Source organism: Heterocephalus glaber, unplaced genomic scaffold (assembly GCF_053883595.1).
Source record: "Heterocephalus glaber isolate CG9 unplaced genomic scaffold, H.glaber_assembly_v1.0 deba00001781, whole genome shotgun sequence".
NCBI lineage: Eukaryota > Metazoa > Chordata > Mammalia > Rodentia > Bathyergidae > Heterocephalus > Heterocephalus glaber.
Window position 1 is genome coordinate 10,985,085 of NW_028258467.1, and position 51,746 is coordinate 11,036,830.

General features: G+C 48.3%; 1 protein-coding gene across 3 annotated transcripts; it reads right to left on the reverse strand.

Annotated features, from left to right (window-relative positions):
• Positions 1-7,981: 7,981 nt before the first annotated feature.
• On the reverse strand, positions 7,982-42,537 carry Emp2 (epithelial membrane protein 2). Of its 3 annotated transcripts, none has more exons than XM_087202948.1 (5): positions 42,438-42,537; positions 14,325-14,456; positions 12,079-12,169; positions 11,611-11,757; positions 7,982-10,068 (listed from the first exon to the last, which is right to left on the reverse strand). In XM_087202948.1, exons 2-5 carry the CDS (start codon positions 14,400-14,402, stop codon positions 9,884-9,886), a joined length of 501 nt encoding a protein of 166 aa, XP_087059074.1. In that variant the 5' UTR covers positions 14,403-14,456; positions 42,438-42,537; the 3' UTR covers positions 7,982-9,883. The 3 variants fall into 3 exon arrangements, with proteins under 3 accessions (XP_087059074.1, XP_004864934.1, XP_087059073.1); XM_004864877.3 differs by lacking the exon at positions 42,438-42,537 and adding an exon at positions 41,625-41,764; XM_087202947.1 differs by lacking the exon at positions 42,438-42,537 and adding an exon at positions 38,957-39,896.
• Positions 42,538-51,746: the final 9,209 nt, after the last annotated feature.

The following is a 51,746-nucleotide window of genomic DNA, read 5'->3' on the forward strand; positions in this document are numbered from 1 at the left end:
CCAGCATGCCTGTGCAAACCACTGGTCAGACTACAATAGCTTCAGTCCTCACTTCCTCAAACAGCATCTCAGACATCCTATCCTGTATGCTGCCTCACTTATGTTTAAGCATAAATCCCAATTCAGCCTCAGATGAAATCTCTTGCCTCTTTGTGATTTCTATCTCAAATTCAGCAAAAGAACCTAAGCTGAGCAGGTAACACTAAGAGCTGAGTTGACTGGTAACATCACCACCACAGCTCAAAGTTAGTTCCCTTTGGGCCAATTGTACTTATCTACCACTTACCTCCCGAAGGAAACAAAATGGTCCCGTCAGCCAGGCACACTCACTCACCTCTTGCTCTCAGATGGAACTCATGTAAGTAAGTAGATATTTGGAGCAGTTTGGTAGTTAGGAGGATCAGAGACCTTGTTTCAGGCCCACAGACTTTGCATAACTCTGATTTGTTACGTTTATGGGCATTAAGAACAGCATCAAGTTTGAGTAAATTGGGTTATAGTCTAATAAACAGGAGAAATTACTCACAGATGAACTAAGAGATTTATGACATGATAAAGACTTAGGACACATAGCTCAATCCAGAACTACTTTCACTCATTTACTAAAATTTCACAATGAAATATTCAGTATCATAAGGACAGTTAGGGAGGAATAGGCAGCGGTAGGGGTGGCTAGCCTAAAGGAGTTAACAACATGCTCACTCGTGACGCGATGGACTGGAGCCGGCCGGCCTGTGTGGGACTCTGCATACTTCTGCTAGGTGCCCATGGATCCTGTTAACCTTGGCTCACCCCAGAAACTAAAGGTAAGACCCTGGTTGTAACAATCAGTGAAACGGGTACTGTTAGAGACTCAGCTTACCCCTGTAAATGTGGGCAGGGCAAAGACATCAGGCTGAGAAGCCACCTCCCCAGCCTCTCCCTGCCATACACTTCACTGACAGTCCCCGCTTCTGCCGTATTATTATATTAACAAACCTCTGCTTCATATTACTTTCGTTTTCTGAGTTCCTCCTTCTGCCCCCCCGGGCAGACCTGACTTCTTCCCACTTGGGGGATCTTCGGCTTTGAGTCAGCCCCACCTCTCCATTTGGATGTAGAGCAAGAACCTGAGGGAGACCCTCAGTCCCCGCCGTGACATAACAATATGACTGAATTACAGGACATGCGCTATCGCCAGACGCGGTACCAGGAGCTAATGTGAAGAAGAGCAGGCGGCACCTCTGCCCCGTTAGCGCTGACCTTCTAACGGGGACACAGGCAGCCGACTAGTGCAAAGTTCACACCAGATACTATCCTAGAGCAAAGTGACGGGGTCTGTGAGGGCAATAACAGGAAGACAGCAATTTTATCTGGTCAAAGTAAATTGCTTTGGTTTCTAGTTGAGACTTAAATTGAAAACAAAAATATACATATCCCGAGTCAAGACCAGGGGAACAAGACTCAACTGTTGAGGGGTTTGAAATGCTTGCGTCTTTAACCTACATTCTACATGGACAGTTTCCTATCGACCTAAATGAACAGTTTGGACAAATAGCCACCAGGTGGCAGTAGTGCGTCTTCTCATTTCTGCAGTTGGAATTTTACACGCTTTTGATTTCTTTTTGGTGGGTGTTGGAACCGATTGATTTTCACAGTACTACTAAATAACATACAGTGCCAATGTAACAAGTCTTTTAGCTAATATCTAGGTCTGGTGTGATCTTTCCCTCCCAGGCTTCCATGTTGATCTCAGTGCCTTTGGATTCTCAAGTCACAAATCTTAACTGGAATCGCCTTACAAGTCAGTTAACATCTCTCAAACTTAGAGTTCAAGGTGCTTCCTGGATTGTGTGCTCAATTCCAGAGCCTTGGTCCTACTTAAAAACAAAAAGTCCTTGCTGGTGCATTTTAATCATCAGGAAAAACAGTATTCTTTCATTCTTTTTCTCTCTTTTGGGGGGTGGTAGTGGAAAGTTTATCCCAGGGATTGAACCCAGGGCCTCTCATGTGCAAAACAGGCACTCTAGTCCTGAGCTACATCCCCAGCCCACCATTCCTGCTTTTATCAGGTTGGAATTGAATGACACAGATATGATCCAATCGGTACAGGCTGCAAACCCAAGTAGAAAAAGATCAAATCTCAAGGAGACTATAGAAGATTTAGTCAGTGCTGTCCACAATGAACGTGGAAAGCTTTCTTGATGGACCAAGTTGAAGGTGACAAAATAAATCATATACGGACGATTCATGTTATCCCTACTTCCCCTCTCCCCATGAAGAATATAAGCAGGATGAAGGTTCCAGAACATGGCAACAGGATGCAGGCATAGACAAGGAAAAGGCCCATCAGAGTTGCCTAGGAAGCCAGAATGCCTAGGAAGCAGGAGGGAAATGTATGGGAAGAGCACAGAGTGGCCGATATAATCTTGTTCAGGGAGAAGGTTCAGGACAGGAAAAAGAGGGAAGCAAAGAAAGAGGCTGGTGGAGAAGGGTGACAGGATGCAGCTGCAGAGGGGACCACTCATCCTTACCTCCTTCTACTGAGGTGGAAGAACCTGGGAGAGAGACATTATTGGCCTGGTATGGGTCATGTGTCACAAGACACCTACCTCTGTGGCCTCCCAGACTGTCCACATGCGGGGAGAGAGAATTCCCCAAGGGGAAATCCCAGGTGCTGTTACCAAAGCAAAGGGGGCTGGATATTCATTGCCCAGAAATGAAATAAATTTCCACATAGACAATTGATATGTGCTCTCTCTCTTTTTTTTTTTTTTTTTTTTTGCAACATTGAGGATCAATCCCAGGGCCTTCATACTAAGCTCCATACCCAGAACTTTTTATTTTTTATTTTGAGACTAAGTCTCACTAAATTGCCCAAGCTGGCTTTGAACTTGTAATCCTTCTGCCTCAGTCTCTCGAGGAGCTGGGATTACAAGTGTGCACCACCCACACCCAGGGCCTGTTTTTAAAAATAATGTATCATTTTTGTCTGTCCCGTGCTGAAGTCTTTGTATTTTCTAAGCACTTCCTAGGGCCCCTGTGTTTTGTGCTCAAAGAGAGAAAGGAGAGCTCTGACAGAGAGGGAGAAGGCACAGGTGTGTTAGGCCATCACTGTTGCCTGCCTAACTATTCCCAATAGCAACCTGCCAGCATCCTCTGTCCATGTCCCCGGAGAGCTTGTTAAAGTGGCAGATCCCAGGGCCCCGGCCCTTGAAATTCCTATTCAACAAGTATGAGTATGGCTCCCCCTCCCCAGAGGATGCTAAGGTAGAAGGACTATGTACTACACTTTAAGAAGCTTTCTCTCCAATCAGCAAATTATAAAGACCTTTCCAAGCACAGGGAGACAGAAATGTGAGATCGTCTTGAAGTTGTAGGTGAAATCTGGTTATTTGTCATGTACCTTTCTTGGCCAGAAAACAAGCCAGTAGGAGGCCTGGCATGTGGAGGCTAAGTCCCCAGCCTGGATAGGTACTTCAGTGACTGTCAACTGGGGCAGGGTGGCAGGACTCCAGGCCACCTCTTGCTAACAGGTGGGAGTCACTTTGCAGCTGGATGTCTATAGTTTACCAAGGGCTTCAAATCCTGACTTAAACACCCAAATCCTGTCCCTTTCATGAGGCCTGGAGGATGAGCTTCATTCAGCCCAACACCTGCTCCTGTGCCCACTCCACACTTTCCTGGTTCCCATCATCTGTAAATGCCGAGATCAGCCACAGCCTCTGCCAGGAAGCCCCTTGTGGCTGAGTCCTGCTATTGTGGCCTCCCACACTCTGGAGCATTAGCACTTTGCTGAGTCACTCTTTGACCTTGTCACAATTCTTAAATTGTGGCTTAAAACGCACACATAGCATGAAGTCTACCCTCTTAAATGTTTACATATACTGCGGAGTATTGCTAGCTACAGGCGCAATGTTGTGCCACAGATCTTATTCATTGTGCACAACCAACTCTATACCCCTAAACAGCAGCTCCCCTGCCCTGGTCCTCCAGCATTTGGCAACACCACCCTCCCCTCTGTTCCTATGAATATGACTCCTTTAGGTACCTTTATGTATGTGGAACACAGAGGTGCATTAATGGATGGATGGATAGATGGATGGACAGATGGATGGATGGGTGGGTGGGTGAAGAAAATATGATCTATCTATATAATGGGATAGTACTAAACCATAAAAACAAAGGAGGTGGGACTAAGGGTGTAGCTCAGTATAGCCCACATACCCAGGGCAGTGGTACAGCTGGAGTTCATGCTGCTTGGGTGGTCCTTCACCCCCACCCCCAGCTGTGCCACTGCCACACTGCCACATGGGCCAACCTGGAGGTCATCGTACTAAGTGAAATAAACCAAGTCTGGAGGACAAACACTGCACTATCCAGATGGGCTTGGCAGGCCTCGAGTTATAATGTGAAGTGGAGACAGATCTCCACCCGGCTACATGTTAGAACACCTGGGAATTTTACTGAACAGCCTTGATGCCCAGGCTGCCTCCCAGACAAAATCACAAAACTAAATCTCAACCTCTGTGGGATCTGGGCATCAGCAGCCTCCCAAGTGGTTCTGGCCAAAGTTGAGGACCCAGGATTTGGAGTCAGAAAATCTAAGTTTGAGCCTTAAATTTGCTGCATATGGTAGGAGACAGTGGCCTGGTGACTTGGTGATAATAAAAGATGAATGAACGACCATCGTCAAGCACTGACTAGATGTCCCCCTGTAGTTGCTGCCAGAGTGAGTCCTATTTTACAGGATGCAGAGGCCTAGAGAAGCCAACCAGTTAGCCCAGGGTTGCGGGAGCAGGAAAATGGGACCAAATGAATCCAGGGCAGGTGGCTCAATGGTTGGAATTCTGAGGGACAGCAGGTCCCTTTGGTGCTAGTGAAATATTTCCTCAAGGTCTAGGTCTCCCACCTTGCTCTAAGGTCTGGGGCGTTCAGGGCATGCTGCCACAATTTTACTTCCCCTCCTAGCCAAAAAGTCAAAAAATAAAATTCTGTCACTTAAGGTAGCCCTGTGTCAAGGGCAAATCCCATCTCTTTCCATGCATGTGCCAAGCCCTGGGGAAGTTACACTGTTGTCTCCTACAAACACAGAGGAGCAATGTTCCCCTGTCCCCGTTTGCTCCAGCTGAGGACAAGCCCCTGAGTGAACACGCAGTGTGAGCTCTGGGATGGAGCATCTTGGTTTGCACTGCTGGCTGAGGTGCAGAGGGTCCTGGGAGGAGGGACGTCATAGCCCCTGTTCTGTCTTCCTCCGCTGCCCTGCGCTGCCTTGGGCTGACCCCCTCTGTGGTCAAGTTCAGCAGCCCCCAGGGGCCCCATTCACCTTCAGACTGCCGGTCACGGGGTTTCCTGGCACACATCAACCCCCTGCAGGGACGACCGCCATGTCTGGAGATAGTTTTGTTTGTCATGCAGTAGTGATTTGAGAGTGTACAGGGCATGACTAAAAATACAGTGAGTGTCTAAATTAAAAATTAAAAAATTATTACAGTAAAAGATGCACTGCCATTAACAACCCCTCAAAATACTCCTCACTTCTAATGTACTTATTCCATTGTTCTTTTTAGTTTTTATTATTTTTAAAAATTAATTGTATTGGTACATTTTAGATATATATATAATGATCACATTCATCATAGGGACTCTGTACCTGTAAATAACATACCTTGATCTTCTTTTTTCCCCAATCCCCTCCCTCACTTCAACCCCTTTTCCCCTCCTTTTTTTTTTTTTTTTTCTTTTCTCTTCCTTAGCCCATTGTTCTTGTCACTTTCTGAATCAATTCTGGGAATCTTCTCTCATGAGTGTCTTTACAAGGTATGACCAAAAATATGGTGAATCCTGCTGCTGAGTGCCATCCAATGGAAAGGCGGGCTTATGAAAATCCTATGGTATGTCCTCATCCACCTTATTCACTACATCTGGCACCATGTGACTCCTGGCTCCTTTCCAAAGTCAAAATGACAACAAAAGGTCAACATTTTGAATTAATTCAGGACATAGCGGCAGCCTCAGCAGCACAACTAAAGACACTCGCTAAAGAGGACTTTCAGAACTGCCTCAGAAAGTGGCAAGAATGATGGGATAAGTGTGTTTGAACCAAGTGAGTGTATTCTGAGAAAAATTAATAGCAATTCATCTTTTACTTTAATAATTTTTTAAAGAATTTAAGCATTCACTGTATTCATTGATCACACCTTGTATACTGACATCTAGTGGGTAGAGGTCGGGCATCCTGTGGACCACCCACTGTCCCCAGGATGCCCACCACACCAGGCTCTCCAGTCTAATGTCCATGGGGCTGAAACTGACACACCCTGTCCTACAAGGTCAAGTATGGAGATCTGATGTGGAAAAATCTTGAAAGACAGCATTCACAAGTACTTTTCATAACATGTCTGTTTACAATGACTTCAAAATGTGTTTGTACTTTAAAAGGTTTTCTTTTTCCAATATGATCCCACTGGTGTCTGAGGGGGACTCGCCCCAGGATCCCTCATGCATACCAAAATCCAAGGATGCGAGAGTCCCCAGATAAAATGCTATCAAATTTGCACATATCCCACATGCATTCTCTCTTATACTTGAAGTCATCTCTAGGCTTCTACTAACGCCCAATACAATGTCAATACTATGTACATAGTTGTTATACTGAATCCTTTAGGGAATGGTGACAAGCAAAAAAGTCCATACATGTTCAGCACACATGTAATTTTTTTGTCTCTTTTTTAATATTTTCCAGCCGAGATTGATTCCAAGACACCTGGCCCAGAGATATCAAACCTACAGACATAGAGGGCTGAAATTATTCAGTAAATTCTATGCCAACACTCAGTTGCAAGCTGTAAATCTAACTCGAGGGAGTAACACTGCAAGGGAAACAGGGTACAAAAATTACGTGTCTAAAAATGAGTAAATTGAGATCAATAAAATCAGTACATAGCAGTGGTCTAGTAGAAAGATTTAAATCTACGACTTGGTTTTCACCAGCATGGAGGGCTTGCTAAATTCGGTGTGAACTGATGCTTTTGTTGCTGAACTGCCACGCACCACCACTAGGGGGTGGTAGTCTTACCTGCACCTCAGCCTTCTGGAAGGAATGCTTTAGGTTTTATGATCCCTGCACTCTTCTCTCCTCTCTTGAAACTCTGAACACTATGTAAATGACTAAATGTGCCTGTGTCCAGTAAAACTCTACAAAGTCGGGTGATGGCTGCATTTGGATCATGGGCCATAGTTTGAATTTGGCTTAAACTCTCACTTTAACTTGTGGAGGTGAAAGAATGAGGAGAAATTGTAGTAATACATCAGGATATTGGTGTGTTCAGCCTGCAGTTAAGATTCTACAAGAAAAAGTAAATCTTGGAGCAAAACTGGTTCACCGAAAAGCAAAAATGGAAGAAAATATGGCTTTACTGAGATGCTTTCGACAACACGTGCCATCTATGTGGATGGAGATTCTGTGGCATCTGCCACATAAGCCATTGGTTAGCAGACTCTAAACCAACAGTGGTGCCAGGCAGGGTGGCACACGCCTGTCATCCAGGCACTCTGGGAGGCTGCAGCAGGAAGATTACATGTTCAAGCCCAGCCTGGGCAATTTGGCACCTTAGTGAGACCGGGTCTCAAAATCAAAAATAAAAAGGGGATGGAATGTAGCTCAGGCAAAAGCCCTGGTTTCAGTCCCTGGTACCACATGGGAAAAAAGTCGGCAGACACTATCTGTAGAGGGCTAGGTAACTGTACATTTTGGGCTTTGAGGGCCATGTGGTTGCTGTCTAGTCAACTCCCAACCCAGGCGAATTTTGCTGTGAAGCAGCTCCACGGAGGCTGTTGTGTTTAGCGTGCTTACTTTGGGGCTTGGGGTCACAGGTTCTCCCATCATCAGGTCGACAACCTGTAGCAGGGGGTGGGAGCCAGGCAGCCCCCAGCCCTCCTGTGTCGTCTGTCCACGCGTATTCACACACAGCAACTCGCCAAGCATTTGGAACCAGACTCATTTGAACAGAGACCCAAAATAATTTTAATGCAAATAACAAAACAAGTTAGTCTGCCTCCATCACATGCCCCCCCATTAAGAATTACAGTACTTTATAAAAATGTCGTAAGATGCACAAACTACAGTTCCTTCAAATACAGTTTTTAAATTTGGTCCTAATATTTGCTTCTTGGACATCTTAGCTAATTTGGTTGTAGTTCTTGAATAACTGATGATAAGCACCAACTGAGGGCTGATTCTACCTACGGGGAAGACGGGTGGATATTTTCTCCCTGACTTCATCAGCTTTCTCCACCTTCCCCAATGCACATCACACAGCAGGGAAGAAGCATCTCTCGTGTCTTCCAAACCTCAGTGTCACCGATGGATGTGGGCCCTGATGTCAGACTGAGGGGCAGCCAGCCAGGAAAACCCCTGAGGTCATGCTGGATGGTATTGATCCTGCCATACCTGAGATCCACCCAAATGGCTCTGCTGCCCAGAACCACGCCTCTAGGGGATCCTCTTTTGCCTCATCTGCTGTGGGGTCCATGGGGCCTCCTCAGAAGTGTCATCTGGGTACAATACAGACAGGCACTGCCCAATGCCATCTGTCTGAGCTGACTGGAGCTATATTTAGGTGGGTCTAATGCCTTGGGGCATTTGAAAACAGGTGCACATAAAGCAGGCTCCCTCCAACCTCAGGGACTGTTTTGAATTCTCAGTTGTGCCCTCTGTAGCTCCATCTGAGTTTGTAGTTTTTCCTACCTGGTCTCTCTCCTCCACTAGACTGAGCCCCAGGAGGACAGAGACTGTCTTGGAGGGAGTCCCTGGTCCCTGGCATGCAGCAAATTTGCCAGGATTTATGTTGATGAATGAATGAGTGAGTGAATGAATGAAGGATGGATGGTCCTCTGGGGCTGCAGGAATGGGGGCTAACAGAGGCAGCCAGCTTTAGGGTACAGGGCCAGAAGGGAAGGAAGAGGCCTGGGAGAGGTGAGGAGCCACTGGGACACATGCCGGGGGTGCAGCACAGGTGGCCCAGATGTAAACAGCTGTGGAAGAGACAGCAAGAACCGAGAGCTGGTAGAGGCCAAGGTCTGGCCTGGAGTGGGCCTTCTCAACACAAGTCTGCTAGCAGCCTGCTCACCTGGCTTGGGGCTTGTGATCCCCAACCCAGGGCATCCCAGCACCTTCCAAGGAGCTTGTTAGAAATGCAGATTCCGATCCCTTGAAGACCTATGCTAAGGGTCCAGGGAGTGGACCTAGAGTCTGCATTTTAAAAAATGCTCCATGGAATCACTTGTGGAGATTCTTTGCCTATATCTGAGAGCCATCTGGAGGATGACTGTCCCTAAGGCAAGCAAGAGACGCTGACAGCAAATCTGGGTATCAACCCCAGCCCACTGCAGGAGGGCGCGGGCTCTGGTTCCCTTGAAGACAGGACATCAGGGGCTGTATACACCTGGTTCTCCTGTGAACTTGGGCTCATCGACTGAGGACATTGTCGTCCCTCACCTGGGTCCCTCCTCACTTCACCTTCCACCTCAGACAGAGACTCAGGAAGGAAAGCTGAGGAGGGGAATGGAGGGGCAAGGCCAAGCCCTATAGGAAACACCTCCCAGAGACCCAAACAGGTCTTGTCACACTGCTCCCCAGCCCCAGGGTTAAGAAATGTCCTGCCCAGTGCTCTCTGCATTGTGCCTTTGTCTTGCAGAGACTTGGGTGGGCAGGAGTTCTGAATACCAGCCTATTCTCTGATCTCAAAAATGCAAAAACTCCTCTCTCCCTCCACTTTTTTTTTTTTTCCTTTTGGCTTCTAAAGGAAACAATATGTTTGCTAGAAAAACCACAAAAAAATGATTATATACAAAACAGTTATCTGGCGTGGATTCTGTGTAGCAGTGACCCGGCTCCCCAGCCCTATTTGCGCTTCCGCAGGATCGTGTACATTAGGCTGCTGACCAAGGTAAAGGAGAAGGACACCCAGGCCAGGATGAAAGAGTAGCCGTATCTGCCTTCTGAGGTCTGGAAGTAGACACCGTTGCTTCTGTGAAAGTCTTCTCGGCGGTCGGTGTAAATGGAAGCACCGATCATGACACACAGACCTGTCAGGAACAAAGCAGGGTTCCAATAAAGCCACAGTGCGCTCCAAAGAGTCAGGAGCCCGGGGCCAGAGCTGAAGACAGACTTCAGCATTTAGTATTGGCAGGTACTTATTTCAGTCGATTGGGAACATTACATTAATGGTGGCAGAACACTGCCACCTACCTTGTGGCTACTTCTCTATTATTGCTGGCTGAACTTAGTCTTGTTGGGGCATAAAATACCAGCCCAGAAGATGGGTCCTACCTGACTCAAGGCAGGAGTCAGCACACTTGTCCTATGAAGGGCCCGAGTATAAACAGTCCAGGCTTTGGGGGGGTCTACAGTCACAACTACTCGCCTCACCAACTGGACTGTGACACCAACATAGGCAATACACAAACAAACGGGAGTGTCTGTGTTCCAGCACAACTTTCTTTACAAAAGCATGGGCCATAGTTTGCCAACCCTGTTTACTTGTTATAACTTATAGATTTATAGGTCCTGTTCACAGAATATCCTTCAGTGAAAGATTTTATTCCTTGGAAAGATGAGGGAAAAGAAAGCATTTCTAATTGCTTGCTTCTTTAGATACAGTCAGGTCAGGATGGAATGTCTGGTGCTGCAGCAGCCTTTTTGGGACCATGCAGGGGTCATCATCAACATTTTTAAGATGACAGAATAAAAGGATGGAAAGAGTTGGGATGTTTGATGCTGAGGACCTGCCAAACCAACTCTGGTATCTGCCACCTCCAGGCTACTTATGTAAGAACAGTAAGTAGCCTTATGGCTGAAGTCATTGTTCACTGTGTTTTCACCTTCATGCAGCCCAAACCGCATCCCAATTGAAATACCTGAAGTGCCAATATTCACAGACAGGAAGCTGGTAGCACTGACTGTCCTTGGGGACCTACTTCTCTCCTGGACAGGCAGTTCTTACAGATCTGTCCATCAAAGGGCCCAGGCCTTACCTGGCCAGCTTTCTTAAAACAACCACAAATGATCATGTCATGGCAGAGGCTTCTTCACCCGATTTCAGCCTTGCTAACCTTCACAGGTAGAAAAAGGTGTGCTGAGCCCTGTGCTTGCTCCAAGTTCCTCCAGCTTTGAGGCTGAGAGTCGCTCATCTCTTTACCTCCAGGAGCCTGTACAGTCCTAAGTGCACACTTCTGCACCAAGCACCCTTAAACCTGCTGGTGGCTTCCCCCTAGCTTGGGATAGAACCCCCGGGCCTTTCTGTGCCTGCAAGACTCCATGCGGGCCCTGCCTGCCCAACTGGCCGACGTCCCACCACAGCCCGGAACTCCACACTGCAGCCCCACTGGCCGGCTCTCAGGCTGCCCGACGTAGGGCTCCGGCTACACCATTCCCTTCCCCAGCACACTCTTCCCCGACCCTGTACCCAGACAGCACACTGTAGACAGCAGCTCCTGCTCCCTTGCTGATCCCAGCTCGGGCTTCACAGCCTCTGGACACCCACCTTCCCTGACCCCCTAGCTAAATCCGAACTCTGGATTATAAAGTGCACAGCCAGCTTCTCCTTTCTGAGGCTTTGCCGGACTCACAGGCCATGAGCTGGATGATGGCAGTCAGGACGAACCTCTCCCCCTGCTTGAGGCGGAAGAGCTGCAGCAGGAAGATGAAGAAGGCGATGCAGCAGAGGATGGTGGACAGGATCATGGAGGCCTGCACGGCCTGCAGTGTGGAGTAATCTGCGAGCAGAGGGTGCGGGCGTGGGCTGAGGACCCGTAGTCTACGCAAGGGCAGCCAAGGAGCCTCCCAGACCTCCTCCCAGGGTCACCTGTGCACTTGACAGAGGGAGGGGCCTCAACACCCTCAGCAAGTCTTCCCCACCTGCCTCTAGCTTGGGTGTTGAGTGGTGACTCTGGCTTGTTCTGGTCCCTCTTCCATGAGGCACTGAGTAAAGCCAGGCCGGGCCACCTCAGCAGGTGGGGAGCAGGAGAGGGGTGGGGTCGGAACACTTGCATCTGGCTGAAGGAACCTCCCCTTCCCCCTGGGAGGGGCACACTCACCTACAAAGTTTTCATTGATTTCTGTACAGTTCGTGTTGTTGACGCACACCCTCCAGACATCTGCAAAAAAGTCTTCTCCTACCCACCAGTTCTGCAAAGGGAAACAGCAAGAGAGAGAAGGAATGTTGTCACTGAGGCGATACAGAGTCCTAACAGCATGTGAGATGCAAGTAAACACTGCACCTATTGGGCTCCATCCTTCAAACTGCAGGGTGCAGGTGAATCACCTGGGTCTTGTTCAACCCAGACTCTGAGGCAGGAGGCCTGGGCTGGGGCTGAAGGGCTAACGGAACAAGGTTCCAGACTACCCAGACTGCAGGTGTGCGGAGGGACCAGAGGGCTCACATCCTTCTGGCCCAGAGGGGACGCTACTAAGAGACGATCCCACCAGAAAGGATGATGTGGAGAGGGCAGCCTGTGACCAACAGACACCGAACTCTCCAGCCTCAGCCAGTGCGTCCATTTCCCTCTGAGCTTTCTGTGCCCCGCGTGCCTGGGACAGCCTTCCTTCTGCTGTCCCTCCCCCAAAGACTGGGCACCTCCCTCCGTGAGGGCCCGGCTATGAAGCTGAGCCCAGTTCCAACAGCATGATGAGCACCGTCTGTCCTGCTGTCTCCTCAAAAGAAACAGGATTCCTGCTCCCAAAGCCTGTCTGTCCTTTCTACTAAGTCTAGGACCGTCTCAGGATCCCAAAGGATGCAATGCAAGAACTAGAAAAAGGAGATTCTAAAAGAATATCCAATACCATTTATCTCAGACTGTGGACCCTTTCAAAGAGTCACAGCATTCACGGAGTCCCTGCTCAGGCCACTCATGGCAGCTCAGCAAGAACATCTGGGGCCCAAGCTGCACCCACCTCCCCTGACAGAATCTAGGAGCTACAGCCTCCAGGGTGGTGTATACCCTGCAGTGTAAACTCTGGCAAGGCCCTGAACTATTGGAGGCTCAGTTCCCTCATCAGGAAATGATCAGCACTAAAGGCCCATAGTGGTCGGGTGTTACCAAGTGGCAGGTGTTACTGTTGTCAAGATGATTAATCACAGGGGACCTCTAGTGGGCAGAGCTGGTGACCACTTTGGGGCCCTTTGAGTGGTGTTTCAGCCCCTTAAATATCTCTGCAGTTTAAAATGATCAGGATTAAAACCAGGCCTTTGGATCAGGGCGTGGGCCCAAGAGGATCTTTGTTAAAAGCTTCATTTCCTGCCTGGAAGGATTTTAATGTAAACCAAAGAGATTATCAAATATGCTCTTGCCATATGGCTGCCAGCTGGATACTAAAGGGAAGAGTTAAATTTTCAGGGGCCACGTAGAGTCTGGAAAGTTCCATGCAGGGAGGGCATGGCCAGGTGAGCTAGGCTTCCTGGCTGGTAAGGAGGTGCTAGGAGCAGGGAGCAGAGGTGGCCCATGATGGGTCACCTGGAGGATCTAGGAGAGTGGCCCTTGGTGATTTTGCTCTATGTAGAACACCAGGCAATGTCTGAAGAGACCTTTGAGTTTTATAAATAGGGGTGGAGGTCTCAGGGGCATCAAATGGCAAGCTGCTAAGCCCCTTCAATGTCCTGGACAGTCCCTGCAACCAAGCATTATCCAGCCCAGATGAGGTTGAGACCTAAGATCTGCAGGAGAGCTGAATTCACACAGTCCTCAAAGGGCTGCCCAGAGTCAGGCATCCAAGTAGGATCAGTGGGAGCAATGAGAGGGGAGAGGACGTAGGTTCCTGTCTTCCAGGTCCCGCAGTCCAAACTCAAACAGGTGATGCTCTAGAAGCCCCACACAGGCTGTGGTGGCTAAGCTTGATTGTGTCAGCTTGATTGGCATGGGAGCCACCCGGGGAGGGGGTGGGAGCACACTTCTGGGGATGTCAGTGTGTGCACTAGAGGGGTGACCTTGGGGTCTATGTCTGGTCCCTAGTACCTTCCTTTCTGGCACTGTCCCATGCTCTGCTTCATATCTGCCATAAACTAAGCAGCTCTGCTCCACCATGCCCTTCTACCATAATGTTCCTGCCTTGGAGCCAGCTGACCATGGACTGAATTCCCCAAAACCATAAGCCAAATTAACCCTCTCTTCCTTTAAGTTGTGGGTATCAGGTATTGTGCCTCAGAAATCTAATAAAGAGGCCAAGGAAACACTTTGGCAGGGAGGTCACCCTCAAATCACAGTCAAGTCAACCATGTTCTCTATTCTGCTTCTATTGGCTCTAGATTTCAAGGGCCCCGAGATGATCAGTGGGAACAGAAACTCACATTGTCGATGGTGGCAATGAATAGCAGTGCTGCAGAGGTGATGTGGAAGGCAATGATGAAGAAAAGAAGCACCAACATGTTCACAGAGCGAGGTGGGTCGAGGGGTCACACTGAAGCCCAGAGAAGGATGTGCTAAAAGGAGGAGGAACAAGTTCAGTGACAGAACAAAATTCAAAAGACAAATGAGCAAATTTTGTTTTGTCTTGGTTTTGTTTTTTGAGACAGGGTCTTCCTAAGTTGCCCAAGCTAACCTCAAATTTGCAACCCTCCTGCCTCAGCCTACTGAGTCCCAGGATTTTAGGCACGCACTACAACACCTGGCTATAAATGAGCAACTGTGAATGGGGCCTTAGAAAATAAAAACTTGCTCTTCTCATCTTCCCTCCCCTAGAGACTTTCAGGGGACCAGAGTCTGGCCAGAGGTGCTGTCCCCTGCTGGATCTGGACACCAAGAATTTCTTGTGGGACAGAAGGATAAGAACTTATTAAAATCCCTATCTCAGAAAACCACTGTGCCTCCTCAGCAGGCTGGAGGTATAGGGTCAAAAAGAAGCAGCTCAGTGTGCAAACATGCTGTTCCTGGGCTGAGGGTGTGCCCCAGTGGAAGAGCACTTGCTTAGCATGCTCAAGGCCCAAGGTTCAATTCGCCAGTAGCAAAAAGCAAATAAATAAATAAAGTCCTATTGTTGACCTCTTCTATCCCAGGAACTCATGATCTGAGTTGTCATTATCGAGGTCCTGTTTTGTAACAAAGCAAAATGATCACAATACAAAAGTATTTACAAATGATCTGACCACTTAGAAAATTAGTCCCTGCTCCAACACTCCTCCTCTTAATACCTATCTCCATTTGAACAACACTGGCTCATAAAACAGAAATACAATGGGTGGTAGACAGCCGCCATTTCTCTTCCTTCAAGCTGATCTCACAGGAAAACTACATTTCCCACACTCCCTTGCAGGTAGGTTCGAGCAATTTCCAGGGTCAGCATAAAAGAACAGTTGTGAGTCCTACACACACACACACACACACACACACCCCATGAAGAAGTTGAGATGGTATAGCCACACTACACTGAAACCTCACACCTTGGACAGAGACACAATTGAGAAATAGGCCTCTGGATGTTAAATCACTGAGAGTGCAGGGTAATTTTTTTACTCTGGTAAAATAATCTGAATCATGTACAATAGGAAGTGACTGCAAAGTGAAATTAGAGATCTTGCAAAAGAACTAGAGTTACACTAATCTGATGAAAGTGACACTGGATGATTCCTCAAAGGGCACCAAGGGTATTTATGTGCGAGAACTTGTCTGAGATGGAGTAATTTGCAATAAGAGAAGAAAAAATAAATAAACAAGAGATGATATGGGTGGAATAAAACATTCAAAAGAATGCTTTGAATACCAAAGGATTGAAAGTAATACTTGAGAAAGTTGATGAAATCTCTGAACATTTTTATAAACATGATCATCATCTTGCTCAACAAAACTCAAACATCCAGTGAGAATGTCCCATCTGCAATCTGACTGGAGGATACAACCCTCAACGCCCAAAATCATCACTTAGTTCACTCTTCTTCCATTGCAATAATTTGCAACCAGCGTCTATTACTAACATTTTATAAAAAATAAAATTAATTTTTAAAAATATATTCCAAATCTGACCATGTTTTCATTATAAAGTGTTAGCCCCAGTTTAAATGGAATAATACACACATATATGTGTACACACACACACGACATATTTTTTGAACCACTTGAGAGTAAGCTGCCTAAAACCAAACCTCTTTGTGTCTAAATACATTAACATGTGACTGAAAAACAAGAGCATTTTCTTATATACCCACAGTACATCACAATTAAGAAATATAATAGAATCCTATCATCTCACCTGTGTCCATATTCAAATTTCCCCATAACCCTCTGTGTAACATTCCTTTTTCCTTGCCCAGGATCCAATCCAAGATGATAAATTACATTTTGTTGTCAAGTTTCTTTAGTCTCCAGTCTAGAATAGTTCCTCATTCTTTCTTTGTTTTTCATGACATTGATACTACTTAGGAGAATCGACCATTTTTATTGGATGAAATTTTCAGCAAATTTGTGTTTCATGTTTTCTCATGATCCAATTCAGGTAATGTTTCCTTGGCAGGAAAGTTACCTAAGTACTGTGTCCTCAGAATACCCACCAGGAGGTGCATCCGGTCAGACTCTCCTATGACTACTGATATCAGCTGTGATCAGCTGGTTATGGTCTTCTGGCTTCATTCGCTGAACATTTTTCCTTTGCAATTACAAAAGTAATTGAGGGGGACATATTTTTATTGTAGTAAAATACACACTATATAAAATTTGCCATCCATGAGAGTATATTCAAAATATTGTTCATCCATTGTCACCATCTAGAACATTTCATCACTCTCAAAGGAAACTGTATCCATGAAGTAGTCACTGCCCATTTTCCCTCCTTCTGATCCCTGCTGGCCACTAAATGCTCTGTCTCTATGCGTTTGCCTATTCTGGACACATCATGTACACGAGATCATACATATGTGCCCTTCTCTGTGTGTTTTCATTTAGCACCATGTTTTCAAGGCCCACTGTGTTGATGGCTAAGGAGCTAACGGAGGAGCTATGGAGGTGATGTAGACAGCCCACTGCTCAGGGAACTTTCACCCAATCCTTTGCGTATCGGCTGATTTTTTTTTTAGGTGATACTGGAGGTTGAATCCAGCTTGGCGCTGAACTACATCCCCAGCCCTTCTCTTCTGCTCCCCTCCTCCCCTCCTCCCCTCCCTTCCTTCCCTTCCCCCCCCTCCTTCCCTTTCTCCTTCCCCTTTCCCGTCCCCTTCCACTTCCCCCTCCTCCTCCCCGTCCCTCTCTCTCCTCTCCCTCTCTTTCTTTGACAAATCTTGCTAAATTGTCTAGACTGGACTCGGAATCCTCCTCCTACCTCAGCCTCAGAGTGCTAGGTGTGTCACCACGCTCAGCTTGATATATCTGAAAATGTATTGACGAAAGTTGTCTTTGTTTGGTACTCTCCTCCTTTCACGGACACACTGCACAAACCCTCCATCCCTCCTCCACCAGCTCTCCTCCTGTTATTCCCTCGTGGGAATGACCTCAGCTCCTGGGCTCACACAGGGGCTGCTCCTTGAGACCCAGGACTCAACCCAGTGAGCCAGCAGCTGTGTGGCTGTAGCACTCGGCCTGGGAGGTCCCAGCAGGAATTCTGTGCATCACCACTTGGGAAAACCCAATGAAGCAGCTCAGAAATTCTTCCAATTCCTTTCACACAGACAAATTCCCCTTTGTTTACACCTGCGTCATTCTCAGCTGCTATCTTATGCTGCCTCAAAATAGTTGCATTTCTGAGCTTGGAAAAAGGCTCACAAACCATGCTGACTACCATGCTACTTTAATATCATCTGGAATGCCAAAGGCCGAGTTCACCAGGGTCAGGGACTCCAAGATGAGAATGGCTCCATATATTGTCCAGCCCAGGTGACACAACTGCATATGGATACAAATCTGAAACTTTCTGGAAAAGAAAAAAGGGCTTTAACCCATTATTTTCCCCAAAGCATAAATTCCAAAGCGTGGAATTCAAATATTACAAAGCATGGTTTTGAATGGTACATTGCTGGGGGATTAAATAACCCCGAACTACATAGTGAGAAAAGCCTCAACTCAGTCCTTCTAAGTACACCTGGGAAAAAGATCCAGTTCAGTGCTCATCTGTCTCTAATGCTTGCCAGGCTTTTCTTGCTTTTTGTTTGTTTGTTTGCTTGTTTGTTTCACAAAAAAGAAAAGCCTAAGCTTTGGCCAGGCCACAGCTTGTAGCTAGAATTTAACAGCATTGTTTTGAGTTTATTTAAGGTTCTTTCTTTTTTACAGTAATACCATTTATAGTAGTGACATAAAATATCCTTTTAAAACAAATTTGTTAAAGTTTTGAACTGGGTCATTTAAGAAAAACACTATGTAAGTAAAAATGTGGACCTCAGAGCTAGGGAAGTCCTGGCAGTCCATCTCAAATGCCTGGTAGACCTCTGGGATGCACTGCGTTAAGCCATGGGAGTGATTTCTCTTGGAAATTTTAGATATCAGGAATTGGCTCCTACAGGGAAAGGGCTATGTTTTTGAGCCCAGTTTAAGAGAAACCTATGCGAGCTTACAAGGGTGGCTGGAGATTGTTTTAGTTTTTTTTGGTACCAGGGATCGAACTTGGGACCTTGCGCTTGTGAGGCAGGCGCCGGAAACACTGAGCTAAATCCCCCGCCCTGGAGATTGTTTTAAACCCTTGGGCATCCATGAAACTTAAGGAATACAGAAGTAGATGTCACTTACTTAGTACTCTCCCATGGTGACATCTGGAATTCAGATCGCCAGTAAAAAGCAAAATGAGGTAAAACAATGACAGAACTTGTGGCATAGCTGGTGACCTCACCAAAAGCCTTGGAAAAAATTATACAGAAGGTGAAGGAAGCCCACAAATCTTTAAGAGGGAATGAAAATGACCCTTTCCTCCTTTATCTCGATATAAAGTAAGTCTCCCTTCTGTACCACCACACCTGACGCCAGGCTCCCAGTCCCCTTCCGAGAGGCAGCCATTCCCCTCAGGTTCCTGCACATCCTTCTACAGATATTTGTTAGGAGGAACATTTACTCCCCACTCCTCCTGTTTCTGTGTGGAGGGTAACACAGTAACACTTACCGCCATTGGCATCTTTCTGGGTTGGTGGAGCAGTACAGCACTTTGCTCTTCCCTCAGTGGGGTTTGGCATCTAAGTCCCATGCACCAACAACCTAGCTTTTCTCACCAATAATCACGGATATGAATCCACTTCATCCTCTGAATGTCTGCCTAGTGTTCTGTTGTGTGGCCATGCCCCACTTACCCAGTTCCTTCCTTAGCCAGCATGCCATGTTTATATACCCATTGGCAGCCAGTGGTATGGATGCCATTTAGGTGGCTTCAGGACTTTTGCTACTCCACATTACACTCCCAGTGTGTACTCTGCACTTATTTCTTTGCACACTTGTGTTAGTACATGTGAAAGACTGACACCTGGATGTGAAGCTGCTGGGTCACAGAGTATGTGTATTTAAGTACTTTTACTTGTAATTTAAATTTTAAAACTTAATTTACTACAAAGCATACTGGGCATCATCAGTGCTCTGTCAGCCTTGACCTTCAGCTGGTTTCAAAGGGCATCAAGCACTGAGCCAACTGTTATGCATGACATGGGTGGAGAACCCTTGACATTTTGTCTCTGACTTACCAACATCCCTTGCTTGGTTCCCGGAAGTATAACTCTGGCCTTAATATACACAGCAACCTCTGCCGGCCTCAGAGCTTGCCCACTGGGCTTGTCTCCTGCCATAGCACAAAACCATGCTGCACCCTATCATCCTGGGGACTCGGAGGACCAAACAACTCTCTGGCTTCATGTTGGATCAAGACAGGCCCAACAAGCCCAGTGTGGCATTTGAATTAATGCTTGCCATTCATAGAAACTTTTTTTTTTTTTCAAATGGAATGGTGAATGCTGATTCCCACCTCCAGCCCTGCCTTTGTTCCTTTGGACCTCAGGGGTCTGCCTCACACTGGCCGTGTCACCTCAACACAGTCCCCTGGAGCAGTCTCTCCCTCCCACCCTCAGCTCTCTGTCTCACGCCATTGTCCAAGTTTCAGTTCCAACAGCCCCTCCTCAGAGTAGAGTCCCTGACCACCAGGTGCAAGTCACCTCGGCCCCTCTAGCACTATCCATACCGCCCCCACACACACACTTGTCTTTGGAGGACCAGCATTCCCTGGAAGCATCTTATCTGCTACTTGTTCATTGTCCTTGTTCCCCTCTGCTCAGAAAGCTGTCATTTACAGTTCTGGAAATGCACAACTGTAAAGCTCTGTGGAAAACTCAAAGCCCTGATTGTCCAGAGGTGGGAATGGAAACCAGGGAGGGCCAAAGCTTGTTCCAGTCCCATAGGAAAGCGGGAGCAAGGCTTCCAAATAGTGTCTCATGGCCCGCACTCCAGGCACTCTTTTGACTGTGGTGAGACACCCCTCCCCAAGGTCCGCAACAACCTTTTAACAGTCTGTGACCATCTCCCAAAGCCTCTGTTGTGTTCAGGCACAACCTTCACTGAGCAATTTCTTCACTGCGCAATTTCTTCAGGGGCTGAGAAGAACATTTAAGAAAGTGCCCTGGGTTTGGGCGGTGACCTGCCTGAAGCTGGGGGATTGCATTAGATTGGCTTTTTTACTTCCTGTGTAATAGCCAAAGCCCTATGATCGCAGAACTTCTCTTTTAAAAATATGCGTTTTTCTATATAATACATGTGATGTTTCAGACAACAGAACCCAAAGGCATCTGATGAAAAACCACAGCCTCCTGCCTTCCTCAGTCCTCCTCCTCAGAAACCATGATTTCAGCCCTTCCAGCTCCCCTCAGCTCTCCGTACTGCCAAACGATGCTCACCCACTTCTAGTTCCCATTAGCTCATTATTAGTGACTTCCTACTCAGAGAAGTTTTTCTTTTTCACCACCATTTGCTCCCATCTCCGGCCTCTCATCATTCCAGTTCAGCCTCTACTTGGATCACTAATCATCACTCACAGTGTCACCGAGTGAGCACCCTACCCTGCGGAGCCAAATGCTGCACTACGACTGCTTTTTCTTGAGAAACCCTTCTCTTCCTGTAGTATTTCTGGTTCTCTGTTTCTCTCTCTCCCTCCTTCCCTTCCTCCTTCCCTCCATTTTCCACGTTTCTTACAAAATTTTTCCAAAACATTTCTTTTTCCCATACTGGAGATGGAACCCAGTCACTCACACATGCTAGGCAAGTGCTTTATCACTCAGCTACGTCCTCAGTTCTTTTATTTTGAAACAGAGTCTCGGATAAGTTAGACAGTCTGGCCTTGAACTTGTGATCCTCCTGCCTCAGGCTCCAGAGCAGCTGGGATGAAAGACATGCATTGCCACTCCTGGCCCCAATTTTAAAAAAACATTGCAGGTCCTTTGCTGCAGAAGCCCAGACGCAAAGCAAATGTTTGGCTTTGGCTCACGCCTGTGATTCGATGCATTCTTAGGGTGTACATTCTGCAGCCAAGTCCTCTTCAGACTCTGCCTTCCCAGCTCTCTGCCATGTGCAGCCTCAGCAGCTGCTGCTGTCACAGCACAAGTACGACAAGCAGTCCACACATGGCATTCTGCAGGGGGGACTAGCAAATTCCATCCTGGGCTGCGAAACTGCAAGAGATGTAGCAGTTAAAGCAGATCTCCAGAGAGGGGAGCCCAGAGGGGTCACTCCACATGCAACTGAGACCTGCAGTTTACACAGTGTGACCTATCAGTCTTGACCTTCAGCTGGTCTTCAAAGGGTGTCAAGTACTGAGCCAAGTGTCATGCAGAACATGGTGGAGTATCCTTCCCATCCTTTTGTGTCCTTCCTGTCAACCTTATGAAGCTAGTGGAGCAAGGGATCATTATCCCCATTTTACATATGAGAGGCAAAGGTTCTCCGAAGTTTCAGGTGATTTGCCAAAGTTTGCAAAGCTGGGACTCAAACCCTTGGTTTTCAGACTCCAAATCCAGGACATTTTTCCACTCTCCCCTTTTCTACTCACATGCTCATGGCCTAATGAAAAACACACAGCAGCCTAATTAAAATGTGGCAGAAAAGCAGAGCAGTGCCCAATCATCACCTTATCCTTACCTTTGGCTGGATTTCCCTTGAGCTTTGGGCCAGGCAGGAGTTATTCCTGCAGGCAAAATCTCTCTGCACTGTCCTGGTAACTAATGTGCAGTCACGCCTGGGGTAATTAAGAGAGGGCCTGATTAAGAGCTACCCTTTAGTCTTCACCTGCACTAAAAATAGTCTTCTGCATCTTTAATTCTTAAGCTCATTGGCCAAGTTGAAATATGTGTTGTCTTTTTTGATCCCCTTTGAGATTTGCATGGATTATGAACAGGGTACTTCCTTGATCATTAAAAAGAGTCATTCAGGCATGGTAGAATGGACTCAATTCTGTTCTTCTAAGTTTATTACAGTGCACCCCCAAACCATGCAGAAACCCCCATGGTTCTCACAGGGCATAATAAATTGCCTGGATTGGTTTTGGTGCCCAGTAGACTCCACGCAAGCTACCTTCAGATTGTAGACCCAAGTTCTCTCCATTCCATGAAATGCCCATAAAAATAATGACACAGCTGGACAGAGCGGAGCACCTAAGCTCAGCTGCTTGGAGGCTGAGGCAGGAGGTGCAAAAATTTGAGGTAATCTTGACAATTTAGCAAGATCCTGTTTCAAAATAAAAAATAAGGACGGGGATTTAGCTCAGTGATTCTGCCACCTGCCTCGAAAGCGCAAAGACCCGAGTTCGATCCCCAGTATCAAAATTAAATTAAATTAAATTAAAAAATAAAAAGGGCTGGGGATGTTGCTCAATGGTAGAGCAATCCTCAATATTGAAAAAAGAAAAAACACTGGATATTAGATATTAAAATTATGTTTAAAGTTTAAATGAAAGAATCAATAACCAGGGTAGGAAAAGCAGCAACAAGCACCCTCCAGGCCCGTGGACTGGGCAGAGCAGGGCTGAGAAGGAGGCACTAGAGGCAAAAGGGAGTAAGACCCTGGGGTGTGGGTGGAGCCATGGAAATTCTGCACACAGAACAGAGTATTTGGAGCTCAGTGACTTTCAAGTTCTAAATGCTGACAGAGGAGACACCCCAGAAATGTCCATCCAGAACTCAGAGGACAAACAGGTGCACCGGGAGTTGATACCTCCTCACTGACTCCTAAGTAGAGGTGCCACTCTGCTGTGCCTTAGCAGGCTGCAAGCTTCAAGTGTGTGTGTGTGTGTGTGCGCGCGCGCGCGCGTGCTGGACATCCAGCCCTGGGTGTGGGAAACTCATAATAGCCCTGCTGGTGACTCACTGGCCCTCCCTTCCCCAGAGCTGATAATCAGTTTGCCATCACGGTGGGACATCAATGCCAGGGGCTTGTGGGTGAAGGGAAGTCCTGGGGACCCACAAACCAGCAGCATAGCATCCTCTCCCATCTTCTGCTTTGTAACATCTGTACTGCAGGAGCCCTTGCCCCAGCCCGCTTTGCTATGCCCACAGAAAGCAGCTTTGGCACACACATATTACATGTGCAAGAACAAGACCGAGGCTGGCCAACTTCCTGCCAAGGAGAACATGTTGTTAAGATGACCACCAGGTCCACCCAGCTCTGTCTCCATCCTGGGAGTTCTGCCCACAATTCAGGTCAAAGCCTGCACTGCAGCCCTTTCCTGGAATTGCAGGCACTGGGACAGGCCCAGAGTGTGGAGCCTCCCAACGCAGACCTGAGCTGTGGAACACAGGGGAAGCCCAGCTGAGGAGCAGCCGCCCAGCTGCACAACCAGAGGGACCTGAGTCAGAACCCAGGCCCCTGCCACTGCCCCAGCACTCCAGAGTGACACTGGGTTTGGCTTGTTTTCAGGAAGATAGAGGTCAGCTTAGCTTCCTGCCCTGGCATCTGGACACCAGCCAGCCCAGGCATCCGATATGCCCTTAGGACAGCTGAAGCCCATGTACCCTGTACTGAGCCTAACTTGGAGCTCAGTGGGGCCAGGGCCCTGGGCACGAAGCCAATACTCGGCTTTGTTTGGAAGTGGCCCCAGGCAGGACACTGGAATTTGGCCACGTTCCAAGGCAGAAGCCACTGAGGACGATGCTGTCTGCACAGCCATGGGTCTTCCAACCCACCAGAACAACAATAACTGTGACATCAACAATAGAGAGCCAATGTTTACTGCCGAGTACGTGCTGGGCACTATTCTAAGCTCTCCAGGCACACTAACTTGTTACTCATCAAAACACTGACATAGGAGCTATAATTAGCCCCATTTTACAGATAAAGAAAACAAATCCCAGAGAGGTTAGGAAACTTCCCCAAAGTCACATGGCTAATAAGGGTTGGAGCTGGGATTTGAACCCAGGCAGTCTGCAACAGGGTTATCATCATGCTGCCCAGCCTAAGCCTGGATTTTCCCGCCCTTGGGGGATCTTGATGCTTTAAGGCCTGATCAGAGAACCGTCCAAAGTCCAGGCCCTTGAGAAATGTCTGTGGGTAGTGGTGGAAATAGGTCCAGCAGTTGAAAGTATGGACAGGGCTGTCACTTGGGAGAAGATAGGAGTGAGGAACAGAAATCCTGGAGTCACAGGTGCGTGAGTGGCAGGGGAGAAGAATCACTGAAGGAGATAGAGAGGTGAGGCACCCCAGGAGGAGAAAATCAGGAGCCAGGAGAGAAGGACCAGATGAGAGGTTTAGGGTAGGCCATGCACTCACTGGTAGACATGGTCACAACAATTTCAGCGAAGCAAGTGAAAGCCCGTCATGAATTTTCTCTCACACACCGCTGCTCACCGGTGGATGCTGTTTTGTGGGTGTCTAGGTGGGTGTGATGTGCCCCCCACCATGGCAGTGGGCCTTGTATGCCCTTGTCAGGGGTCTTCCCAGCCCCTGGAGTGCAGAGCTCAGCAATGGGACCCAGAAATGTACGTTGGAGAAAGGCAGGAGGGAACCAGTGTTCAAGGAGCTACGTAAGAAGCTAATAAAAAGCAAAGAAATGGAGCTAGAGTTTTCTCTCATGTCTGGCAATAGAGGGAGGAAGAAGTATCTATCAAGGGCTGGGAGTTCCTTCCCATAGAGAAAACTCCAGTCTACAGGGCTTCATTGGTGAATTCTGCCAAACATTTAAGGAAGAATAATACCAATTCAACAAAACTGGCCCAGGAGGGCCGGGGATTTATCTCAGTGGTTTCGCCACCTGCTGTGCAAGCGCAAGGACCCAAGTTCAATGCCCGGTACCAAAAAAAAAAAAAAACTGGCCCAGGAACTGAAGAGAAGAGCAGCCCCCCAACTCATTCTGTGAGGCTGGCATTACCCTGATCCCAAAACCAGACGAAAGCACTATGAGAAAAGAAAATTACAGAGCCCAGTGTAGTGGTGCACACCTGAAATCCAGCACTCAGGAGACTGAGGCTGCAGTATGGTGAGCTCAAGACCAGCCTAGGCTACATAGTGAGTTCAAGTCCACCCTGGACTACATAGATCCTGTTTCAAAAGACAAACAAAAATCACTCAGTGGCACCTCGCCTGCCTTGCAAGCCCAAGGTCCTGAGTTTGATCCTCAGTACCAAAAATAAAAAGACAAAAAACAAAGAAAACAAAAATATAAACCAGTATCCATCATGTACACAAATGAAAATTTAAAAAAAAAATTTAGTAGATCTAATCCTTCTATCCAGTGGTAGGACCTATTTCTTCACCCACTGAACCCCAGCTTTGATTTGTTTTATCTGTGGGTTTTACTTTGTGATTTGTTTTATCAATAAAAGGAGGTGCCAATTCTAGCTAAAGGCCTGAAGAGATCTCTTGTTCTTCCCATGTCTTTCTCTGCCCAGCGACCACATGACGAGGTCAGGCTGGTCTGCTGGCGAGTGGAGAACATGTGGAACACAGACAGGCTTTTCCAGTGAAGCCAGCCGGCCTCAGGCAAACCGCCCTGCTGAACCCAGCCAAACTGCCCACCTGAGGGCATGAACTAAATCTACAGATTCTATTCAAGCCAGCACATGGTGGGGCAGCTTGTTACACAGCAGGAGCTAACTGATACCATGAAGAAACTCTGCTCTGTTAAGATTCAGAGCTCCTCGAGCACAGAAACCATGGCTTACTCATATCCCCCAGGGTCAAGGTTATTCAGCAAATACTTGTTGAATGCTTGCTGGTTTGTGCAGCTTCTACATAACAGCTAATAACTGCTGTTCTGCAAAGGCCTCTGGCTGACCCCATAGATTAGAGTTCATCATTGCCTGCCCTGCCGTCCTGAAATCATGCTGCCCAGAAAACCCACTCCACAACCCAGAGAGGGTTGGTGGTGCACCCAGAGGAACATAGCATATCAATGCAGGGGTGAGGCTGATCTAGAATAAGTTGCTGGGTGTGAGGCAGGTATCAAACTCAAGTTAAGAATTAAGTTAGGTTCTTTCCTTTGCAGAGGACCTGACATTTGTGATTTTCAGGCAATCCTAGGAGATCAGCTGTACTCATTTTAATAGTCATTTCCTCTTTCAAAAATGACAAAAGTTGTCATTTCTGGCAGGCAACTCAGCCAGGCCCAAGGCGCCTCCAGACCAGGAAACCAGGGCTCCACCTGGTTAACCTGTAAGTTAAGACAGGATGGAGACAAAGGGCAGCTAGCAGCTGGAAGCATTGGTGCAAAATGAGAGAATAACACAGACTGAAGCCTGATGGACTGGACTTCATCCAGCAGCTTAACTGCTCCATGCCTCAGTTTCCTCATCTGAAAAGTGGGTGTGACATAGATATACCCACCTCCTAGGGCTAAGGGGAGATAATTGGGAGAAAGTGCTTAGAACAGCTCTTGACATACTGTAGGTGCTCCGGACGTGTGCGCATCATCACCAGCATCGAAGGCAAGGAGCTGACCTTGGAAGTGACCCCTCGACCCAGCCTATCCCCTCCCAATGTAGCCAGTGTCCTGCCCTCCTGTCCACTGCCACTGCTGTCAGACAGGCGTCACCAAGTGAAAACAAACCACCTGGGCTGTCTCCTGGTGTAGGTAGTGGGAAATGCAAGCAGCCAACAGGTAACATGGGGGCAAGGACTCAGGAGACACTGCAGGCACTGTCCTAGCCCTGCCTTTGTCAATGCTGCTCCAAATCTGTGGTCCCCACATCGCCCTCAGAATCTCAGGTATACTCATGTACTCCCTGCATTCCTAGTCATTCTCTTTTTAAACTTACATTTTGCTCAAAGGAACCCTTAGATCACAGCTGAAATAGGAAGTCAGCATCGCCTTCCATAAATAGAGGGTGCTGGGAAAAATAAACACATTGAAAATAAAATGATGTTATTAAATTCCAGCTAGAAATTCTTGCTCCAAGAGCTCTGAGTTCAAGGCCAACTTTCTATCTCTTTCTTTGCTAAAACAGGGTGTCACAAGTGTGTGGGAATGTCAAAGTTACATTAGCACAAACCTGAGGTTTCCTCTTTGGAGGGTTGAAAGAGAACTGAAAAGGGGATGATTTAAAAGAGATTTTAGTTTATGTAATGCTAGGTGTCTGGTCACATGAAAGCACTCTCACCTGTGAGAGTTTACTTCACATGTCAACTTGTTGCAGGTGTGGTGTCTCTGGGACGGTTTGGGGATGAGACGCACATTTGAATCACTAGACTCCAAATCAAGCAGATTGCTCTCCCTAACGTGGTGGGCCTTGTTCAATCAGCTGAAGGCCTGACCTGAACAAAACATTAACCTCCTTCAGGCAACAGGAAATTCTGCCAGAAAATGGCCTCAGACTTGGACTGAAGCACTGGTTCTTACCTAGGTCTCCAGCCTGTTGGCCCACTCTGCAGATTCTGCACAAGCCAGTTTCCGTAATCATATAAGCCAAATTCCTTAAAATAAATCTGTCTGTCTACACACACACACACACACACACACACACACACACACACACATCTTAGTTTCCTCCCCACACATGATTTCACCTTCAGCAATTTCAGTTACCCACAGTCAAACACAGTCTGAAAATACTGAGTGGAAAATTCCCGAATAAACAATTCATGCGTTTTATGTTGCGCACCGTTCTGAGTAGTGTGCTGAAATCTCAAGCTACCCCTGGCTGCCCCTTGGTCCATCGTATACACACTATATATGCTACCTACTCATTAGCCACTCAGTAGCCTTCTTGGTCATCAGATGGCCCATGGCAGGATTGCAGAACTTCTATATAGGGTTCAGTACTATCCATGGTTTCAGACAGTCACTGGCTAAAAGGGAGGTCTTGGGACACACATCCCTGGATAAGGGGACCAGAACCCTGAGCAATCCAGCTTCTCTCCCTCAGGTTCTCCAGCCCAAGAGCTGAGGACCAGTGGGGCTAACTGGAAGCTATTTCCATTATGATACACTCAAGACTAGGCCCAGAGCCAGCTCAGTAGTGAGCATTTTTGAGTTGGAGCTGGGTCCAATCACAAGTCCCAGCAGCATGCCTGGGGGGTATGAATGCACTAAGCTGCGGAGAAGAGCAGCCCCCAAACCCTCAGTGCCTCCCACTGGGGCACCTTAGAGGGTATTGCATCTGTGGCACTGTCCCATAGCAGGACAGGAAGCTGACCCCACACAAAGGGAATCACAAACGCATGCTGTCTCAGCTGAAAGGCTCCATTAGAGCCACCTGCGCCCAGCCAATGCCTGGATTCTTTTTACTGAATCCCATTTCCATTTGTGTAGCATGACCACAGGACTGGGGAGCTCACTCCTGCTGGCACCGAATCCAACTATGGGCCCTAAACTTTAGAACAAGGGTCCCCAAACTGCAGTCACTTACCTTCCACCTTCTCAAGTAGCTCCTCAAAGTGCTACTTCCTATCTGACCTTAATCCACTTTCTGACATAAAGACACATATTTTAAAAAGAAACAACTTTTGGCTCCCTGGAAATGGAAAATCAGCATCACTTGCTATAAATAGCAATGGGAAAATAAATAATGCCCCTAATCCCCCCTGCAACAAAAAGTTCACTAATTCTGGTTTGCTGCTGTTGCCTACCACAGGGGTAGTGCTGTAGATCTGCTCTGTTTGTGCTAAATAAAGAAACACTCACAAGGCATGGTGGCACATGTCAGTAATTCCAGCATTTGGGGAGGCTGAGGCAGGAGGATTGCAAGTGAAAGCCTGGCCTGAGCAACCTAATGACTTAGCAAGACCCTGTTTCAAAATTTAACATTAAAAAAAAAAAAAAAAAGGAGGAAGAGGAGGCCTACAGAGTCAGAGAGGCTTTAAACATGTCAGCATCAGCCAAAACTTTCCCTTTGATAGGCTCAGAAGAGGCAAAGGAACTGAAAGGGAATCATTTTCTCATTGCGGGATTTAATGTCCCTGGAGGACAGAGGCATCCACACTGGCCCCAGCATTATGACTCCCACCCCCTGGAAAACAGCACTCACCAGGGCTCTCTCTTCCACTGATTCCAATTCTGTCTTGGGAGGACCCTGCCCAGAGGTCCCCAGAGCGTATGCCCTGCCTTCCCTTCACCCAAGGCCCAGCCTACCCCAGGGCTTCTGGGTGGTGCTCAGCTGGGACCTAGGACGCCCGGTCCCTGGGACCTGCTTCAGACCTATAGGAACGTCAGAAGGAAGCTTCTAAGACTGAAAACCAAGACAGGGCTGGGCATGAAATTAAACCCCAGGGAAACTGGTGGGAATGTACAATGGGTGACAGAAAAAATATGGTGAATGTTTAAATTTTTTAAAAAAATTGTTACAGTAAAAGACACACTGCCATTCATCCCCCTCAAAGTTCTCTCCCTCTCTTTGAACACCCTTATCCCATTGCTCTTGCCACTTTCTGAGCAGTTCTGGAAGTCCTCTTTCCTGAGCATCTTTATGAGGTGGGTTAAAAATAACATGATGGATATTCCTGCCCAGTGCCATCCAACAGAAAGGCAAACTCATAAAAACATTACAGGGTGTCCTCACCTCCCTTACTCACTGGATCTGGTGCCTTCAACTCTGGCTCTTCCCCAAAGTCAAAATGACCAAGAAAGGCCAACATTTTGAATCAACTCAGGATACTGAGACAGCACACTAGAGACGCAAGAGGAGTTCCAGAACTGCTTCAGAAAATTGCAGAAACAATGGGGTAAGCCTGTAGGAAGTAAGGGAGAGTATTTTTCAATCACACCTCATAAAATGGTATGGGGACCATGGGAAACAGTCTGGCAGCTGCTCAATTAAACATGGAGCAAAGGTGTGATCCAGCAGTCCCACTCCCAGGTATATCCCAAGAGAAAGGAAAGCATACATTCATGAAAAAACTTGTACATGAGCACTCACAGCAGGATTATTCACCATTACCAAAAGGCGGGGACAAACCACATGTCCATCAAGGGAGGAACAGATAAGAGAAATGTGTGTATCCATATCATTTAATATTACTCAGTCATAAAAAAGAATGAAACCTGCTCCAATACAGATAAACCTGGAAAACATAATGTTCAGTGAAAGAAACCAGACACTGAAGGCCATAGATTGTATGATCTCATTTACATAAGTGCCCAGAGTTTGGCAAATCCATAGAGTCGAAAAGTGGACCAGGGATTTGAGCTGATGGAGGCTGGGAAAATAGAGAGATGATATTTAAAGGGTGAAGGTTTCTTTTAAAGATGAACATGTTCTAAAATTGACTGATGATAGGCGTGTGAACGTACTCAAGCACAATGAATCAAACACCTTAAACAACTCATTTTTTAAAAAAAGATTTTAAAAATGTGGAACCTCTGAGTTCACTGGAGGCTGGTATTTCAACACTGGGATGGACTCCCTGAGGGCACAGGGACTTATGTGCTCTCCAGGCCCAGGTGGGCAGCAGGGGACAGAAGCCCTGGATCAGAACCAGGGATTTCAAGAGGGGAGGGGCTGATCTGAGCCAGCAGCCCGACTCTGAGGCCACAACACGATTTTCTATCCCCAAGACCCGGGACTGTGCCACCTCCCCACTTCCCAGGATGCCCCTGGAGGTGGAGCTGTGTGTCCCCATTTGCCAGCCTGTCCATTCATGTGCTCCCCAAGTACTAAGCAGTGTGCAGCATTCTGTAGACGGATGCAATGGGAGAACATGAATCCATGGACCACCCCACCCTGGCCTCCATGGAGAGTTCAAATGAACTCATAGGAGGGCTCAGTGTCCCTCTCTTCTCCCTGACAAGCAAGCTCGGCTGCCATCCTCAGGTTGGCCAGGCCCATGCAGGAGCTATTCCTTCTGTCTGGAAAGTTCTTCAGTCCTGGACGGAGAAGCTCCATGTCTCTGTCTGGCCTCAACTCCAAAGTCACTTTCTTCTCAGAGAAGCCTTCCTGAACTTTCCAACCTAAACAAGTTGCCTGCCCCCATCTTTCCATTTTATTTTCTTCAAATCACTAAATATCATCTGTCATTTTCTTATTTATCTCAGTTCACTTTTTCTTGATGTCTGGTCTCTGGACACTGGGAAGTCTCTGAAGGAGAGAGTGAGGAGTTTTACCTGTTTGGTTATTGCTGTGTCCACACTGCTGAGCACAGGGCCTGGTACACGGGAATTATCTGTGGTGTAGGGAACGGGGACTCTTCTCCCCACGCCTGGGTTCTCCAGGAAGCCTTGTGCCTCCAGAGGTGTCAGGAGGTGGAGCACAGGGAGACCCTCGCATGATGGCGGGATCTCACAGTGGAGGCACTGTGTCCTCCCTCTGGGCACCCTGAGACCTCCAGTTCTGGAGACCAGCAGGCCTCAGTGCACAGAAACACGAATACTCAAGAGTCCATGATCTCCTGCTCTGAAACTGCAGGGACCAATCAGGAAGGAGGAGACAGAGACGCAGGTCAGGACCCAGTGAATCGGTTCCAAAGGCAGGGGCAGCAGGATGGGACCTTGGCTCTGTAGGATGCCTGAGCCCCACAGAGGACAAAGCACAGTGGGGAATTGGGGCTCCCCAAAGAAGGGCCAGAGGGCCTGACCCACCCTTGTTCAGCAAACTAAGGACCTTTTGATTTTGGTCCTGTCTGGTTTGTATGTGGTCTCCTGCTGTATGGGGTATGAAAAACTCCAAAAGGATAAAGGAAATTGAGGAAGTCAAGGCACTGGAGACATCAACTCAACTGAGATGTCTTTGGAGGGTCAAGTGAATCTTTGCTTTTTAGATGCAAAATCTGTGGGGCGGCGAGTTCCAGTAGCTTGCCCACGGCCACACCACCCATCGGTGACAGACCTGGGTTTGAGCAGTGCTGCCCTTTCCCACCACCTCTCCTAAAGAAGCCGAGGAAGAAAGTCACAGAAAACACGGTGATGTCATGAGCCCAATGAACACATAGCCAGACCAGGGCTGGAGAGGAATGGGGACAGAAGAGTGCCCATCAGGGCCTTCTTACCCCAGAGCAATTAAACCCGAAACTGGGAGGACAGGTCCCCCAAACAGCTGACCCTTCATATCCACTGGTAATGGGTTCAGGACTGCTGAAGATACCAAAATCTGAAGATTCTCAAGGCCTTTATATAAAATAGCACAGTATTTGCATATCACCCACATTCATCCTCCTGTATACGTCACGTCATCTCCAGATGAGTTACAATACCCAGTGCAACACCCCCGCTATGAAAACAGTCGTTATGCTGTCTCGCTTAGGGAGTGATGACAGGAAAAGAAGTGTGTAAATGTTCAGCGCAGATGCAAGTTTTGATCTGACGCTGACTGAACCCCCAGCTTGCAAGAGATGAAGGGTGGGAGGTATGTAGAGTGTTCAGAGCTGTCCAGGTGATCCCAGTAAACTGCCAAGTCTGTCTCCCACAGTCAACCCTTCCCCTGGCCTGAAATGATAATACCTGTAAGCACATGCTGCTTCAAATTCATATAGTATAGCTTATACAGTTATATATTTACATATACTATGCATAAAATGCAGTATAAGTGGTCAGGGTGCACCTTCCTCTCTTGAGACTAGAATGAGGAATGCATTGCTTTTCTCGTGCTGCCTTCCAGAAGAGGAAATGGGCTTATTTTTCCAATATCAAGGCCATGTCGCTAGAAGGTGCACCTGGTATCATTAAACTGGTGAGGGAGGAGCATTTCTTTAGCTTATCCTCCTTTATCTTTTGTTTCATCCAACTAGCTCAGCCTGTCACAGGGCCACCTGGGGCAAATCACACCTGCCAACTGGGTCTGGGTTCCTCCTCGGTGGGCTAAGGTGCCAGGGTCGAGCCACATGGCCACGGATCAGTCCCTGCATGGCACCAGTGGAGGTCCGGGGGACCCAGGGCAATGCATGGCATGGGGATCCTGTGCTGGGATTTCTGAGGGAGCTCTCTGGTGCAAAGTGGAAGGAAGTGAGAGCAGCAGGGTGAGGTGGGAAGATGCCAGGGAGAAGCGGGCTTGCTGAAGAGGCTGCAGCCTGACCCTCTGTGCGCTTCTGACCACAAGCAGCACAGAGGCTTTATCCTGCCCTGAGGCCCAGTGGCTGGGCTCCTACTCCTGTGTCCTTGGTCACTTGCAGAGGTGGACCCCAGGGCAGGGAAAGATGGAAGCACACCTTCCTGGGGCTTCTCACAATTTCTGGGGGACGGGGAAGCTGCAGCTGGGGAGACAAATCCACATTCAGCGATGGGGACCCAGCAATGGGGACCCAGCTGGGGCACCACAACTGCCCACCACACAGTGGACTCCCTCTACCTACCCAGGTACCACTCACTGCCCATACTTTTCTTTAAAACACATTAAGCCTGCACTGATTCATTTGCAAATGAGCATTACACTGCAAATGGAAAAATCAGCATCACTTGCCAAGTATTAGCTGTTTAATTAATACGCTTTAAAATGTGTGTGTAACAGTCTTTAACATCACCTGTATGCTAAAACAATCATCTCCAAACACCTTTGGGTGTGTGGGCCCTGCTCTGGTGTGCCAATGACGAAGCCTCTTTCTGGCTGTGACATAAATGACAGCGTCCCTCCACCCCATCCCCTTCATATAAACAAACTCAGTCCCTGCCACCTGGGGCCTGACATGACTCCAGCAGAGCCAACTGCAGGGGGAGAGGTGGCGAGGGCACCTGCAGCCTCCAGTGAGGCACCCAAGATGCGGAGCCCCCCTTCTTCTGCAACTCCGCCTCCCCTCTTGCAGCTCTGGCTGGGGTGCAGCGATGGCTGTCGGGGTGCACTGGGGAACTCAGCAGATACAGACACTGGCCCCTGTGCCTGCTGGCCCCTGCCACACTTAAACAAATGCCAAGAGAATTAATGGCAAAGGACTGATCTGACTCGATCAGGGTTAGCAGCTTCCCTGGAGAATCGGTTCGTCTGAAAGGTTCAAGAGAATCCAGTGCACAGAGAGAGGGAGGGAGTGAAGAAGGAAAAGGGGAAAAGGAAGAGCAGGCAGATGTGGTGAGAGAGGATCTAGATCTGGGGGAACAAGACAGGCCAGGGGACTTTGGCAAGAAGCCAAGAGAGCATGACAAGATGAGCCCGGAGCAGGAGCTGGGCCAGCGCCCCAAGGCCACTGGGGGAACCTGCCCAATGACCTGGCCCCTCCCTCCCAAGAGGCTGCTGTCACTCCTTCCAGGTGGGGACCTGGACTCACTTTCTATCAGGACTCCCAGGTGAGTCTGATGGGCTGCTGGCCAAAGACATCCGAGGTAGATCATGCAAGGCCTGAGGTTTTTGTTGTTTTAGGAGCACTCGAAACTACTAGAGTCTTTAAGTAGGGTGGGCAAAAAGAGTGACCAGGTCAGCTTTGCTGCTCTATAGGGTCCTTCTGGTGCCTATGGAAAGTGGACTGCCAGAGTGACCACGAAGACAGTGGTCAGTTTGTCAGGGCAAAAGATGACAGTGGCTGGGGCCCAGGTGGTGGGTGAAGAGAAGGGATGAATTCCAGAAATACCAAAGGTTTACATGAAGAGGCAGAGGGTTGCTGCAGGCTTTAGCATAAGCCAACGATGGATGCTGATGGCCTTTATCCTAGGCCTGTACTGAGGACAGGAGGACCTGCTCAGACCCTCCTCTCCCCACAGCCTCCCCCAGATTCATGGGCTCCCAACCACCCATGTGGATTTCAGCACATTTTCCACATCAATAAAACAACACAATGTGGAGCCCTCGCCATTTTGGCTCAAAATAGATCATATCATCTGATGGTCTAAATGCATTCATAAAAGTGAGTTAGGAGCAGGAGAAAGAGACATTCGATGTGGTGTCATCAAGGACCTTCAAAGACTGAGATCACTGACTTTACAGGAAGCACATTTGACGTCCAGGACACTCACCAGAACTTTAGTAGCAAAGGAAGATTCTGGGCCCCAAAGAGGAGGATTATTTCCCCAGAGGAAAAGGCAGGTGTCAAGTTTTTTTACGGGCACAAGAGGGTGTGCATCCAACAGAGCCCAGGAGCCTCTGATTCAAATCCCAACTAGGCCACTTGCAAGTTGTGGGATTTTAAACGTGTTGTTTAACATAGCTTGTTCATCTCCAGAACAGGGAGAATAACCTCTCTGCCTCCTAGGGTTGCTGCTCATTTGAAATGAGGTCAAGGGGGTAATGCAAGGGGCCTGGGAAACTCCCCTGCACTCTATACATGCTCTAATGGCAGCAGCAGTAATTATTACTATGACTTCAGATGGCACTGTAAATCACAGCCAGTTTCTTCTACCCTAAAATATCAACCTGAAACACAACATGAGACTCGGATCTTTACCAGCCTCCTTAGATTCTCTTCCAAGTCCAGTGGTTCCCCCCCCCCTCCCCGCCAACACCTTCCCTTGGATTTCAGGACTGCTCTTTGGAAACACCATAAGTGAACTCACAATTGCCCCCTCTTCTACAAACCATGACCAACATCTGTTTATAGGACCCAGACTGGAAATCTACTTCACCCACTAGGTGTTCACAATGTACTGTTCCAAGGGGGACATCCACGGGGCTGGGTGACACCTGCCTGGTTCAGTGCCCGTGACATTGTCCCTGTATTTCCACAATGGTCCTTCTAACAGTCTGTGTCTAGAGGGCCTCTGCCACATAGCCATCCCACACTCCACTGCCAAGTTCACCATCTAAAGCTCCTCACCCTCAGACCTACAAAATCCCCACTGCTCCAGAAATGCAGGGAGAGCTCTGCCCTCATTATCAGGGGCACAGAGGTAACTCACAGTGCATTCTCTCGGTTAAGACTGGAAGCCCGCCCCCCCATCCTCAACAGCTGCATTCCCTCCTCCTCGCCAGAACGCATCTATTCTGATGCATCCTTCCCGGCATTGTTCCTTAGATAAACAAAATCCATATGAGAGCACGCAACAGGATTTCTGTTTATTTTTACACAAACAGCACATTTTTCACATATAGTTTTGATAACTGTTTTTTCTTAATTCAGTAATGCCATAAAGCTCTTCCCATACTGGCACATATAGATGTACTTTTTTTTCTTTCCAGCACTGGGGATTGAACCTAGGGCCTTCACACTGAGCTACATCACCAGCCTCTTTAAATTTTTTATGTTGAGATGGGGTTTCTTTAAATCTCTAAATTGCTCAGGCTGGGTTCAAACTTGCGATCCTCCTGCTCAACTTCCCAAGGGTGCTGGGATTACAGGTATGGATCACAGCACCCAGCTGTGCTTTGTCTTTTCCTATTGCTGTAAACTATTCTGCAGAATGACCAAGGGATTTAGGTTGCCCTCCTGCAACCATGATTCGAGGGGAAAACTAAGGACTGTTCCAACCCCAACTGCAGCCCTGCAGGCTTAAGGAAACCCTATCTCGGTCCACCCTATTGCAGTCCACCACACTGCAGGCCTCCCTGAAATCACATCTCCTGCCTCTGGACTCATCATCAGAACCTCCTCTGAAGAGAGGGAAATCCCCCTTTGTATGGTAGCAGCTCACTGCACAGCATTGCTTAGTAATAGCCACCAAGATGAAAGTGGCCAAGCAGCCTCTCCTTCAGCTTTGCTTTGGTTCAAGCAAAGTTGGGGTGGGGATTTCGCTCAGTGGTTCCGGTGCCTGCCTCGAAAGCACAAGGTCCCGAGTTCGATCCCCGGTACCAAAAAAAAAAAAAAAACCACAAGTATCTCAAGCCACTTCCACGGACATCAAAATATCACCTCCTCTGATCCTAGAGCCCTGTTGGAGGTCACAGGGTGGAGGGATGACCCTCGTTAAAGATGAAGGGACTCCCTCAGAAGCTAAGTGGCAGGTGTCACTCGGGGGGGCCCTCTGTGGAGCAGAGGGACATGGGTGGGGAGCTCCCAGATGTTCTCAAATTAGTCCTGTCATCAAAAATGTGAAATGCATCCCTTTCAGTCCCAGTCAGAAAAATCATCTCCAAAAGACGCTCACACTGGTACTAAGATTTTGCCAAACACAAGACCCATCTGTGCTTATTAACTAAGCTCTTTAATTATTTAAAAAAAGGTTTTACAGTTTAAAACATCAACTTTCATTTTACCCAGAGCAGCAGTATCTGTGAAACTGTGGCTTTGTGTTCTATCGACATATTTTTTCAAATGCCAACCAAGAAAATACATAATTAATCTCTTGTTTTTATGTTCAGCTGCAGATGTTTTAGAATTATCTTGGGCACCACCCACGAGAATGCATATTTGGGAAACATTCGAATAAGATTAATGAGATAAATTGGTGTCATACTTACACACTGCAAAATTGTTTTATTAATTTCCTTTTCAGGAAAGATAGTTCATCAGAGAACTTCATGATTACCACATCCAAAAGAAAAATCTTAATTAAGGATCTGCTATCAGGAAACTTTACTTGATTTTAAAGTAAAGGCTCTGGGCAGTCTGAAGTGAGGGACTTAGCATGTCCATTTCTATATCCTGAAGGGTGACAGCTATTTTGTGTCCCAGATTTCTGAGGACAATATTAATGCCAAATATCACTGCAGTGACTTCTCTGTCAGCCCTGGACCCTCAGTCCTAGGAAGTTTCTAGAAGCTGATGTCACCCAGCCTGTCCAAGGAGGGCAGGGTCTGGATTGACCCCCTCTTGTCCCTCAGTCCCTCACACATGACTAGAAGCCCAGCATCCTAAGGAAAGTGAGGGCCCAGAATTCAATTTTTTGTCCAACCACTACTCATTAAATGATGGAGATACTGTGGGAGCAAAACCAACAGCATCTCTGAAGGGATGGAAGGAGGGATTCATCCACCCAGTTCCCCTTTCTTTACATCCTGCCCTAAGATGGGCCGACTTCCCCAGAGCCTGCCAGAACCCAACAGCTGTGGCCCTGGAGTCACTCGATGCTCCGTGGGAAGTGACTTACTGTTTGAGCATAGCTCTCCCATCAGGATGTGAGCATGGAAATGCAGCATCCTAGAAAGATGACACATGGCTCACGGGTCCCTGACCCTGTGGCCCATGGCTGGAATCCCACGGACCATTTCCAGGCTGTTGAACTCAGCTGGTTAAGTCCCTACATCTAGTGTAGCCTTGGGCCTGCTGTTAACTTACTGGCCGGCCTGGGACTGCTCACTCCACCTGAGTGTCCCTAGCTGTTAAACTTTCTGAGATCTTCATGTTCCTGAAATTCACTCCTTGCAAATGGGGGTCCCAGGATTGGCTGGCTGGAGGAGTCCAAGCCACTCTGGAATACGGCAGTCCTGCCTGGTGTCACCACCGCCAGCCTCCGCCCCAGGTGTCAGGTTACCAGCCGGCACTCGCTGGGTGGCACCTCTGCCTCTGATATTTTTAGACTCCCCCCTCAGCCCGGCCCTAACAAGAGCCAGACACATCCCGCCAAAATTGCACTCTGGGTAACTTGTGCAAGGAGACCAATCACCACTCCTGGGGCAAGGAGGGGAACCTCCTCTTCCCGCCACCCCCACACCTATCCCATTCCTTCCCTGGACAAGCTGAAGCCAGGGCACAGTCCAGCTGCGGTTCTTTCTACTATGCCAGCTGCCCTCTCCCCTTATTCCAGCGGCGGCCGCCGCCAACTGCCTGCTTCCCTAAGCCCAGTCACACACACGTGCACACGCACACACTCCCACTGTTTTAGGAAATCTCTACTCACCAGTGTCAGTGCCTGGGGACCCCCTCACCTTGGGTGACCACCACCTTCACTCTGAACCCTGGTGCCCGCAGACATCAACCCTCAGCGGAGCCACTGACGCCTGTGCCAGGGGCCCCAAGTGCCCAGAGCTGGACATCAGCCACAGGTTGCAACACACACGATTCCCTGGCCCACTAAGCAGGGCTGGACTCCTGCCTCTCAAATCCATCCTGCCACACAGCCAGAAGTCCAAGGACATCCCGTCTGGCCTGGAAAGTATTTACATAATTTTTGTCTCGACAGACTTCCCTTTCTGGTCATATCTGTCTGTCAGAGTTCGCTGTGACAAAGAAATAGCCATTGCTGAGCCCCGCAGACCTGGGAGGTGCAGGGTGGAGCAAGGCCAGGGGAGCATCGGTGTGGGCCTGGGGCATGGAACTGGCCCCTGATCTCCCCGTGGATGAGCTGTGGCCAGAAAACAGAGTCTGTGTGCTCCCACCATGAAGATACTATGAAAGAGGCAGAAAAAAGAAATGTAGGTGCTTTACTGGGGTGTGTGTGTGTGTGTGTGTGTGTGTGTGTGTGTGTGCATGTGTGTGTGTGTGCAGGGGATGCTAAACGGATGAGCCCTGCATGTGTGATTCAATGCCCCCATCAGGGTAGTGCCAGCCTGAGAGGGACCTCCCCTCTGGGCCGGGCAGTGCTGGCCAAGTTCCACCCCTTCACACCACTGTTTCCACCAGGCCCTGCCCTTCCCCTCCTTGCCGGCTCCCCTGGATCATAGGCATGTCTAAATTCCCCACTAAAGGGGCAGAAGAGGCTTCAGGCTGTGAGGTCTGTTCCTGGCTTTCCACCCAACCTCCAATGCCCCGAAGCGAAGCGAAGCAGGGTGGAGGCGGTGAGATCCAAAACTCCTCTGGGAAAACAGGTTAAGCACCTTTCTGCCGCCCCCATGCCCCTCCCTGGGCTATGGGCTGGGCATCTACCAGCCAAGGCCCCTGCTGCCATCTGCACCCTGTTTTCCCCACAAGGGCCCCTCCCTACCCGTTCCCTGCAGCCCACCAGCCCACGGAGCCTCTGTAGGGTGACAAAGGAGGGCCGGGGGAGGCAGGTGGAGTTCTAAGCCTGCCTCTTGCACTTAGCTCTTACTCTGTGGCCTCGGGTAACCGACTTGGCTTCTCGGGCCTGGATTTCCCCATCTGCAGCAGGGGAACGTGCTGGGAACAGCTCAGGGTGAAGCTCCCGGGGAGGGGCAGAGGAGGGGCAGGTAGGGCCCACTACACATCGCCTCGGCCTCACCACCCACTGCCTTCTCTCCAGGGCACCTGTCCTTTCTCAGCCTCCTCCCCTTCCTGATCTGGAGGCAACATTCCAGGGAGAGATGGCCAGCCACACTGCTAAGATTTCTCTAACGGACTCACACTGATGGGCAGAGGGGGCTAGAAGAGTCTTTTTTCTTTTTCTTTTCCCCTCATCATGGTAAAATGCACATGTATGATTTTAACCATTTGTTAAGTATACAATTCAGTGGTGTGAAATACACTCACAATGTGTTGTGTGACCATCACTACCACCTATACCCCGTACCTTTTTCACCCTGCCCAACAAGAACTCTGCACCCATTAAACACTGACTCCCCCTTTCCCACCGACCCCCACTCCCTGGCAACCACCATGCCTCTTCCTATCTATGGGTTAGTCAATTCCAGGTGCGAAGTAAAAGTGGAGTTGTACAGACTTTGGGCTGGAGGCTCTCACAGCCCCTCACTCAAAACTAAGTCACATCAACACACATACACACACACACACACACACACACACACACACACACACACACACACACACACCTTGAGAGGGACTGTAAGCCTGGGCTGCCAACTTCGTTCCAAAGTAGCTCCGTTCTGGCGTGGAGGGAAAGCTTTGTTCTGCGGGGTCTCCCTCCATCCAAGTGTCAGCCCCCCAGCACGACCTTACAGACTACCCTGGAGCGTAGGTGAGTCTTGGATTTGAGGAGGGCCTATGGTCAACACCCCAAGCTCTGGTCCTCCCGCTGCAGTCCTTAAGTGAGGCCCTCACGCCCATACCAAAGTAGGGAATGCGGAGAAGTGTCATTCTAACTGCACACCCCTGCCCCACGCAACCGCTGCGGACCCTAGGAAGTTGCTCCTCGCCGCTGGAGGGCGCGCCGGAGCTGCAGGCCGGGCGGAGAGGGGTGCGCAGCTTGCCGGGACCCGCTCACCAGCCTGGGAGCAGCCGCTCTGCCTGCTCAGGTCTGCCGGTACCCGACAGCAGGGCGTCGGGGTCCCACACGCGACAGGGAGCAGCGTGGTACTCGGAGGGGCCCCCGGCCTGCGGCTGACTGGGAGAAGGGAGCCGCCCTGACTCCTCCCCAAACTTTTCCCGCCCGCCTGAGTGCAAAAGGCGAAGGAAGCCGACCCGGGGCGGCGAGGTGGAATTCCGGACGCGCGGGCGCGACGCCCACAGCAGGGCTGCGCCCCCGGGGTGGGGAGCAGGAATCTGGGTCTGCTGCACCGACGGCGCCTCGGCCCCACCCTGCTCCCCACAATCCCGGGGCCTCTCTGGGTCCCCAAAGAGCACGGTGGCGTCCCCGCCACCCTGGTGCACGCTGCCCCGAGCCCCGACGCCGCCCCGAGCCCTGCACGCATCTCCTGGGCGCGCCCCCAACTCACCGGGCGCAGTCGGCAGCGCGGGCGGCTGGACTGACGGACACACGGGCTGGGCGCGAGGTGAGGCCGCCGGGCTGTTTTGAAGCTCTGGGCCGGGACTGCGCGCCCTTCCTCCTCCCCGGCGGCGGCGCGGAGCCTCCTCCCCACGGCCCCCTCCTTCCCGAGCCCGCCTCCCGGGCCGTGACGTCAGGAGCCCGCGAGCCGAGGGGAGGGACCGCTGGAGGCGTTGGGGGACCCTGGAGGGAAAGGCCAGCGCCGGGAGCGCCCACAGCCCCCGCCCGCCTCCCCGCCGGGCTCTGGCCAAGTTTGGGGAGGAGTCGGGGCGCCGCGGAGGCCAGGGAGGGGGAGAAGGACGCCGGGGAGCTGCACGCTCCGGCCGCACTCACCTCCGTTCGCCACTCCCCGGCCCTCCTCTCTTGACCCCACCTTCTTCTCTTCCCCTCTGGCAAGGGGTTCTGGAATTCAGCCCCCTTCTTAAGCACTTCTGTTAATTTGGAGACCTTATTTTTAATCTCTCCTGACTCAGTTTCTTCTCCTGGAAAAGGAAGTCCGAATAGGACCTCTTTTCTCGAAGTGTGGAAGACCTGAAAGTGATAGCACAGGAGGGCTGCCTGGCAGATACAGAGTAAGAGCTCCATCTGTGTTTCTCACCGTCATTTTTACTATCGCGGACAGACAGGGTCCTGGCGTAGGTGTAGGGTGGCAGGGCCACCTGGACCCAGCCTTAAGATCCCTCCGAGTTCTTTTATGCACTCACCCACCCCCACCGACAAACACACAGACCCTCACATCTTGCCCCGCGCTCTTTGAACTCACAGTCCTGGAAATTTGTTGTTCCTGAAAATGACAGAAGACAAGGGACTGCCTTTGTTCGGCCTCATTTTCCGTCTGAGCTGATCTACCTTGGCGGTTCTTGGGAGGACAGGAAGAGGAGGCCAGAGGGATCAGAGCTCCACCTGTGTCGAGGGCTGTATTTTAAAAATTGAAGAAGTTCCAAAACAAGGTTAGAACATATCACAGCATGTTTTTAAACTTTTAACAGGTTAATGTTATTTGCACAAACCCCGAAATGCAAGAGAATTGATTTGTGCCACTGACAAAAGAATTAAAACTCTTTTTAAGAAATATGACTTACCCAGCACTCTGAGAGGCTGAGGCAGGAGAGTCGAAAGTTTGAGGCCAGCCTGGACAAATTAACAACTTAAGGAGACTGTTCAAAAATAAAAATATTTTTAAAGAAATTTTATTTAGTTCAGTATTTTGTATTTAGTTCAGTGCCACTGCGCCTACCTCACAAGCACAAGGTCCTGAGTTCAATCCCCCATCCCGAAAAAATATATAAATAAATAAAATTTAAAAATTTAAAAGAGCTGAGTATGTAGTGGGTGGGGGGAGAGAAATGAAGAAAGACCAAGAGAGAGGGAGAAAAAGAAAGGGAGAGAGGAAGAAGAGAGAGAAAGGAAGGCTTGATTTAACTGCATAACAGTGTGGTCTGCCTAGGACATCGTGTTTATCTTTTTCCGAGGCCCTCACAAAGTCTGAATTAGAGATCATCTCAGGGACCTGCGACCTCCAAAGTGTCACCCTTCCCCACTCCAGAGTCCTGAACTTACTGGGGCCTAACTTGCCAGGTCCCTTTTAATTGTGTGGCTAAATGAATACTCATTGCGCAAGCAAGGGATTCTTTGGGATGGAGAGGGGACAGGCAGGTGTCAATCTGAACACCTGCCTGTCCCATGGCCAAGAAAACCCCAAGGTATCTCGAAAAGAAAGTGACAGTGGGAGATGGAACAGGGGGGATTCTGCCATTTACTGAGCACTTGCTGTATGTACCACTTATTTTACCAACATTACCTTCGATGTAACAACAGCCCTGCAAACAAAGCTACTCTCACTTGATCCAGGAAGAAACAGGCTCAGAGAAGCTGTGGAAGTAATCTGCCCCAGGGTGTACTGATACGCACCTGTCATCCCAGCACTCTGGGAGGCTGAGGCAGGAGGATCACAAGTTGGAGCCCAGCCTGGGCAGCTTAGCGACTTGGTGAGACCCTGCCTCAGAATAAAAACATTTTTAAAAGTGCTGGGGATATAGCTCAGTGCAAAGACCCCAGATTCAATCCCCAGTTTTCTCCCCTAAAAGAACAAGTGGATTTGAACCCAGACTGACTGCATTAAACCCCACTCTCCCCTTTCCACTCTATCACTAGTTAGCAGATGCTAATGAGCGTTCTCAAACTATCATTTTGTCGTATTTATCTACCACCCGAAATAGTGTGCACTTAATATTTTTCTTGAAGTTAACTGTTTATATTGATGTATTTATTTAAAAGGAACCCTTTTATCACCAAGGTAAACAGGAAGCCAGTGCCATCCACCAAAAATAGAAGACAAACTTACAAATATAAACACTACCAAAATAAAACAGTGTGAGGAGATTGCAGCCTGACACTGCTGACTGAAGGAGGTTAGGATCCACTACAAAGGGCGAGCAACAGTGTTAGAGCTCGCTAGCATGGAGGAGTCTCTCTGGTTACTGAAACTGTTGCACAATCACTGGACAAATAGGACCAAGGTCTAACTCCGAGGTTCAGAGCCCTGTGATGCCTCCTCCCTGCTTTGCTTCCTGGGCCTCCTGCTGGTGGGTGTGCCCTGCACTAGGAGAAACCTGGCCAGACCCCAAATGCTTCTCCAGAACCCAGAAAAAGGAGTGACCCGTTGTTCCTCTCCTGTTTCCAAACCCTCTGTGGAGCCCCACCTGCCTGTCCCATTCACCTGCAAGTACAATGTTCCTATTTTCTCTCTCTAAATGTCTCTCCTGTGGCACCGGAAGCAGAAGCCTGCTCACACCTGCTTATATCCCTGCTAATGATGCGTCAGTACTAAGCTTGAGACCTCAACATGGTAGGGAGTCGGGGTTAGAGTGCGTCCCCTGCAGTTCTGGGCCTTAAAACTTTACCCCCTATAGTAGCAGTTGTATGTGTCCCACTCTAGCCATAGTCCCATGTTTATTCCCCATCCCTTCTTGAGCCAGGCCACGTGACTTGCTTCAGCCAATGAGAAATGAACAGATGTGATTCTTGCCAAACCTGGAACAGTGCTTGGATGGTAGAGTCCCCTCTTGCACACGCATCACTTCCATGAGCAGAGTATATCTCTGGTAGGAGTAGAGCTACCCTGGTGACCTGCAGAACTTGGGTCTGGGACCCAGAGTTGCTCCAGCCAAGCTGAAGAAAGGTGAATGAGAAGCAAATGTGCATTGCTGCATGCCGCTGAGAGTTCAGGGATGTTTGTTATGCAGTACCAGCTGGTTGATAAAGGATCATCTTACATGGAGACAGCACAGTCCAAGGAATGGAAGGCCATGGAGAAGGATGGGGGCGGGAGTTATCCAAGAGCTGGGCAGAAAAAATAATCAAGGACACGGTGATCTCTGGTGTGTCCTTTTGGACTTGCACATTTCAGAGTTCTGCCAGTTTCTTGTAACTATTCCTGTTGACTTTTTTTTTCCTCAAAAGGAATGACTAGAGATGTCCATGTCTAGGGGCAAACCTGACCCCCAGCCTTAAGACAGCTTACTAGCAGTCAGGTTGTATCAGAATAGGTCATGGGGAGAACAGTGTGCACTCTTGTCCAGAAGCACGGAGATTTAAAACACAATATGATGTAAGTCTATAAGATCATTATGGGAATGGAAGGACTGTAAACATGATCCAGCTGTGATCAGTGGACAGGTTTTTAGCAACTTCCATTCAGTGACCATTTCCTTTGAAAACAATTTGAGGAACAGGCTGTTACCATGGCCCACAGTGCCCCTACCTCCTTTGTGAAATCTCTTTCCTGGAGAGTGGGCTGGACATAATGACTTGCTTCTAATGAATAGACTAACAGTGATGGGATGGCATGTATATGACTAGATTCCAAAACAGTGTGACATTTGTCTCACGAGCACACTGTCTCCATCACTCTCTCAATGTGGCCATTCAGGAACCCACCTGCTGCAGAATCCAGAAATGCTTCAGCCAAGAGTTGGCCAGGACCCGAGGCCCTCAGTCCATCGGCCCACAGGGACCAGAATGCTGCCAACACCAGGTGAGCTTGGAAGTCTGTCCTTCCCCCACCACAATCTAGATGAGATCCCAGCTGTGACTGACACCCAGATTGAAGTCTTGTGAGAATCCCTGAGGCAGAGGACCCAAATAAACCCTGCCCAGGCTCCTGATACACAGAAACTGAGATAATAAACGTATGTTGCTTTAAGCTGCTAAATTGTGGGATAATTAGTTTTGCAGCAATAGATAACTAACATGCAAACTAAGAATAGAATTAACCGGATGATTCAGATTTGGGAGACCAGGTTCTAGTTGTAGCCTGTGTACCCATCAGCATAGGCTAGGTTATGCTGCAATAACCAATGACCCTTGTTTGCCACTGGTATGTCCATTGTGGGAGGGTCGGCACCCTTGTCATCTTTACTTCAGGACACAGGCCGAGGGAACATGCTTTCTCTGGAATGTTCCTGGTCTCAGGGAATAAGGAGGCTATTAAAAGCTTTTATGTGCTCACATTTCATTACCAAAGCAAGTCACGAGGCCAAGCAGCACAAATCTCCAGCTGGCCATGTTACCTTAGCACATTGCTTCGCCTGTCATGATCCAGTACTGACTTAGCTGGGCTTAGAGCTCTCACTGTTTCTGGGCTAGGAACCTAACACCTTCAAGGTCCTTGAAGGTAACAATGTCTCGTGGTTACTCTTCCAGAGATGCAGCAGGATCCTCAGACGAGGGCGTCCCAGGAAAATTCCAAGTGTGGAAGCTACCGGAAACCTGTTATTGGGTCCAAACTACCCCTCCAGCACTAGTGCTTCTCAGCATGGCTCGGCTGGCTACCAGCTGGCTAAGACAGAAGTCAGGCAGCCCCCACGTCCCCGCTACATGAACATTGGGAACTCTGAATTTGTCTGAGCAGGATCTGAGAAATATGCCCTCTTGAGATTATTTCCTGGTCATCCACCTCCACAGACTGGGTTGGGGCAGGATAGAGAGGATGGTTTCCAGCAGAGAAACAAGTCTTAGTGGCCTTCTCCTCTGGGCTGGGTACTCTGGGTCTCACAGCTTCTCTTCATGCACTGGGGGTGGAGCCTCAACTTCAGGATCTGACTGTTCTGCCTCCTCTCAATTTCTAACAGTGATGACAGAAATACCTATGATCTACTGTCATGAAACTTCCTGCAAATAGAATATAAGTTAATAGTATGTGGCCTTTCCTGCCTGTTTCTGCTCCCCTGCCCCAATCATGGGCCACACTCTATGGCCCCTGCTTCTTGTACTTTCTGTGTGCGGAAGTGCTTGTCCTGGGATGTCCTGCCTTCACGTGGCCCCTCTGGAACACAGCACTGGGGACTTGAAGAACTGTGCTTCTGGAGAGATTCAAGAGCTGGCATGTGTTTGGAGACCGGCCTGGGGGCTGAGTTTTGCTCCCTTGACTATTGTAGCTGTTTCCATAAAGTTTAGAAATTCAGCCCCCAAAAAATTTGAAAAGGAATTAACAGTGCAAATGTTGTCCACTTGACTTATGACAGAGAGGTCTGACAAATTACCAAGGACAACAACCACAGAACTTCCAAACTTCTGGAGAAACAGCCCCAAACTATGCTGTCTTGGGCTTTTTGAGGTCTTCTAAAGCCATCACATGTAATGAATGCAAATGTGCTGGGTGGGTAGAAGAAACAGAAGGGGCATGTCCAGGGCCTTCCTGTTACAGGGATGTTTCTCCTTGTGGACCTAAAACACCTGGCTCCCAGGTCCTTGGTGGGGAATCCTTTGGCACCTCGGGGCCAGGATTGCAGAGCTTCCTTGACTTGAATTTCCCTGAAAGACAGACTGTAACAGGAAGTGGGAAGAGGCATTCTCCACCACCACGGTCACCACTCAAACACCTGAAGCCCAGGATGGCTTGCAGAAGAGAGTACCCAGGTGTCCCCAACACAGCAAGGAAGGTTGAGACTGGCTCTTTCAGCCCATCCTCTGCAAAGAACCAAGTAATTTGGCACTAGAACGTTTTGAAAGGGGGAAGAAACAATAAGGGCCTGTCATTAGTTATGCTCCAGAGGTAAGCTCTCCTCCTCTTCCTGGGATCTCAGGACTGATCACCAATACTCTTCCTTAATGATGAGGTCATCCCTGGTACTCTTAAAAATATTTTTAATTTTTCCAAAACAAAATCCTCCCCTTCCTTCCTTTCTGCCAAACAGTTACTCAAGGAAATATTTTTCCAGTCATTCACTTAACATATGCTTAGTAGGACTCTTCTGTGTGCCAGACACTGAGGCACTGGAAATAGTGATGAACAAATGTGTCCACAGATCTTTTGATGTCATGGAACTCATTAACTGACACTGATCAGTTCTACTTGCTGTCCCACTTGGCAATGATATGTGTTTTTTTCTTTCCAAGATTATTGATACCTTTTTGCATATGAGTTGTCTCGTAGGCAATAAGACCAGGGAAACAATCCCCCCAGTGATTGACCTCCGAGCCAGCTTCCAGACTCAGGCTAGACTCACAAATCCTTATGACTCTGGATCTGGGGAGGAAGGATACCTCCCATTTCCAAAGGGAGATACGCTCTCATCCTACTCATAGCTTCACACTTCAAAAGTCAAGGAAAAAAAATTTTTCCAGTACTAGGAACTAAACCCACAGTGTTTGCACTCAGCTCCATCCCCAGACCTTTTTTATTTTTGGAGACAGGGTTTTACTAACTCATTAAATTCCTCAGACTGGGCTTGAACCTGTGATCTTCCTGCCTCAGCCTCCCAGAGTGCTGGGATTACAGGCACACGCCACCACATCTGGCTGTAAGTATATTTTTATGTTATACTTTCTTACTTGTTGTCTCCATTCCTTAGTAGAGCACAAACTTCTTAAGACCCGAGCCTTGTCTATCTTACTCATGGCTTTTTCTTTTTAAAAATAATTTCATTGGTACATTTTAGATATGCATAATGATAACATTTATCATATGAAATTTGTACCTGTACATGATATATCTTGATTCTTCTTTTTTTCCCCTTCCCCCCTCCTCCCTTCAACCCCTCTTCCCCTCTGTATTTATAAAAGCTTTATTTCCATTTTTTCCTTCTATTCTCTTTTTTCCTTGACCCTTCCTTTCCTCCCCCCCACCCCGTTCCCCTTTCCTTTTGAACATTTTCTTCCTATTTCATAATATCTGTTATACATTTTGCTCCTTTTTTATACTTTTGGTTTCTCACACCAGAGAACCCATTCGATATTTGGACATGTGTTTTGATTTATTTTACTTAAGAGTATGCTCTCAAGGTGCATCCATAGGTAACCTATCATCACTTCTGCTAGTCTTCACAGTGCTCTTAAAAATTAAGAAAAGGACTCATTTATCTCAAAGCCAATGATTTAGAAAATGAAATCTTCTCAGGGCATGCATCTTGAAAAATAGTTGACATCTTTATCAAAGAGAAAAAAATGTCCCTTCCTCCAGGCAGATCCAGCCCAAGCCAGCCGCACGGCTTGGCGAACAGTCTATAGGCTGGATTTCACATCCCCAACACACACACGTCTTGACTAGCAACCGTTTTGCTGTGTATACATTACGCAACAAAAGGCGGGAGCACTGGGATCAATGAATATTTGATGAATGAATGAATGAAATGGAAATCCTTCAAGATGTCTGGTGGTTTCAGAACATGTCTACAAGTTGTTTGACACTCAGCCCAAGGAGAGGTTTAGAGTCATTGATTAGTGGCTGGTCAACCAATAGAATTTAGTGGAGGTGACCATGTGACTCCCAAGGCTGGGTCATAAAAGAGCAGGCAGGTCTCACTTGGTTCTCTGGAGGACCTACTTACTGAGCACCTTCTTGGCACTGAGCTGGGACTAGGAATACAGTGATGAACAGAAACAAACCCAGCTTCTACCCTCATTTTCATAGACAGGTAGGGTAGACTACTATTAGGTGCCACATCATTGATCATGTAAAGTTGGACTCTTCAGTAAAAGGGGTGCTATGAGCAATTGCAGTGAGACAGTAAGTACACATGAAACTGCCCAAGGGAAATGAGATGTGCTATACTATCATGAATTAAGTAATCCATCAACTAAATGTGTACACACTTATAAGACAGCATGCCACAAAGGAAGAGGAGCCTGTGGCCTGTGGGTCTATAATAAGGGGAGAGGCTGGGAGGAAGGTCAAGCCAAGGAAGGTTGGCAGCTTTGTTCTAGGAGTGATGGAGCATTGTTGAAGATTTTAATTCAGAGTGTCACTGTGGTCTGATTGCTGTGGAAAGCATCAGGAAGCCAAAAGTAGGCTCAGAGATAGAAATTAGGAGATGTGAAATGATAGTAACTTGGAATCCACGATTCTACTCATACTTTAGAATGATGCTGGGTCTGGGAGAAGAATAGCTCAAGATTGCAGAGACTTGGAGTTCCCTTGGGGGAGACGTCTAGAAAAAAATCACATTATTTAGAGGAGGACTGAATAGTCTGGGGGTGGGTGTGATGAAATGAGCACTTTTCTAGGGGCCACACGTGAGGGGTCTGGCTTGGTCCATTGGAATGTTTGATGGTGCTGATGCTTCTCAGGTGCCAGTGCTAGGAACAGGCTGGACTTTGAGACCTGACGGCTCAGTTCAGGCAATGAGGGTGGATTTGCTGGCCTGCACTTTGATGGTGGATTAATTGTCAAGAAGAGCATCCAGGGGGCAGGGTGGTTCCCTAGGATACCTGGTCATGTGTAAAGCCTCATCTATTTACCTAATTGGCTTCCAAAAGAAAGCTTAAGGCAGCTTACACTCAAAGACACTGGCACAATAGAGCTGACACGAAAGGAAATAAAAATTGTGTAGACAGAGAAGGAAGCAAATATATGAGCTCTATGCACCTATAAAAGCGACTATGAGTCACCTGGGCACCTATTAACCATGCAAATTTATGGAGCTCACTTCCAAAGGTACTGGAACAGTAGCTCTAGGTGAATCCCAAAAATGTGCATATGTAACAAGACTTCCCCCACTGCAAAATGATTCTGATGTCAGTGATGAATAGACCACATACTGAGAAACGCTGCTTTACTCCTTCAAGAAAATATGGTCATGGACCAGGGATTTAGCTCAGTGGTTCCACCACCTGCCTTGCAAGCAGAAGGACCCGAGTTCAATCCCCAGTACCAAAAATAAAAAACAAAAAAACAAAAACAATGAAAAAGAAAATATGGTCATAGTGATTGAGTATCAAACGTAATGTTGGATTTCCTAACACTCGAGGCGTGATGGTGAACTGGCATCCCGTTGAGACTTCCTTGGCTGATGGGTGGTCACCTTACGTTCCCACAGAGGGGGCCACAGGAGAGCATCGCCAGCTCAGTGAAGCTACCTTGACCTTCAGTGGCATCTCTCTACTTCTAGAGAGGACTTTGTGAGTCCTTGGGTGGAGAGCCAGACAGGTATTGTCTGTATTGTCAGAGCCAGGCCAACTGAATAAACTGCTGAGATGACCATGGTGAGCTTGCACTGAGAATGAGGGTGAGCTGGGAAAAGCTAATGTTTCCAGGCCTGGTTCAGCCCATCATCCTGGTGGGAGAGATCCTGGGCAGAAGGTTGGGGTCATCTTTGTTCAGCCCTCAGGACCAAAGTGAGTCATGGAGGGATGTGATGCTTCTGGAAGGCTGGCGTTGCTCTCAGCAGAGCCTCCGGAGCCTCTTTGATTCTTTGCTCCTTGCAATTTCTCTTACTTCTTTATTAACCTGTTCTTGGTTTCAGCAGCCCCTTCCTCACTTCTGGAAAGACTGAAGCCCCTCCTCAGGCAGGCACTAGACAATGGTCAAGAAGATGGTAGGTGGTGGGATGGATGACTGACTAGGACAAACTTCACCTAGGTCATGCTGCTTAAAATGGGATCCACAACTCAGCATCCCTTGGAAGTTGTGAAAAATGCATGTTCTCAGGCCTCACTCACATTTGTTGACTCAGAATCTGCATTTTAACCAAATCTCCAGGTGACTCACGTGCACATCAAAGATTGAAAAACGTTGCTGTACTTATTCCTGTATCCAATAACTAACTGTTGAAGTTTCCCCCCAACTCCACAC

Excerpts from the sequence above, each read along its gene's own strand:
- Emp2 (XM_087202948.1), bottom strand. The coding sequence starts at position 14,402 with ATGTTGGTGCTTCTTTTCTTCATCATTGCCTTCCACATCACCTCTGCA. Across the intron at positions 12,170-14,324 it reads TCATTGCCACCATCGACAAT|AACTGGTGGGTAGGAGAAGA; the intron begins GTGAGTTTCTGT and ends TTCCCTTTGCAG. Across the intron at positions 10,069-11,610 it reads CATCATCCAGCTCATGGCCT|GTCTGTGTGTCATGATCGGT; the intron begins GTGAGTCCGGCA and ends TGTTCCTGACAG.